This window comes from Garra rufa, chromosome 14 (genome assembly GCF_049309525.1).
Source record: "Garra rufa chromosome 14, GarRuf1.0, whole genome shotgun sequence".
Lineage (NCBI taxonomy): Eukaryota > Metazoa > Chordata > Actinopteri > Cypriniformes > Cyprinidae > Garra > Garra rufa.
The window spans coordinates 22921640-22993449 of NC_133374.1; the positions used below are offsets into that span (position 1 = coordinate 22921640).

The 71810-nt window shown below is 35.9% G+C and overlaps 4 protein-coding genes across 7 annotated transcripts in view; 1 reads left to right on the plus strand and 3 right to left on the minus strand.

Moving 5' to 3' along the window:
• Positions 1-10263: 10263 nt before the first annotated feature.
• Positions 10264-30365, minus strand: ubash3bb (ubiquitin associated and SH3 domain containing Bb). Its single transcript, XM_073817241.1, has 14 exons — positions 29973-30365; positions 17681-17734; positions 17310-17496; positions 17028-17226; positions 15952-16121; positions 15604-15812; positions 14277-14421; positions 13736-13856; positions 13536-13658; positions 13354-13446; positions 11282-11426; positions 11093-11199; positions 10907-11016; positions 10264-10833 (listed from the first exon to the last, which is right to left on the minus strand). Exons 1-14 carry the CDS (start codon positions 30098-30100, stop codon positions 10696-10698), a joined length of 1929 nt encoding a protein of 642 aa, XP_073673342.1. The 5' UTR covers positions 30101-30365; the 3' UTR covers positions 10264-10695.
• A 229-nt stretch (positions 30366-30594) lies between these two features.
• On the minus strand, positions 30595-45945 carry gkup (glucuronokinase with putative uridyl pyrophosphorylase). Its single transcript, XM_073817242.1, has 23 exons — positions 44529-45945; positions 44242-44348; positions 44100-44144; positions 43403-43556; positions 42490-42561; positions 42130-42218; positions 39936-40092; positions 39752-39829; positions 37941-38032; positions 37754-37859; positions 37595-37674; positions 36415-36483; positions 36255-36315; positions 36118-36134; positions 35830-35887; positions 35640-35732; positions 35494-35554; positions 33519-33632; positions 33382-33439; positions 33186-33254; positions 33008-33071; positions 32795-32866; positions 30595-31347 (listed from the first exon to the last, which is right to left on the minus strand). Exons 1-23 carry the CDS (start codon positions 44583-44585, stop codon positions 31261-31263), a joined length of 1860 nt encoding a protein of 619 aa, XP_073673343.1. The 5' UTR covers positions 44586-45945; the 3' UTR covers positions 30595-31260.
• A 253-nt stretch (positions 45946-46198) lies between these two features.
• On the minus strand, positions 46199-51477 carry usf1 (upstream transcription factor 1). Of its 4 annotated transcripts, none has more exons than XM_073817246.1 (11): positions 51420-51477; positions 50927-50991; positions 50791-50840; positions 50523-50638; positions 49818-49931; positions 49576-49726; positions 49406-49460; positions 47422-47480; positions 47240-47334; positions 47017-47145; positions 46199-46767 (listed from the first exon to the last, which is right to left on the minus strand). In XM_073817246.1, the coding sequence occupies exons 2-11, from the start codon at positions 50932-50934 to the stop codon at positions 46678-46680; spliced, it is 867 nt and encodes a 288-aa protein (XP_073673347.1). In that variant the 5' UTR covers positions 50935-50991; positions 51420-51477; the 3' UTR covers positions 46199-46677. The 4 variants fall into 4 exon arrangements, with proteins under 4 accessions (XP_073673347.1, XP_073673345.1, XP_073673346.1 ...); XM_073817244.1 differs by having other exon boundaries at positions 49373-49460; XM_073817245.1 differs by having other exon boundaries at positions 50493-50638.
• A 13438-nt stretch (positions 51478-64915) lies between these two features.
• LOC141284271 (alpha-2-macroglobulin-like) overlaps positions 64916-71810 on the plus strand; it is a 9831-nt gene continuing 2936 nt past the window's right edge. The window contains exons 1-21 of the mRNA XM_073817275.1: positions 64916-65031; positions 65285-65465; positions 65543-65699; positions 67450-67502; positions 67604-67624; positions 67815-67980; positions 68064-68148; positions 68241-68355; positions 68462-68582; positions 68675-68784; positions 68875-69045; positions 69129-69362; positions 69466-69678; positions 69791-69940; positions 70055-70180; positions 70352-70445; positions 70745-70850; positions 71043-71268; positions 71339-71465; positions 71537-71658; positions 71757-71808. Coding sequence (XP_073673376.1) covers positions 64946-65031; positions 65285-65465; positions 65543-65699; positions 67450-67502; positions 67604-67624; positions 67815-67980; positions 68064-68148; positions 68241-68355; positions 68462-68582; positions 68675-68784; positions 68875-69045; positions 69129-69362; positions 69466-69678; positions 69791-69940; positions 70055-70180; positions 70352-70445; positions 70745-70850; positions 71043-71268; positions 71339-71465; positions 71537-71658; positions 71757-71808 — 2716 coding nt within the window. The 5' untranslated portion in view covers positions 64916-64945. The remainder of the gene's footprint in view (positions 65032-65284; positions 65466-65542; positions 65700-67449; positions 67503-67603; positions 67625-67814; positions 67981-68063; positions 68149-68240; positions 68356-68461; positions 68583-68674; positions 68785-68874; positions 69046-69128; positions 69363-69465; positions 69679-69790; positions 69941-70054; positions 70181-70351; positions 70446-70744; positions 70851-71042; positions 71269-71338; positions 71466-71536; positions 71659-71756; positions 71809-71810) is intronic.

Sequence of the window (71810 nt, forward strand, 5' to 3'; positions counted from 1 at the left end):
GTTCAGGATTTATTTACAGCATTTATTTGAAATAGAAATCGTCTGCAATATTATGCATGGATTTACTCACTTTTGATCAATGTGTCCTTTATAAATAAAGTGTTTTTAATCTCAAAGTAAAAAGAGGTGCAAAAGTCAGTTAAAATAATTATAATCTTCATTCAAGTGATGAAGAATTTTGAAAGTCTGACAGTAATCAGCATTGAGTACTGCTGTAAGGTTACCACGGCCTGCTTTAAATGTTCGAAATGATTAACAGTTTAGAAAATTTTTGAACAAAATTATACATTTTAATTTAGAAAAGTAATCAAATGTAATCAGTAAATAAATTGAAATAGCTACATTACTTACTACATTTTCAATACGAAAACTTGTAAGCTGTAACCCATACCATATAATTTTACCATATTTAAAATGTAACACTAGTATAACACAGATTTACAGTATGAAGTTTCATATGCATATCCACCCAAGGGAAGAATGAGACACACCTCTCCCATGGTGTTTTTCAGTGTGTGCTTGTCTGTTTTCACTCTTCTATCTGTGTGCGGCTGTCTGGATAACTCTGATAAGCGCCTTGTCTCAGTGTACATGCTGCTGTATTTGCCATTTCGCTGATCAACCGGATGAGACTTTTTTGCTTGCCGAGTGTAGCAAAACAAACCACAGCTCTAGTCACACATACATGCATACTTATCACAGACCGCTCTATCTATCACAGACAAAAACACGCACGACCCATGGAATCACTGCTCATATTCTCCAGCCCGCTCTCACAAACACACGCTGAGCTGATAAGCCTGAAGAGCAAACAGACTCATTCTAGAAAACGAGATTTAGCTGGAACAAGCTTCTATTCAGAGAAAATGGCTAAATAAAACAAGGGTTTTGTTTTTAAGTAATTAATCAAAACAAAAACGCAGGTGGATCATTTATCTTTGGATCATAATCTAAATTTTGCCTAATAAAGACTACAAAATGAATTATACGATTTTGACATTAGGTATTACATTTTATGTTAGCCATATCAGAAAAGGCAGTTTATCATTGCAGGGCGTTTCTGCAATGCTCTGGCGATTCTCTCTTCTGCCCTAATTTCTCAGAGAATCTGTCTGCATTCAAACCAGGTTGTACAATGAGGACATTAGTCCTTTGAGACATTCTCTCAGCCTCCCTCTAGCTCTCTTCTCTTTCACACACTCTCACTTTCTCTTCCCCCACACACTTTTTTTCCTGTCTTTCCCTGATTGCCACCCTACAATGAGAACCCCACCTCGTTCTCTTCATTCCGCTTCCCTCTTAATACCTGTCCATCATCCATGTCCCTGTAGGCACCAAACAAATACCAAGTTAATGTCTTACCTCAAATAGTTCCTATTCATTTTTTTAAACGGTGGAGCATCGTTATGTAGAACAGGGGTTTTGAGAATGGTGGCAACAAACTGATCTGTGGGGGGAGAAAAATGTAAGTGTAAGTCTTGCAATGTACATATTTTCAAGTAGAGTTTACGCTGCTATTGTGTCTTTTTAAGGAGTTTTTCCTCACAACTTTAACCCTTTATCTTGCTACAAAAAAAATAAGGTTCCAAAAAAATAAAGGTTCCAAAATGGTGTTTTTGCAGTGATGCCATAAAATAACCATTTTTTGTTCCCCAAAGAACCTTTCAATGAACAGTTCCTAAAAGAACCACTTTGAAGAACATTTTAAAAATCTAAACAACTTTTTTCAACTATAAAGAACATTTTCTGCATTTGAAAGGTTCCATGGGTGTTCAAGATTCTACAAAGAACCATTGATGCCAATAAAGAACCTTTATATGTAATTGGAATTTAGTATTTTAATATTCTATTTAAAGCTATACAAATCTGAATTAAATTAAAAATCAGTACAGTTTACATTACAGTTTACCTTCAGTACAATGACAACAAAAATGATAATTATTAAAATTTTTAAACAACATTGTTTAAAAAAAATAATATATCTGCTGTTGTGCTCATAAGGGCTGGATAAAAAATATACATTTCTCGATTTTAATTAATTCTCATTTTAAATTTTTTAATCCAAAGAACTGATTAGTTTTGCCTGTTTTCAGTTAATGTACGAAACCCATCCAATAAATCGCAGTAAGCTTTGTGCTTTGTTACTTTTGATATGAAACAAGTCTTAGATTTAAAATTCTGTCCATTTTATTAAAGTATTCAACAATAAATGCTGTTTTGGTGCTGTTTAATGTGGAGTGACAGATCGTTATAGCACCTCAGTTCTAGAAAAGCAGTTTAAAATCAGTTTCAGCATGAAATAAACATTAATAAACATCCAAAGGTATGTTAAAAGAAAGAGTACAACTTACCGAAATCCGTATCCTGCTCATGAAATCACTCAATCAGTGTTTCAACCACGCACATTTGCCTTAGAAAAAAACATATTAAGTGACAAAAAAAAAAAAAAAAATTAACTCACTTAACTTACATCATTAGAGAAAATTTGGCATGTACTGTACCTGATATATATCCAAAATAATTGATACTGAATAGAATCGAAGCTTGTTAATCAGAATCTGTGCCAAAACCCAGCCCTATTGCTTACACTGTATGAGTAAGTCTTAAAATTTACAGCAACGTTTATAATTTAGGAAGAATCTAGACGATTTCAGAAAGGGCATCTTATTTGGCTTAAGACCGAATAAGTTCACTACAAAATTTAATTAATTAGTTAATATTATTGAAACAATTTCTAAGGTGTTTACACAAAATCTTAATGTTTTCCGTAAACAAATTGCCTGATTAGTTTGGCGGGTGTCAGAGTGACTACAAAGGAGAGAATTAAATAGGGGAGGACTGCTCCAGATGATTGCAGATCGGTCCATAAGGTCAAAGGTTATGGGAAAAAGAGAGGTAAAAAGAGCACTCGCACTGAGGTGAAGGTGGTTGTCTGACTGGGTAAGAACAAAACGCTGCAGGGAGGTGCAGAAGTGGGGGAGGAAGATTGTCATTACGGTGACCACAATAAAAGGTTTAAGCCTGTGACCCTTCAAAGCCAAAATAATGCCAATTAAGCTTTAAGAGACCCTAGCATGGATTCAGCCAGTGGCTCTTAGCCCTAGCCCTATTTGTCAGCTTTAATCACCACTTCAGCCAGACAAACAGCTCACATTGTCCGGACATAAAAACTACATCAAGAACAAAGGTGGTACATTTACTGCCTTTCTCGGGTGACGCCTTACCATAACACAGCAGCATTGACCAGCAAGCCTCTACATTGACCCTATGACTTTACGAAGTGAAAACAAATAAGACTGTGGCTTAACTCTGCGATGCAAAAGCAGCTGCTGCCTGCCCCATTGATGCTGAATAGCATGTGGTTATCTGTTTCATCTGCAAATACAAAAGAAAGGACACATTTAAAACAGCTAAATCTTAACAAATAAAGCATGTTTGCATGCATTAATAAAGCGATTAACCTCATTAACCTGGAACAAAGATCTGTGCAAACAGCAGCAGCTACGGTGCAGGTCAAAGCAAATAAATTATATTTATCACGTTTAAATATTTGCATATTCTTTCTGCCACAAAAATATGAAACTAATAATGATCATTTAAAAGAATTAGAGACAGCAGATGGCAGTATTTGAACCCTTTGCTTTGAAAATGTAAGATATTTTATATTATTAGCAATTTGCATATTACTAACATTTTTTTTTAAATATGCATGATCATATTTGCACAATTACTTTTAAAAAACATGCATTATAGTGAATTATCTGTGTAAACCATAGACTGCAAATTAATTGCACATTTTTAGTTTTTTTTTTTTTTTTTTTATAGAATAGAAACACCTGCACAACCCCACAATAGACCTTTTGTGTGCATTTTAGAGTCCAAAAACTGGCCTTGAACTAAATGAGTTTAACAATCACAGGTCTTACACTGTTGCTGAATAAAGCAATGGCGCAGCTAAAGTACTTGCATTGCTCTGTATGTAGCTCTATTGCCTCCTACTGGAAATAAATGGAAGTTCCTGAGGACTTGATTTTAGTCAGCTTGATAAGCACTGAAGTATGCTGCAATTTGCAGCTTTTTTCATTCCTTATGACATTTGGACATGTTGAAAAACTTTTTTGATATCTGAAATAAAAACAAAGAACAATTCAAGTTTTTAATATAATAGCTATGTGAATAAATCGGAAATACATTGTTAATAAATAATGTTAAATAAAGTCCATTGAAAATTCATTAATTATATACATAGCAGTCAACATTTGAAGTGGATCAAAAAAGTTAATCAAAGTTGTCCTAAGATAGGTATTGTTTCGGTTTTAGGACAACTTTGATGAAAGGTTTTGAGCCACTTCAAACATTGACTACTGTGTGTACACACACTCACACACACATACATATATATATATGCTTAAAAATTTTTTACAAAAAAAGAAAGAAAACTGGCAGACTTACCTGAAATGCCCTGATTAGGATGGTTAGAAGAAAGGATGGTGCAGAAACAGAACCTCCCTTTGAAAGACCAGCAAAATCTCTCTATTTCTACATTCAGTAAAAACAAACAAACAAAGCTCACTTATTCTGAACAAGTAGACAGCAATATGAAATATCAACACTGAAAAGAAAACGTTATTCCGGTGAGATGTCTGTTGACTCATAAAGGGAGAGCCAGGGGCTCAGTGTCTTCACACACTCTGTATGTGTGTGTGCGTGTGTGTGCGTGCTCCTTTCACTCCACATATACGTGGCTTTGCCATCGGCATTACACTAATATATGTCTTGTCTTTAAGAGGGCACTTCCCTTTTTTCTCTCTTTCTGACTGGAACTGAAATCAATGGTCACGCAATTACAGAATGTGGATTTGTCAACTGACGTCTGGCTGCTAAAGTGCGTGTGGGGAGCACTATACAAATACCCAATAAGAAGTTCAATAAGAGCAGTAACACTGCTGATTGCCGACTACGGTCCCATCAAAACCAGACAGCCAGTTCCAGGTGTTTTATTCTGTCGAGAAGCAATATTGCATATTGGCAAAGAACATCAATGTTCACTCAAACGTCTCACGGCGGCCTATTGACTCTCCACCAGGGAGCAGAGTCAACCATTTGGAAGTTATAGCTCCTTTCAAACTGTTTTAAGATAGGAACAAACGTTCGGAGCTGGAAAGTGCTGTCTCGAGAGGCTCCGTCACCGATAATTAGTGATCAATCACGAATTAGTTTAAAAGCTTGAAAAGAACACTGAGAGCATTATTAGATTGCAGAGATTCACTGCTCTCCAATAATGACTTGGATTTTTAGAGGAATGAAATCCTCCAATCGTTTGTCAGTCTCCTCTATTGCCAATCAGGCCCATTAATCAGGGGAAGGTCCAACCGGTGCATGTCTGAAAGATTGCAGGTGCCAAACAGAAAGGAAGGGGAAAACAGGCTGCTTACAGCTTGTGTAATTAGAGGACATTAATGCAGAAGGAGTCAACCGCTTCAGGTTCATCACTATGTGATAAGCACACTTTAAGTGTTTAATATTGCTACGACTAAGTCTTAAAAACGCCACTAGGCCTTGAAAGATTCATCAGAGAGCCATTTATGTTAATTCTGCCAATTAGATCCAAACTGAAAGGTATTTGCCAATATTGTCTTCATTTATCACATATAAGCACACTTAGCAAATGTACTTACAGTACATGGAGGTTTCAAATATTTCCATGTTTGCTGTTTGCTATTGAAACCACTCTTTCCCTTACGGATTTCTAATGGTAGCTGACCTGAACTGAACTGGCTCTCTGTAATTGAACAAATGCATCAATGCTGCATTTGTTCAATCTAATTTCAGGACGCTACTAGAGGGCATGTTTATCGAAGAGAGCAAATATGTCTAATAGATCAAATTAGCCCACAAATCACAGGTTGAAAGAAGAAGCCATACGACAAGATACCTGAGGTTAAGCCAGAACATTAATTTAAAGATTTAATATTGTTGTCCTTAAGAAACCTGAGCATCCTTGTGTTTTACCCTGTGGGTTAAAGGGATAGTTCACCCAAAAATGAAAATTTGATGTTTATCTACTTACCCCCAGTGCATCCAAGATGTAGGTGACTTTATTTCTTCAGTACAGCACAAACGAAGATTTTAACTCAAACCGTTGCAGTCTGTCAGTCATATAATGGCAGTCACTGGAATCCACAGCTTTGAGAGTCAAAAAACATACACAGACAAAACCAAATTAAACCCTGTGGCTTGTGACGATACATTGACGATACGTTGTGAACAAGCTCAGGACAGTTGAACATTGCGATGGATCAGAGGTAAAAAATGATATAAATACTGTTCAGTTTCTTGCACAGACCAATCGTTTTGTGTCTTAACACCTTAATGTGTCGTCACGAGCTGCAGGGTTTAATTTGGTTTTGTCTGTGTGTGTTTTTTTGACTCTTAAAGCTGTGGATCCCATTGACTGCCATTATATGACTGACAGACTGCTACAGTTTGACTTAAAAATCTTTGTTTGTGTTCTACTGAAGAAACGAAGTCACCTACATCTTGAATGCACTGGGGGTAAGCAGATAAACATTAAAAAAACTTAGGAAAATGAACCATTGCTTCATTATTGTAATGTATAACCACCGTTTTAATACCATGGTTAAACTATGGTTACTGTGGCAAAAACATGGTTAATTTATGGTTACCATGGTTTAACTATAGTAACCATGGTTTATTTGTAGTAAAACCATGGTTAATTTTCGTAAGGGAAAGCAAACAGTTGTAGTTTATACCCCGGTTCATTTGGCTTAAACAAAATTAACACAAGGAAAAAAAAAAACTTCTATAATTGTATGTATGATAATTTACTGTTAATATACTCACATTTTTCCCCTCTGCTGACTGACTTCGACGAACTGACTGAAATGCTGGCGTACTTGTTAAATGCGCGAAACAACTAACTTTTTAGACTGAAATGATTTTCAATCGGCTGGTTTCGCGCCTTCACAGATAGCTGACAGCAGGATGAGATAAAGGCGCAAGACTCACCCTCACACAAACCCACCGTTACCTTTTCTCCCCAAAAGACCGATCCTGGCCTAAATTGTCTCGGGGCGTGATATAATCAAATGTGCAATTACTAGAATAACTTAAAGTTAATAAATTATGCGGTATTTCTAAGCTATTTTTATCATGATTGTTTTATTTTTGGCCTCTGTCCAGCAAAGAATATCACTCACCTGTCATAAGAGGCGCCGTCGGTCAGCTGTCTCTCGTTCGAATAATTTCCGCGAATCGGTTTTTCGTTTACATTTTGTTTCAAAAGAAACATTTCATTAAAAGAAGTCTAGGCCATGACTCAATTGCGTCATCGCGTGGCATGCTCTAAAGTCTAAACTTTCTAATAAATCAACTTCTTTACATTTATTGCGTTTTATTTAGTTAGTTATTGATCGTTTTTTGACCATTCATCATTTATGAAAACAATTAAAATAGCACATTAATACAGTTTGTAATTTCATTAGGTGTTGAATTCAATACAAATTATGCGTTCAAATGATTCAACTCAAAGAACCATCCATTCACGAATTGGATGTCTATAGGATATCATTCCTAAACGTTTTAAGAAAAAATTAAGTCAGTTATAATACCAAACAGCTGTTTAAAAGCAGACTGCTGAGTGCACGCTCAAAAACATAGCCTACCTACTTTTCCAATAGTATTTTTAGTCAAAGAATTTGACAAATATAAACAGTTGTTATTTTCTGATAAAATCAGTTTGGAATGCTCATTTTTAACAGTAGGACAAATATCTCTCATTGTAGATATAGTACTAAATGGAGCCATTTTTGTAATTCATCTTGTCAAACTACAGTACGTTAAGGATTTATTAAATAATGCTGTGTATTTACATATGAATCTCAATCGATAGGTTTAAAAATTTGGATATGCTACATAGTATTGCAGTATTTATTCAAGATCAACCAGGGTTCCCATGCAGGAAAAAAGAGGCCCACCATTGCTGTATTTAATTTTGTGATGCTATCCACCTTATTTTCCTGTAAAAGTGGATTTGGCCATTTGTAAATTTTAAGGTTCTGACATCCACGTCCAGCTATTTTTAGCAGCACAAAACAGCTCATTTTGCAGCTTGATATTGGTGTGTTTTAACATTTTTATATATTATCTTAATTATGAGCACGCTGCTTTGTAGTGCAAACAGTTTTACAGTTTTACCGTACAGTTGGCACTGAACGTCCCGAACGAAACTTGTTTATTTTATGATTATTGCTGCTGAAAATGGTCAGTTATTGTCATGTTTTGGGCTGTACTAATCGGAACGGGAAATGCATTTTGAGTACTATAGACTGCCAAAAGTTATAAGAAATCAGGGAGAAGAGTGCAAAAAACTGTCTGAGGAACAAAAGGCGTTGTGTTGGCCAAACTGAACCAGGATTTCCAGGGCAAGATTCTTAACATTCGTATTTGTTCTTATCATTTCCGGTCAGGTAGGTGAAATATTAGGCTAATGTTTTAAATAATTGTGCTCGTATGTATCTTTACCACCTATTAACTTAAGTTTGTCAAAATATTGCACCCTTTCCTACTTACTAAGTCCTTCTCTTTATGCTTTAGCAGCTTCCATACATTTTTTTTCTGTGGTTTAGACAGCATAAATTAGCAGAACAATGTATTAAGTAGAACATTAACCGTGCAATCCTGTTGTTTACATCCAAGCATCGCCAATATGGCCGTGCATCCGGGTAATTGACCAAAATGTGACGTAAGTGCAAACCCTCTGTAGTGGCTAATGAACCAGAAGTCTTGCCCATAAACGTACTTCCGTATGCCCAGATATTGGTGGCACTGCTTTAAGATGCCAATTGCTTAAGTCTGATATCTCTGTCTCCTCAGAAAGTTGTTGTCCAAACGAATAACAGTTTCAGCCTGGACCAAATCCTGCTTTATATAGAAGTATATTAAACATCAAATATACTGATTGTCTGTTGTGACACATCATGCTAGATTTTTACTGTCAAGTGTTGACAGACAAATTGCTTAAAGGGATAGTTCACCCAAAAATTAAAATTTGATGTTTATCTGCTTACCCCCAGGGCATCCAAGATGTAGGTGACTTTGTTTCTTCAGCATAACACAAACAAAGATTTTTAACGAAAACCGGTGCAGTCTGTCAGCCAAATAATGGAAGTGGATGGGCACCAAACCTTCCAAAAGTAAAAAAAAAAAAAAAAAAAAAAATGCACAGACAAGTTCAAATTACACCCTGCGGCTTGTGACGATACATTGATGTCCTAAGACACGAAACGATCGTTTTTTGCGAAAAAACTGAACAGTATTTATAGCATTTTTTTACCTTTGATACACAGCCACGTCCATCTGTCATGATCACGAGTTTAGCATCAGGCACGTCACATGTGTTCGCGCTCTGGCGTAGTAAACGCAAACACCGGAAGCGATCTGTCGCGTGTATACAACACTCATTGTTTACACAGTGCACAGAGATTGTGGGTATAGCGGCTATTAAAAATGGTAATTACTTGTGCTAATTCTGATTGTTCAAACCGATTTAAAGCTAAAAGATTACGTTTGCTTGCGCAAACTCATCCGGGACTTTTCACAGATTTACCCTTCCGGCGTTTGCGTATACTACGCCAGAGCGTGTACACGTGTAACGAGCCGGATGAAAAGGACAGATGGACGTGGCTGTGTATCAAAGGTAAAAAATTATATTAATACTGTTCAGTTTCTCGCAAAAAACGATCGTTTCGTGTCTTAGAACATCAATGTATCGTCACGAGACGCAGGGTGTAATTTGGATTTGTCTGTTTTTTTTTTTACTTTTAAAGGTCTGGTGCCCATCCACTCACATTATTTGGCTGGCAGACTGCACCGTTTTTTGTTAAAAATCTTTGTTTGTGGTCTGCTGAAGAAACAAAGTCACCTACATCTTGGATGCCCTGGGGGTAAGCAGATAAGCATCAAATTTTCATTTTTGGGTGAACTATCCCTTTAATATTGCTAGAAAATTACTGCGTTTTGCCTATTCGCGATACTGGAAATGCGATAGCGTCAAACAGGTTTCCCAAACTCTCCCCTTGTCTGCCAATGGTTTGGCAGTTTGTCTGTGCACATTAATTTGGGTTGTGCTGCAACTTTTTTTAACCTTTTTAAAGATTAATTACAATATTATTTTTATTTTAATAATTACACACTTAAGCTTTAATGTAAAGATAGTACAAATACATTTGATATCCATTCAGCTATGCTAAAACAAATATTACACTTTTAATGCATTCAAGTTACATTTGCAAGAGAAAGGATTAAGACATGGACTGCCTTTAAGCTCTTTAACATCTCCTCGCAAAATTGTACATAATTGCATGGCAGAAAGTGATCTTGAATCTTTACGATAAGTGCTGCATTATGCCACTGTGCATTTTGACCTGTTAAAAGTGATCGCCAATGCCCTGAGAAAGCCTTTTTAAAGACTCAGTAAACATTACCACAAATGTTCATTATTCAGTGCGTCTCCTCTGTCCACCCACAAACAAAAACTCTGCCACATCCCATTTCTTATTTGCATAACTCAAACCTGGATGTCACAGATTAGATCTGTTTCAAAAATATTCTCAGTTGTGTGCTTCCAGTGCAGGTAACATTTCAGTCTCTTGTTGACAGACCATGCAGATAAGGTCATTCTTGCTGTAGGGTCTCTCTCCAGCTGAAGCTGTGGTTGGGCCCGTGAGTTAAAGGAAGAATTGGTGGGTCCACTAGCTGCCAGACTCCTGAGTCCCCCTGCTCCTCACAGGCACACAGACCCAGGTATGGAATCTGGACGAAAAGATCGACTCACATATTTAAAGTACAAACATCAAATGTTTAAAGTAAAAAGGATGAAACTAACCTTTCGAACTACTTGCACAAAATCTTTAGGATTCTGAGGAGAAAGGCCCTGCATCTGCCGAGTACAGGCCTCCAGAGTGGAAGCATGTCCCACAAATAGAATATTTTTTCCTAATGTAAAAAAGGAGGGTATTAGTAAAGAGTTATATAGGTTTAAATAGTAAAAGTAAAACTTTTAATCACTCACCCTTATTTTTGCAGTACGCCAAAATGTCTTTGGTCACCTGGTGGCTGCGACTAATGTACGTGTCATACGCCTCCGAGATGGATAGTTTGCTAATGGGGATGTGAGGTCTGCAGAAAGGCAACTGTCAATCAGGATGGAATTTGATGTGTAAATAGCTTCCACACTGTATATGATCACTACATTTGTTACCTGTATGTTGTGTCTACATTAAGGTTGGACGCAGCTAGATCTGTGGGGGGTATCCAAGCAGGCAAAGATGTTCCTGACACCCATTTAGTCCACTCAAAAAGCCCAGGCTCCACTCGAATGCTTATTCTGCCATCTTGCTGCATTCCTAGAAAAGGGTCAGAAAGCATTTAAAGAGATCACTTTAAAAATGAAAATTCTGTCATTAATTACTCATCCTCATGTCGTTCCGAACTCGCAAGACCTTTGTTTGTCTTCGGAACACAAATTATATTTTTTATGAAATGCGAGAGCTTTCTCACCCTGCGTAGACAGCAACTGACACATTCAAGGTCTAGAAAGGTAGTAAGGATATCGATAAAACAGTCCATGCAATATCAGTGGTTCAACCTTAATTTTATAAAGCTACAAGAATGCACATTCTCAAGAGTACTATGTCAAAAAAAAGTCACTGAAAGCTCTCGGATTTCATTACAAATATCTTAATTTATTTTCTAAAGATGAACTGAAATCTTGCGGGTTTGAAACAACATTAGGGTGAGTAATTAATGATATAATACTTGTCTTTTTTGTGTGAACTGTCCCTTTAAATATAACAATTTTATTGAAAAGTCGACTAATATAGTGAACACATAAGCAACATGGAACTTTCTGGAAAATTTTAGTTTAATACAAGCTTTCAATTGTCAGAATTATAATGTTAATCTACTTGTGGATAGAAAAAAGAAAATAACTATATTTTCCAGATCATATTTTACAAACAAAGTACTGTTCAAATGTTTGGGGTTGGAATTATTATTATTATTTTTTAAATACTTATGTTCACCAAGGATGCATTTATTTATTTGATCAAAAATACAGATAAAAAACAACAATATTGTCAAATGATTTTACAATTTAGTAATTATTTACAATGTAGACTGTATTCTTCTACTTTAATATATTTTAAAATGTAATTTATTCCAGCGATGGCAAATTTTCTGAATTTTTAGCAGCTATTACTCCACATGATCACATGATCCTTCAGAAATTATTCTAATATGCTGATTTGAAGCTCAATTAAAATTTCTTACTATTACCAATGTTATTATGAAAACACATGTGCTGCTTAATACTTTTGTGGAAGCTATGATGCATATTCACTATTCTTTGACAGCATTTTTTAAAGAACTATAACATTATACACTTATTTAGTCTCTTTTGATCAATTTAAGGCATCCTTGCTGTATAAAAGTTTTTTTTTTTACTTAAAAATCTTGCTAACTGAACAATTGTGTATTTACATTTGAGGTCAAAAGTTTACAAACACCATGCAGAATCTGCAAAATGTTAATTATTTTACCAAAATAAGAGGGATCATACAAAACGCATGTTATTTTCTTTTTAGCACTTACCTGAATAAGATATTTCACATAAGAGACGTTTAAGGTAAAAAGAGAATCAGTGAGCATTTAAACCTTCTGTATAGTTGCATATGAGTCCCTCAGTTGTCCTCAGTGTGAAAAGATGGATCTCAAAATCATATAGTCATTGTTGGAAAGGGTTAAATACATAAAAATGCTGAAAAACCAAATACTTTGTGGGACCTGAAGGATTTTTCTGATGAACAGCGGGCAGCTGTTCAGGACAAACAAAGGACTTATGAACAGCTATCACTAAACCAAAAAACACCGCTGTGGATCATTCACATAACAACACAGTATTAAGAATAAAAAAACCTTTGAAAGGGGTCATTTTTATAAATTCAACTACTATTTCTGTTGTGGACTATATGTAAAAGTCTTTTATGTGAAATAAATTATCTTATTTAGGTCAGTACTAAATAAAACACTAACTCTTATTTTGGTAAAATAATTCAGATTTTTGAAAGTTGACCTCAACTGTATAACATTTTTTTAATTTTTCACAGTATAAATTGAGTCTTTATACATGAAAGTATATAGCTACCTTTTATATTTTAAGAAAGAAGTCTCTATGGCATCTAAAAGATTTAAAACCCCTGGTCTAAAAGACATTCTCCAATTGGAATTTTCCTGTAGACATGCTGCCAACAGATTCCTGACTACAGTACGTACCTCTGAGGATTTCATGAGCTGTCTGGACACATCGGAGACTGGGCGAGCAGTACACAAAATCAATAGTGGTATTACTTTCCAGCAGAGCCTCACCTGGAAATCAGATGGATCACATAAAAAGAGCATGATAAACAATTCACTTGGTGAACTCATGTGAACATCATAACACTGTGCAGACATACCCACTATCTTTGCCTGTGTAGCTCCAACCACTGTGATAGGAGCGTCCATTTCATAGTCCCTGTGTGCTCCACCCCAGGCAGGTAGTGCAGCGGGCATATTCAGGTTACCCCTCACATACCTGCCTACAGAAAGACAAACTGAGCTTGCAGACTAACTGTACCATGTGAGCGAGGCACCACGACCCGTCTGTTCAAATTACCTTTAGAGTCGGAACACTGTGAGAACCAGTGTTTCCCAAACACAACATCCATTCTCTCTCCATGCCGACATACAAACAGGGTTCTTTTAGGGGTCCGAGACTGGATGTTAGAGCGGAGCACCTATCACCGACAACACAAAAATGCTTTAATGAATCATTCAGATCATTAGTATCCAAGTTTATTTTGAACTAAACAGTGAAAAATGTTGGAAATGGACCTTTTTCACATTTCTGGGTTCCTCAGCAGCGGAATAGTCATAATTGGGTAAACTACACAAGCAGTGAATCGGAGAGTACCACAAATAATTTTTTATTTTAATTTCATTTGCTCAAACAGCAAAAGAAAAAAGGACTATGTATGTATGTATGTACATGCATTAAAAAAAAAAAAAAAAAAAAAAAAAAAATATATATATATATATATATATATATATTAAAACCTTGAAGATTTACAATGCTAATGACCATTGAAATGCATTATCACAGTCTTGTGAAAAGGGTCCATGTTACTTTTATTGCTGTAATGTATAGTAATAGGCACCTGCATAGGTTGACAAATAACACTCAAGATGGCAGACTCTCCCAACTTTGAGTTTTCAAAGCATCGAATGTTAAGCAGACCATCCAATGATTTGCTCTCCTTGCAACCCTTTTCCGAAGGGGAAGTACAAAAGAAGGAGTGTGACCTGTTTAAAAAGCATAGAGATAAATGCCCTGCAGAACTTTGTATTCTTAACATTTAAGACATTTAATTAAGACAGTGAAGTGAGATTACAGTGATAAAAAAGGATTTTGACATTTTCTGACAATGTATGTGGTGTTAGCCACAATGCTAGGATGTTGGAAGTTGTGAAATGTTTTGTTTTTTTAAATGCTTTATGTATTTACTTTGAATTTTGGGGTTTGTTTCAATGCTTAAAGGGATAGTTCTTGCTGCTTTATAGGCCTTGAGCGGTTAAATACACACACTTGTACGTGTCAAAATGCCTATTTTTGCAAGTATCCTCGTTAAACACAGTAATGTAGGTCTTAAGTGAAAGTAAACAGCTAAGAAAGAAAATGTGTAACAGTATATTGGATCCGGGCAGCTCTTAAAGTGACAGCAGTCTAATATTCCTGCTGTTTGTCATTCATGTTAATCAAACAACAAAAAAGAGAAAATCTCTCACTGCTCTTGACTAAAACACGCTTGTAACTTTAATAATAAGAAATTTATATTTAATTTACACAGTGAAGAATATGCAGTGTTTTTATACATATGATTACTTTATACAATGTATGTAGCATTTCTTGTTTATTTATTCTACTGTAGTTTTTTTTTTTGTCTGATTTCTTTTAATTAGTTTCTTATTTAATCGCTGACTGTTTACTTGTCTTCAGCGAGCATTATTTGTTTTCTTTGTTTGGTTGTTTTTTTATTTAGGCTAGTATTATTTTTTTGTGATATAATCCCCTTCACACAGCAATCCCGATAAACTGCCGTAAAATTACCAGTATGACTTTACAGGTAAAAACAAAAATATCCTGTTCACACAGGCAACGGCATTCTGGCTTTTTAACAGTAAGAGACCTTTCACACATCAGCATTAAAATGTGGGTAAATTCTGTAATGTCAGCAAAAGCACTTAAGTTTCACTATCTGTCTAATTTGACAACAAAGTATGAGTGACATGCATAAGGGGATGATCAAACAGAACGCGTTTTTGCTCTTATAAACTCGAGATGTGCATAATAGTATCCATCTGCAGAGCCGCAGCACTGATGAATGAGAAAGAAGGCTGGGTCTTTTTTTTTTCTGTGTAAACTATCCCATTAAGTCTCGCTGAGAACTGATCAAACTTGTACAGCACATAATTTGGAGAACCTACCCATGGAAGACCCACGTGTCACACTCATCAGCAGGGCTCACATAGTTTTCAGGCAGCAGTCCAGAGATGCCTGTACCCAGAGACGTGCCGTACACCCAGCCCTCACTAGTGCTCATTTGCTCCACTGTAGATGAGAAGATAAAGTCTCCTGGCACCAGTTCCAGCTCATCGTCGTTCTGAGGAGTGTAGGGGTACATCACTCGCAAAGTCTGACAATAAAAAAAGAAGTCAGCATTAAAGTCCATTTTTGTGAACTAGCAAAGAATTTTAACTGAAAAAACAAAACAAAACAAAATTAGTCTAACAGTAGGCTTTAAACCAAACACATAAGGCTTAATTGAGCCTTACCTCGTGATTCGCAAATCGTATGTCCCGTGAGAAGAGGGCAGCCAGCCAATCACAACCTAGCTTGACCTCAATCCCTCTTGACAACTTTTCCAAGGTAGAATAATGATTGGGTGGGAAGTGATAGGCTAAAGTCAAATGAAGCTGCTTTTTATGGGGTTCCAAGTGAACATCTATAAAATAAATGAAGAGTTATGAGCATTTTTATGAATTAATTCTCTATTCAAATAAACAACATTTTGTTTAAAGAATCAGTATCTTTTTTTTTTCATTTGAAAACAGTTTAAAAAGATAAAATATCTAAAATGTTTAATTTACAATTTATCTTTGAAAAATATAAATTTAAAGTGACAGTTCACTCAAAAATAAAAATTCATTCATCGTTAGCTCACCCTCATCTCTTTCTTTTTTCAGTAAAAAATGACATATTTGCAGATCTTATCCATACATTGAAAGCATATAGTATAACTATAAAAAAGGACAAATTAGCACCAGAAACACATAAAAACTTGTTTGGTATACTATAGTGCCTTTCGAAAGTATTCATACTCCTTCATTGTTTCCCCCGTTTTGTTAAACGCAAAGGCAGCATTTTCGTTTAGTTCACCCAAAAATGAAAATTACCCCATGATTTGCTCACCCTCAAGCCATCGTAGGTGTATATGACTTTCTTATTTCAGACAAATGCAATCAGAGTTACATTAAAAAATGTCCTGGCTCTTACAAGCTTTTTGTTGGCAGTGAATAGCTGTGACTATTCAATAGTCCAATAGACGTCCAATAAAGTGTGTCAATCCATCATAAACTGTGCACGGCTCCGGGGGGTTAATAAAGGCCTCCTAAAGTGAATCAATGTGTTTGTTGATAATTTAAGTTTTGCAAATACCCTGCTTTTATTATGTTAAAGCAGCTTGGACATTCTACTAAATTTCTTCATCTGTGTTCCAAATTAGAAAGAAATAAAGTCATACGGGTTTGGAATGACTTGAGGATGAGTAATGAGCTGATTAGAAACCAAAAAAAACGTGAGCACTATGCAGGCACCATCTGTGACAAATGCTCAGATCACGCCTCCCCACCAGCTTTAGCAGCAGCCTCCACCGCAAAGTCAGCCGCAAACTTCTTCAGCGACTCAGCCACCTGCTCCTCTACGAAGAGGCCTATGAAGTTAGTGGAGGTGTAGAGTTCCAGTGGCAGAGGGCTGGGGAAACGTCCTCTCCACTGATTGACTGCAGACTGCAGAGCTTCACACAGAGCCACTAGTTTATTGTCTGGACACTGCAAATACATAAAACGAAGAAATGTCAAATTCAGCAACATAGGAATAAGACATCAAGATAAAAACAGAAACTGTGACTCACCATAAAGAACTGGCAGAGTGTGATGTGTGGGAATATGTTGTGAGCTTTGTTTTTTCCACAAGTCAAGCGAGACTGCTGCCAGAAATGAGAAAGCTGGTTTTGTAAAGGCCCACTGGGCCGCAGATACAGCACATACTCTCTGGGTAAAGGGTCGTCCAGGAAAGGGTCGTCCAAATGAGAGAAAAGCCTATGGAGACATATACATGACCATGCACATGTAAAGTAGCAAATAATGTCTTCGTAATTGCATCTGTCATCAAGAAATTCTTATTATGTATAGAACAACTGGATTGACTCAAATAAACCACTAGAGGGTGGTACAATTCCTCAAGAAAAGCAAATTCAAGAGGAGTGTGTTTAGGAAAGCTCACCAATCACATGCAAGCTGAACACTTCTGCCTCCAGTTGATGCCAGAGCTTTCAATCTGTAAAGAGAGCATATTTTAGAATTACCACCAGCATTCATTTTGCATCCAAAAGATTGATATAAGAATATAGATAGAACATTTGTGGACTGTATTTTGCAATGGGTGCCTTGCTTTATTGGGAAAAAAAAAACCTTTAGTTTTATTTTGAATATAATTTTGTGGATAATTTTAGAGGGGTTTTGGCCACTTTTCCAGCCTGGCCAGGCTGGGAGACCAGCTAAAACCAGCTACTTCCAGCTAGTCCATTTTTTTTTTTCAGCAGGGCATATAGCCCACAAGAGAAAATAATAGTTGAATTTATAAAAATGACCCTGTTCAAAAATTTGCATTTGCTTGATTTTTAATACTGTATTGTTACCTAAATGATCCACAGCTGTTTTTTGTTTGTTTGTTTGTTTTTTAGTGATAGTTGTTCATGGGTCCCTTGTTTGTTTTGAACAGTTAAACTGCCTGCTTTTCTTCATAAAAATCCTTCAGGTCCCACAAATTCTTTGGTTTTACAGCATATTTGTGTATTTGAACCCTTTCCAACAATGACTGTATGAGTTGAGATCCATCTTTTTCACACTGAGGACAACTGAGAGACTCATATGCAAATATTACAGAAGGTTCAAACGCTCACTGATGCTCCAGAAGAAAAAACGACACATTAAGAGCTGGGGGTGTAAACTTTTGAACAGAATGAGGATGTGTACATTTTTCTTATTTTGCCTAAATATCATATTTTTCCATTTAGTACTGCCCTTCAAAATCAAAAAGTTTTCACCGTCCTCGTCTCTTAATGCATCGTGTTTCCTTGAAAGCTCACACACACACACACACACACACACACACACACACACACACACACACACACACACACACACACACAAAAAAAACCACAGCTGTGGATCATTCAGGTAACAACACAGTATTAAGAATCAAATGTATGTAAACTTTTGAACAGGGTTATTTTTTATAAATTCAAGTAGTATTTTTTCTTGTGGACTATATGTAAAAATCTTTTTTGTCAGATATCTTATTCAAGTCAGTACTAAAAAAAAATAACATGACTTTTGTATGATCCTTCTTATTTTGGTAAAATAATTACCATTTTACAGATTCTGCAAGGTGTATGTAAACTTTTTAAGCCTTCAACTGTAAATGCAAAATGGATGTAATGTTTTCGGACATTTGATTGCAAGTTATTTACAATTGTATTATGGTTTAAATTTTAAATTCAATGCAACATGAGAGTGATTTTTTTGCCTCACATAGCCATAGGTAGGATTTTATTCATATTTATATGTAATTTCACAATTAATCGATTGTAATTTCAAATGTCTTTGAAATATGGTTAAAGTGCACTGCCTGATGTACTGACACTCAATGTATATTTTTCAAAACATCAACAAGTGTGTACTTCTTTAAAGCACTTTAAAATGTTTAATTTGACATTTATTACAGCATGCACTTTTTTAAAAGTGTACACAAGTGCATTAAGAAAGGTCATGAAAGTATACTGTCTTTAAAGGGACAGTTCACCCAAAAATTTTAATATCTTAATTTGTGTTCTGAAGATAGACAAAGGTCTTAGAGGTTTGGAACGACACGAAGGTGAGTAATTAATGACAGAATTTTCATTTTTGGGTGAACTATGCCTTTAAGTACACTTTAGTTGCCTTTTGTTCCATTAATATTATATATACACTTTTAAGTACACTACAAGTGCACATTTAAAACAATTAAGCACACTTCTTTTTCACACAAAATATCTCTAGTGCGCTGTCTAGCTAGTAATTTACTGCAAAAGATTTCTTCTTTTCTAGGTATTCCATTCTAAGTTTATCACTAAATTTAATGTTAAAAAAAACTGTGTGGAACCTATGCACGCAAGTTCATTAAGCATGTTCTGCTGTGCAGGCCTCAGTGAGCATATGATATCTGTGTGTCATTTTTGAATCGAATAGACTATAAACTCACACTATGACTCCATGAGGTCTGTGACAGTGGAAACTGTGGGTAAAATGAGATGAGTTTACATTTTTATGATTTATGACATGCAAGTCAGTGAAAAAGCTCATAAGCTGTGTGAGAGAGCTGATTATCACACTTGTCTTGCACATCAGTGTCTCATACAAAGTGCGATTGCTTCTTGAAGTGAGAATACTGCTTTAAAAAGCAAGAAGATTTTTAGGATCAACTTTAAATAGAAAGTGTTCCAGTATTTAATGCAGATGGGCCATATTTTCTTTTATCTTCTTTGAGTTTTGAAAAGATAAAGACAGAATTTGCTGAATTGCTGTCTTCATTTTTAAAAGTTAATAAGAAGTTAATAAAACGATGCACTAGTTGCATAGTTTACTAGCTGCAAATAAAACAGTAATTATTGGAGTAAGTTTTATGAAAAAAATACTATTTCAGTCTTTCTACTTCAAAAGTTTATGTTTAATTCAATATTAATTATTAAGTATATATACTTACTTGACCTCTTTGTAATTAAGTGTGAAATTTATTAGCAATTTCAGTTTCTACACCAAATTGTTTTTTAGTATTACAGTAACAAATCTGTGACCTAGCAGTTTGGCTACACAGTCACACCAGAACAACTCTTTTTTTTTTTTTTTCATAAAAATATAATAATTAATAATATAATCAAAATAATTTAAATACTGCAATTGAAGGATTTTTTAAGTGACTGACATTTAAATTGATATTTTCACTTTTATACAATATTGCAATATGCATAAGACATGTCTTTAGAAGCCTTTTTATGTCAATCGCCTTAATAAAGCTTTAAAAATTTTTACTTTTAAACTATGTTGCAATATATTGCAACGTATATCCATATATGCATACAAAAAAATCTTTTGTGCTTTAATAAATCTTTTGTTCTTGTCTAAAATTGACCAGGCTCACGAATAATAAGATAATATGTGTAACCTATATGAGTAATAATGTTCAGTCATGAAAATTGATGTCTACATATGATAAAGAACACCCTAATTTGCCATTTCCAGAACACCTGGAACTTCATATAATTAGAAGACATAACAAATTGAACAACATCTGTGTGACCAAATAACCGTCCCAATGAACAAAAATACATTGTTAGATGGTTTCTGTTCTGAAAGCTCAACCGAATGACTAATGAGAAAATAACTTTGGTTACATGGGATCGTGGAGTGTATTAGTGTTTCAGCCTGTGAGAACAGGTCATCATAAGACTCATAAGGCCTCTTTTCAACTATTACCGCTGAAGCGAAACCTCAGGGTATACCAGGACTTCCCCTGAGCTACTTCAAACAGGAAATAGTTCACCAAAAGCCATGGCCAGTCTGTGTGTTTGTTTGCTGTGAACCTGATCTCTTAGAATAAAGAATTGCGTTAACAACATTGTAAAAAGCAGAAGCAAGGATAGGGTTAACCAGATGTGACAGACAACATAGCAAGAAAGGCAAATGAGAGTAAAAACAGACTTCTATGCGACGGCTTGAACTGTTTTTTCAAGACAAAGCACAGCCCAGCAAACAAATTTTTTCTTTGTTTCAGTATGAGGAAGGCACATTGCAAATAAAATGTATCTTTATCAATTACTGAGTATTAATTAACAGCATTCAATATGATACATCTAAACATAAATGACCAAATATAAAAAAACAATACTCTAACAAACGGATTATGAAAATTCAATCAAACATTGAAATTTAAAATAGTGCTATGATCACTCAACAACATTCAAATAATTAACATTATAAATAAGATTTTCAGGCGAATTTGTGCCAAAATATCTGTTCATTAATTTTTTATGTTAATTTTTCTATTTTTAATATATATTATAATATAGTATAATAAGACAATATTATATGATATGGTTAGATGCATGCTATTATTGCATTTAACATTTTTTTCCCCATTTTATCAGAACAGAACTGCACTTTTTCATAGTAAAAGCATCCCAGATCAAGTCATCTGTTTCTATACTAATTCTTTTTTTATCCCATTTATTGGAAAAGCTCCTTAATTATTAACATGCATACCAAGCGTGATAGAGAAAACATCTACGCATTAAAGTTTAAAGAAGGTCGTAAGTAATATTTTCCTTACAAAAAAACAAATATGCATTTTGAATCAAGATAAAAAAAAAAAAAAACTGAATAACCGCCCACACACGCCACACTCACAACTGTCATGTCTTTATATGCCTTTTTATGTCTTACAAGCTATTTCCTATTTATCCTGTATTACTCATGTACAATCTGAAGATGAAGGTGCCGTGGGGTGATTCTTTACAAATTCCAGTGACACATACGATAACGAATCAATTATGACTGAACACGGAAAGCTGTGATCAGCAAGTCTTCCACCTATATTTGGCTTAATGAAGTATGATATATGATATATAAATGATCTAAAGGAGATAATATTTTTTTTTATATTTATACCAAGACGTGCAACAGCAACCAGCAGCTTGCAAACAAGAATTACTTTACAGTCTTAACACAATTAAGAATAGTTTATTTTATTGTTCTTTTTTATTTAGTTCTATTTTTTGTCCTTATGTAATGATGCATATAACTGTTTTCTACAAATCACTCCAGATAATCTCCACAAAGTGTCTTTTCATAATCGTCCAGCTGACCAAACAGCTTGAACACACCTTTAACTTGGCTCTTTGGGGAAATCCCACAGCTCAGACCTCTGCATCCTTAAGTTTCCTGTTTACAGACCTTCCGTTTAGCCTGATTCTTTGCCAAGACACTCAAGAGAGTCACTGCAATCCAAAACAATGCTTTCAACCACTAGTTTTACAGACAGATGATCCAGTGTCTACAGTGTATTTTAAGAGATTCACTATTGCCGTATTGAACTGTTGCATTCAACTCATGGAAATTTATTAAAATTGTTGAAGGATAAGTTCCCTGCCAGAAAAAAAATTCCTGATAATTTACACACCCCCATGTCATCCAAGATGTTCTTTCTTTTTTCAGTTGAAAAGAAATTAAGGTTTTTGAGCAGAACAGGATTTTTCTCCATATAGCAGACTTCAATTGGACCCAACGGGTTGAAGGTCCAAATTGCAGTTTCAATGCAGCTTCAAAGGGCTCTACAAGATCTCAGCTGAAAAATAAAGGTCTTATCTATCAAAACTATTGGTCATTTAAAAAAAAAAAAAAAAAAAAAAAAAAAAAAATTATAAAAAACTATACACAGTGCCTTGCGAAAGTATTCATACCCCTTTATTTTTTTTTTTCCCCCACATTTTGTTACGTTGCTGTCTTATGTTAAACTGCTTTAAATTACTTTTTCCTTTATCTTTATTAAAGTTAAGTATATTTATTAAAAATAAGTATTCATACCCTTATCTGGAACAGTTTAAATTTAGCTCAGGAGCATTCTTATTGCTTGTAGATGTTACTACACTTGAATGAAGTTAACCTGTAGTAAATTAAATTGAATGGGTATGATTTGGAAAGGCACACAGCTGAAAAAGCATATCAGAGGAAAAACCAAGCCCTGAGGTAAAAAAAAAAAAAAAAGGTCTATAGAGCTCAGAGACAGGATTGCATCAAGCCACACATCTGGGGAAGAGTTCAGAAAAACTTCTGCTGCATTGAAGGTTCACAAAAGCATTTAGTCCCTGTTACCCTTTAATGGAAGAAGTTTGAAACAACCACGACTCATCCTAGAGCTGGCCTTCTTGCCAAACTGAACAATTGATGGAGAAGGCCCTTGTTTAGACTGGTGACCAAGAAGCTGATGGTCACTCTAGTTGAGCTCCATGATCATACAGTATATGCAGATTGGAGAATCTTACAGAAGGACAAACATTGCTTCAACACTTCACTGATCTGGACTTTATGGTGGTGTGGCAAGATTCAATCCTCTCCTCAGTGAAGACACATGAAAACACATTTGGCATTTGCAAAAAAGCACATAAAAGACCCTCTGTGAGAAACAAGATTCTGTGGTCTGATGAACCAGATTCCAAGCATCATGTTTGATGGAAAGCAGCTCTGCTTTCCACCTGCACAGTAGCATCCCAAAAGTAATTTGTGCTGGTAGCAACCTCACGCTGTGGGGCTGGGGCTGTTTTTCAGCGACAGGGACTGAGGGACTCATCAAGAGTAGAAGAAAAGCTCAATGCACCAAAATATTGAGATAGACTTAAAAACAATGTCCAGAGTATTCAGAACCTCAGAGTGGGCAGAAGGTTCACCTTCCAACAGGACAATGACACTAAACACACAGCAAGAGCAGCTTATAGACAACTCTGTGAATGTCCTTGAGTGGCCCAGCCAGAGCCTGGGCTTGAACCAAATCATTTCTGTAGAAACCTGAAAATGTCTGCCAGACCCTATCCAACCCAACAGAGCTTGAGAGGTGAAGAATGGCAGATAATTGCCAAATGTTGATGTGCAAATCTTGTTGCATCATACCCTAAAAGGCTTGCTGCTGTGGCCATCCAGGAATAGACGTTTGACACCCCTGGCACCCCATAAGGCAGCAACATAACAAAACATGAAAAATAATGAAGGGATATGAATACTTTCACAACGAAAAAATGACAATTGCTTGTATTGCACTAGCTCGACTTACGGATTACGTAGTCACATTGGAAAGATCACGCATGACGTAGGCTGGAGTACAGACCCAGTGTTTACAAAGCGAACATGCAAAGAAAATCAAACACTCTTTATAAAAAAAGTATAGCAACAATGTTGGATGCTTTTGAAGTTGGGAGAGAAAATGAGCTGGAGTTTTTGAACCAAAGTACACAGTCGAAGAACTAACCACGCATAATTACATATAACTAGTGACAGACGTGAATTTGTGGTTAAAAAGTAAATTGTTTATTTATTTATTTTTTAAATGGCCGATCGTTTCGCTAGATAAGACTCTTATTTCTTGGCTGGGATCGTGTAGAGCCCTCTGAAGCTGCATTGAAACTGCAATTTCAATGAAAAAAAGTCAAACAAATCTGTTAACTCCCATTGAAGCCCACTATATAGAGAAAAACCCTGGAATGTTTTCCTCAAAAACCTTAATTTCTTTTTAACTCAGGAGAGAAAGACATCTTGGACTACATGGGGGTGAGTTATTATCAGGAAATTTTTTATTCTGGATGTGAACTAATCCTTTAAACAAGGAAGGATTAAATAAGTTAAACATTTAAAAAAAAACTTGGGATCAACCATCAAGCATAATTAAAAGTGAGAATAAAGACATTTATAATGTAAAAATTTTACCAACCCCGAACTTTTGAAATTGCATTTTCTGTTTTTCCAAAACGATAGCCAACAATGGCAAAAGGTGGAGCTGTATCCTTGTGTGTCTTCCAGAGCTTAAGAGAGTGAGCAGGAGGGTGGAAGGACAGCCACATTTGGACACACGGCTCTCATTCTGGCAACCGCACAACCGCCACAGATGGCGGACTCACAAATGAGAGAACACACACTGATACAGGCCCCTTATAAACAGTGGAGGAGTGGAAGAGTAGGCTGACTTTATAACAACTGCCTTTGTGGATCCCACTCTTGTGCCTGTGCCTGTTTTTTCAGCGGTGAAGGAGAGGTTCGCTCTCTACTGATGCTTGCGTGCTGGCCTACATCTGTTTCCTTTATCCCAGCAGCCACCGAGGGAGCTGAGCCAAAGAGGAAGAAGAAAAAGATACGATTGATCTCACTGACGCCCGGCAAGAGTAACAAACAGACGCTATCCCACAAGCCCCGAGGCCTGCAAGTACCAGCTGCCAACCCTGCCACACGGGGAACCAACGAAGGGAAGAGCGCACAGCTGTCCGTCCCAAAATATGGCCAGCCAACACCTGCAGGCCTGTCGGCAAATGTGGCCAACTGTGTGGCCAAACTGACAGCCCACTTGTTTGTTTCCACAAGAACATCACATCAGAACCATGAAATGCATCCTCACAGGCTGCGAGAGACATAATATGGTCTTTTAATATGGAAGATGATCAAGATCTGTGTGTTTATGCACTGGGAGGTCAGGGTCGCTATCTCATCTCTCGGTTGCGTGTCATATTTCAGGAAGGAAGTTGATGACATTTACACAGCGTGACCGACCCTGAGACAAAACCACAGTGATGCAGCATTATAATATGCACAGACTGGCTAGTGGTACATGCTACCTTTTGACAAGACAGTAAGGGTGATATATGGATGAGCAACAGAATAACGAGAATGACTGGGTAGTGTAGTCAGACTTAACGGTTCACCCAAGAATTAAAATTCTGCTATTTTGTCATCACTCACCCTCATGTTGTTCCAAACCTGTATGACTTTTTCTACTGTGAACACAGAGGACATTTTCAAGAATATCAAATTTTAATGTAGTGAAAGTAAGAGAGGGCTAGCTGTCAATCTTCAAAATGACAAAATTCACCCTAAAACTATCACTAAAGTAGACCAAATGACTCAAACACTACAAATTATTCACTTTAATTATCTTAACTTGAACTCTGTAAGAAAAGCTGGGAGAAAAGTTGTTCAATTGAATGAATCATACTTGTGAATCAAATCTCTTTAAATAATCTGTTTTAACAGTATACAAAACTAGTTTGAATGATTCTACTGATCAGTATGATTCTATAGACTGATAGACCAATCTATGGACCAATTTTACTAATTGGAATGAATGTACTGATCAAAATCATACTGATTTGAATGATTCTAATCACAGGAATGATTATAATTATAACAATTCTACTGATTGGAATAATTCTACAGAATTGAATGATTGGAAATTATAATGATTCTAATGATGAAATTACTGAATAGAATAATTCTACTGATCGGAAAAAATCTAATGAATACAATAATGCTCATTAAAATGATTCTACAGATCAGTTAATAATGAATTAAATTTCTAAATGTGACCATGGGCCACAAAACCAGTCATAATTAAATTGAGACTAATATATTGTCTGAAATCTGAATAAATAAGTTTTCCATTGATGTATTGTTTGTTAGGATAGGACAATATTTGGCCTAGATACAACTATTTGAAAATCTGGAATCTTAGGGTGCAAAAAAATCTAAATATTGAGAAAATCGCCTTTAAAGTTGTCCGAATGAAGTTCTTAGCAATGCATATTACTAATCAGAAATTAAGTTTTTATATATTTACGGTGGAAAATTAACAAAATATCTTCATCTTTACTTAATATCCTAAAGATTTTTGGCATAAAAGGAAAATCTATAATTTTGACCCATACAATGTATTTTTGGCTTTTGCTACTAATATACCCATGCTACTTAAGACTGGTTTTGTGTTTCTGGGTCACATATATTTCTCACACAAAGTCTTATTTAGTTTCATTATAAGGACAAGACAAAATTCCAGTTTTGTTTTTCCGGTCCCACTTTATGTTAGTATGTTTTTACATTGTACTTATATATTTTTTAAAATACCTGCATTTAATAACATCTGTAATACATTTCTGTAATTACATTTATAGTTACACTGTTGATCCATCACTTACACCATAACCCACCCTTAAACCTACACATACCACCAAAACTGTCCATAACCTTATCTGTATCCCACCTCAATAGCAGCAAAAGCGTTTTGCAATTCAGTATGAACATAAGTACATTGTACTTATTTTTTTTATGCAAGTACATTACCAGTCAAACGTTTTTGAACAGTAAGATTTTTAATGTTTTTTAAAGAAGTCTCTTTTGCACACCAAGCCTGCATTTATTTGATCCAAAGTACAGCAAACACAGTAATTAAAAAATTACTATTTAAAATAAGTTTTGTATTTGAATATATTTTAAAATGTAACTTATTCCTGTGATTTCAAAGCTTAATTTTTAGCTTCATTACTCCAGTCACATGATCCTTCAAAAATCACACTGCAAAAAATGCTTTTCTTACTTAGATTTTTTTTTACTTTTTTCCAGCCAAAATATCTAAAAATTCTTGAATCAGGAAGGATTTTCTAGACAAGTAAAAAAAAAATGTCTTGTTTTTAGTAAAAACAAGTCAAAATTAAGTGAGTTTTTGCTTAAAACAAGCAAAATAATCTGCCAATGGGGTAAGAAAAATAATCTAGCTGTCTGCTTGAAATAAGATTTTTTTTTTAGACAAGTAAAAATAATTTTCTTGTTTTAAGCGAAAACTCACTTCATTTTGACTTGTTTTTACTAAAAACAAGAAAATTATTTTTACTTGTCTAGAAAATCCTTCCTTATTCAAGAATTTGTATTGTATTGTAAAATTTCGATATTTTGGCTGGAAACAAGACAAAAAATCGAAGTAAGAAAAGCATTTTTTGCAGTGCATTCTAATATTCGGATTTGCTGCTCAATTTTTTTTTAATTATTATTATGTTGAAAACAGCCAGGTACAATTTTTCAGGTTTCTTTGATGAACAGAAAGTTTAGAAGAACAGCATTTATCTGAAAAGGAAATCTTTTGTAACATTATACATGTCTTTATCATCAATTTTAATCAATTTAAAGCATCATTGCTAAATAAAAGTGTTTTATTTTGGATCAAATAAATGCAAGCTGGTTAGCATAAGAAACTTCTTAAAAAAAACACACACACAAAAACTCTTACTGTTCTATGTATTGTACATAAAAGTTAAGGCCACCTACTATAAAGTGGGACCATTTTCCACAGAAGAAGGTCAGACCTATAAGTTTGGAACAGCATGAAGGTGAACAAAAGATGACATCATTTTCAGTTTTCATCAATCTTACCAAAAAATAATTTCCAAATGCAACAGGACCAAACGAGTAAACACCAAGACCACAAAAAAAAAGAAAAAAGAAAATAGAATCTTCCCACACAATACTGAGTGCTGCTTTAATTTTGAACAGCTGCATAGTCTTGGGTTTTCTCATTTATGTGCCAAAATAAGAATGGAAAAAAACACCTTGTGACTTACAAATCATTCATGCTGTAATGAGCACAGATGTTCCTCTTCACATGTTACAGGACACATTTACCATCTCGTTGCACTGATAAGTTGTATCTCAGTCGGTTCAGTCAGGTAGGGGCACCAACATGAGTATGCCAGACATATCTGACACATCTGTATCTGTATGCTAGGGGGGCCCCCAAACTTTGGAACTATTATTATTTTTTACATGTTTTAACCATTAATAGTGTACTAAAATAAAATTGCTGTTATAAAATTAAATAAAATCTGTAAATTATAGAAACGCTTAGTGAGAGCGAACATGCTGTACTGTCACTTAAAAATACAACACATGACATTAATGACGCAAAGAAGCACTTGCACGGTGGCCCAAAGCAATAACATAAAAAGGTTAAAAAATTATCTTACAAATTGGGTATAGTATCAAAATTAGAATTATTAATTTTTAATATTTATTTTGCTATGGTTAGTGCCTTATGTAATTATTTAAAAAAAGAGAGAAAGAGAGAATGAAGAGGGCCTTTAAACTGTTCATGGTGACCCTGACATCAGGGCAACTGAAAGCTCTTAACTCTGAAAGAGTCTTTCACAGGAAATCAAGGGCAGTTCATTGTGGTTATGTGGGTCAATACATCCATAAAGGAGACAGAGAAAAATTATTATTAATAACTCTTATGACTACATATGACACATGCTAGTTAATACAAAAGCATAAGTGCCTTTACATACAACATTTATCTTTTAATTTATTTATTTTAATTGCCCGAGGGCAGACTAAAGACAGACATATTACATCATTTAACAGGTCACATTGTCTGGATAAATTAGATATAAATTTGACTAAATATCTGACAAATACAATAAAAGATTTTGTTACTTTTATTTTATTTGCTCTTTTTTTCTAATTTTGTAAATATAATATTAGATTATATATACACTACCTGTAAACTATAATTCACAATAGTCAATGACATCTTCAAATAACATAATTGCATCTATACACTGCTTTAAACATAATTCCCTAGTTTAAATCGTACTCTCGGTGTTTTTTTTTTTTTGACACAATTACCAAAAATAGCTGGCAGACTTTCTCTTGTGTGATGCCTAATGTGGCTGCAAAAGCACATCAGTGACCTGAATGGCAAACAATTGAAAGTATTTCTTGTGCAAACCACATATTAGAAAGCATTTGCAGTGCAGGATAACCATTGTTTTCAGTTTCGTGACTTTATACCGACTTGCACTGAGCTCCCCTCAGTGACAATTTAATTTGGTTCGATAACGAATTTTCACAATGAATATTTGAAGAAGAACGCCATCATATATGATTAATATGGCACTTACGCTCTCTGCTGAGGAAATCCCATCGAGAGCAGCACGTCCAGATTGGATCCATGTTTGACAGAGACGCAACTGTTCTGTCTCAGTCTGCGTGGAATTATCTTTGAGTAAAGATCCTCCTTTGCTGCCATCCTTCAGTCCCATCAAATGATACTGACGATAGTCGAAGACGACACATCCACATCTGCTTATTTAGCGATTTACACTATGACTACAAGCATAATCGTCCCTCCTCCTGACAGCGGCAGCCTATGTTTGTATACAGTAGTAATACAGTAGATTAACAAGCTACAGTACAGATAATGGCCGTGTGTCAAAACCTATTGGACTGCCTTCCTACTAAACAACATTTTGGATACCACATGCGCCTTTCGAGTCAGAACACGGCAGCACATTTGAGCAACGCGCCTGTATGTCCAAAAATGCTGTCTAAGTAGGCAGGTCACGAGGTTTTGAGACACAGCCCAAGTAATATGAGTGTCAAACAGCGATAAGTAACCTTTGCAGAATCGTCTTAATGTTAAGGCTGATTACATTTTACCGTTTATTGTGTCACACATGATCTACAATAACAAACAAATTAACATTGCGTACTTAAGTATGGTACTAATGTTTAATACTAATGTAAAGTAAGTCAAATGATTTATTCACATATGATAAAACTGGAGAAATACTTGGTAGTGTGAACTATAATATATATATTTTTTTTATTAAACAACACCTTCAAAATCATGTCTACTAGCTGGAATAAACACTTTTAGCTCTGCACAAACATGTCTTTACGACACAAGAACAGGATGGGTGTGAAAGGCTACCACTGCAAAGTCAATTGTTTCTCATTTCTATCCAAAACGTACAACAATTGGAGCCCCACCTTCTGCTAACCAATGACCTGTGGCTTATGAGTCTGAAATTGGAAAACAGTACTGAATTCATTTAAACTCAAGCTCAAAACTTAAGACAAACTTTAAAAAAATAGTTCTCACAAAAATAAAAATTCTGTCATCATTTACTTACCCTCAAGTCATTCCAACCCTCTGTATGAATGTATTTTCTTTTGTGGAACACGACAGAAAACAGTTTGAAGAATATTAGGAACCAAATAAGTTGGTTACCATTGATTTATCATTTTACTGACAAAAATGGCTAAAACATCTTATTTTATGTTTCACAGAATGTTTGGAATGATATGAGGATGAGTAAATGATGACAGAATTTTTATTTTTGGGTGGACTATCACACAGGAATGTTTTTCTTTCTGGCAAACACAATTAAACCTTTTATGGAGTGATCAGTTTTGACCCTGCTCTGATGGGTCGTAAGGCACAATAAGGCAAAACACACATCCTGCTTCTTGGAAAGCCCTCTTCATCTCCACCTAGTGGCACAACACAAGATGTTTACACTGAGACGGAACAATATTATGTAATATTAAATAAGACTATATAAAAAACATTTCTTGAGCACTAATTTGTGCATTTTAAAATACATTAAACTAGTAAACAGTTATTTTAAATTGTAATAATATTCAACACTATATTCAATTCCATTGTGAGCATGAGACTTCTTTCAAAAACAATTTAAATCCTACCAAACTCAAACGCTAGCATATATTTATGTTTGATATGATTTTGTATTCATAATGTCTAAATATAGAATTACTTAAATTATAAACCAAATACATTAAAATTAGTTCTGTTGAGGTCAAAAGTTTACACACACACACACACACACACACACACACACACACACACACACACACACACACACACACACACACACACACACACACACACACACACACACACACACACACACACACACACACACACACACAGAATCTGCAAAATGGTAATTCTTTTAGCAATAAGAAGGATCATGCAAAATGCATGTTATTTTTTATTTAGTACTGACCTGAATAAGATATTTCACATAAAAGACATTTAAATATAGTCCACAAGAGAAAATAATAATTGAATTTAAATGACCATTTTCAAAAGTTTATATACACTTGATTCTTAACACTGTGTTGTTACCTGAATGATCCACAGCTGTGTTTATTTTTTTGTTTAGTGATAGTTGTTCATGAGTCCCTTGTTTGTCCTGAACATTTAAACTGCCCGCTGTTCTTCAGAAAAATCCTTCAGGTCCCACAAATTCTTTGGTTTGTCAGCATTGTTATGTATTTGAACCATTTCCAACAATGATTGTACAATTTTGAGATCCATCTTTTCACACTGAGGACAACCGAGCAACTATTACAGAAGTTTCAAACGCTCACTGATGCTCCAGAAGGAAAAACAACTCATTAAGAGCCAGGGGTGTAAACTTTTGAACGAATGGAAGATGTGTACATTTTTCTTATTTTGCCTAAATATCATATTTTATTTTCATTTAGTACTGCCCTTCAGAAGCTACAGAAGATATTTACGTTTCCCAGAAGACAAAATAAGTTAAATTTACCCTGATCATCAAATTCAAAATGGCATCTGTATATATTCAATTATTATTTTCTCTTGTGGACTATATGTAAATGTCTTTTATGTGAAATATCTTATTCAGGTCAGTACTAAATCAAAAATAAAATGCATCTTGTAAGATCCCTCTTATTTTGGTCAAATAATTAACATTTTGCACAATCTGCAAGGTGTATGTAAACTTTTGACCTCAAGTGTATCTAAAGCAAAAACATTGATTATTTATACAATTTCCAACAGTACATGAACAGCTCTGAGCAGAATCGCGACAGAACGTTTTTTCCCCAATTACAGTAATTGACAAATCATTTTTAAATTTAATTAAATTAAAAACAAGATCCACTATACCAGCCGCTCAGGATCCATACACAATCCAACCACAGCACCGCCGCTGCCAGGCAATTTGACTGCAGATCCAAACTACACAGACAACAAAGAATCTTTTAGATGTGCTGCTTGTTTTCTGGAGGTCACATTACTTCTAGTAGCATTAGTAGTGCATTTTCGAAATAACTCAAGGTACAAGTTACAAGATCTTTAGAAAATTATGCATTTACTTACCTGTCTCGCAATCTGTGCCATTTTCAGACTTCCAGGGCCCAAACAACCATCAGTATACACCGATCTGATGGACAAATTGCAACTTCAACAATGGCATATATAAAATTGTATTAAATACAAGCAGTCAAACTTCTATTAAGCTCAGTCTGAGTTTGACGGATGGACAAAAGCATCATACCGACGTAGCTCAAAGTTTTCATCCATGAGCTGTGCAAGTCTGAGCCAGTCTTTACATTGAAAGGCACCCCTGCATAGATAAGAAAAGCATCTTTTTCATTGACCACTTGTTATCATGAATGCACAGTAAAGCTACTACAGCATGAAAAGTGTAACACTACAATTACTGAAAGACAAATATTCTAAGATATACCAACCGGGCTTGATCTGTGAGTTCAGCAAATGATTTCATAGCTTCAACAACAGCAGATTCACCTGTTTAGAAAGGAAATGACTTACAAAAGGCTTTATTTATTTACAGTTAACACAAACTAGTACATAAAGCAGGACTTACCGTTCAACCAGCGCTGTCTAACATTACTGTGAATCCGTCCAGAATCACTTGGATCGCTCAAATAGGCTAGCCAGAACAAGGGAAGATCGCTCATGTCCAAGGGAATGTACTCTCCTATAGAAATTCATATTTTGACAAAGTAAAGCATCATAAAATTTAAGTTTTCAACATTTATAACAATAAGAAATGTTTCTTGAGCGCCAAATTAGCATATTAGAATGATTTCTGAAGGATCATGTAACACTGAAGACTGGACTGATGATGCTGAAAATTCAGCTTTGCCTTCACAGGAATAAATTGAAAGTATATGAAAATAGACTTATTTAAATGATAACAGAATTCTGCAATATTGCTTTTTTGTTCTGTCAAATAAATGCTGGTGAGCACAAAATACTTGGTGACACTTTATAATAACGTTCAGTTGTAAGTCATTTATAAGTGGTTAGTTAATGATAAAATAATGATTTGCAAAACATTCATAAATGTTTAATAAGTGATATGCTAACAATTTGTGTATATTTCGCTAATTCATTTACAAGTTATTTACAAGCAATTAGTTCAAACATTTACAAGTGATTAGATAATGATGAACTAATAATTTACAAAACATGATTATACGTTCACAAATGATTATTAAGTAATAGGCTAACAATTTACAAATCTGTCGTTATTTATCTTAAAAAAAAATAGCATATCATGAAATAATCAAACAGATCTTTAGTAAGTGGTTAATATGTTACTAGTTAATATATTATTTGTCACTTAAAAATAATTAAAATATCAATCATTTAAATGTTTATCCTTCGCCGAAGATCGCATCATGAATAAATCATTTACAAATCTTTCTGCATCCCCTAATCTAAAGTGTAAACAATTCATCAGTTGTAAATGTTTTACTCATTTTTCAAAGGTCTTTCACCCAGTGTGTATACCCACCTGATGCCCACACAACCTGGAACCGGCAGGTTTGTAAAACATTTACAACTGATGAGTAGTTTACACTTTAGATTAGGGGATGCAGAAAGATTTGTAAATGATTTATTCATTATTTATTCAACAGCTTTTGAATACTTTGAAGTGTGTACTGCAATGTAAGGGCTGACTGGTGAGGGTAAAGATGTCTTCTCTGGCAAACATGAGCTGCGCCCCAAATGACGCACTATATACTCTGCACTTATTCACTATGTACTTATGCACTAATGCACTATGCACCATGTAGTGGATGAATTATATAAGGTTATTTAGTATTTTATAACACCCTAAACAAACTTTCACAGGAACCTCAATTTTTTCATATCAACTTCAAATTTGGAATAACTTATTTAGATGTAAGACTTCAAACTGATATCACATTTAGGATAAAACCTGTTATGTACAATATGTATTTTATATAAAATATAATAAAAATTGTACAGCGTATTACCTTTACAGTAAATTTAAACTTCTGTAATTTGTTAATACTTTTTTTTAATTCTGCTTCTGCAGTAATCTGCTGATTGCTTTGTTTAAAAAGAGACCTACCTTAGATCCAAAGTGTTGATGAATTACAATTTAAGTTTGGATAAACTTAAAAAATGGGGGTGACAGTTAAGGGGTTAACTAGTAATTTTTAACCATTTACTAAGGATCTGTTTGATTATTTCATGATATGCCATTTTTCAGATAATTTACGACAGATGGGTAAATCATTAGCATAGTACTTACGATAAAATTAACATATTACTTATTAATCATTTATTAACACATAGTCATGTTTTGTAAATAATTAGTTCATCATTAACTAATTACTTGTAAATTAATTTGTAAATGACTTGTAAATGAATTAACAAAACATACACAAATTGTTAGCATATCACTTAATAATCATTTGTGAATGTTTTGTAAAATTATTATTTCATCATTAACTAATCACTTATAAAAGACTTACAACTGAAGGTTATTATAAAGTGTTACCATTTAGGTTCAAAAACAGTACCATAACCCCGCTCATCCATCAGCTGTTTGTTGAAGTCCATGTAAACCAAGCCTTCATAGACCTACAGTATTGGAAAGTTAATAGAGAGACAATCATGTTCCACACATTGCAAGACAGATGAGTCAAATAATTATTAATATACACACCTGCACAACTCGATCCTGTAGACCAGCTGTGATGAACAGCTCATCAGTCTCTACGTTGAGAATGAAGTTGGCTCTGATTGGTTTAGGAAGATCCTGTTCCATGATAAAAACAATTTATAAGCTATAAAGTTCATTTAAACATAAAATTAAATTATAAATCAATCCACTGACTCATGAATGCTGAACATACATTGTCTGTGATGTTGTAGAACTTCATCAGGCACTTCAAGGTGGCAGATACAATCGCACTGTACAGAAAACACCCAAGTGGTAATCTTACAATACTTAAATTTGACTGATAACAATGTTTTAAATCAAGCATCCACTTTCAAGATCAAACATCAAGTGTATTTAAACTTAAATAGTATCATATATTATGATAGACTCTAAATCACATGATTTTTTAAAGGACACGAATAAGCTTTTTTGAAGCTGACTGTTAATCTTTATTTGGATTTGTAGTAAACACACAACTCACCTACTGCCAGCTAAACCCTAAAAGTCAAAAGAAATGTAGTACAAAGTTATTCCATCAAAACAGAGTTTTAACTCTAGATAATCAGCTGCATATATATATATATATATATATATATATATATATATATAAAGTCTTACCACTTGCCGAGGAATGTTTGTGTCGTACTTGAGAGTAAAGTTCTGCTTGGACAGAGCAATGCTGTCCGCAAAAAAAAGCAGCATAAAAGAAAGAAATGAGTGTCTCAATAGAAAATTGAAGTTGAATTCTTATGTTTATGAATGGATTGCAGCATCTCACCCTTGTTCAGAGCAGAACTGGTAGAACTTTTTACAGGTGGCTTGCAGAAGTCTCAGACCTCCCAGATACCTGGTAGATAATTATTAATAAAAATAATATGATTTGTTCACTTTCAGAATACAAATTTCTAGGGATGCACGATATGTATCGGTCGATAACTTGCGCGTTTTGTCAGTAAAGCCGGTTCTGTAATCAGCGGTAAATGCCATCAGGTGCGTGATTTCACGTTGAGCCGTATATACTACACACAGCCGTTGTTTACAGACGAGCTGCGCACATTCACACTGATAATGAACATTGCTATGCGCAGCTCGTCGGTAAACAACGGCTGTGTGTAGTATATACGGCTCAACGTGAAATCACGCACCTGATGGCATTTACTGCTGATTACAGAACCGGCTTTATTGACAAAACGCGCAAGCTTTATCGACCGATTGGTATCGGTGCATCCCTACAAATTTCCTTATAATTTACTCACCTATGTCATCCAAGATGTTCATCCAGTCAAAGGTTTTTGAGGCAGACATTCCAAGATTTTTCACCATAAAGTGGACTTCAATGGTGGTCAATGGGTTGATGGTCCAAATTGCAGTTCTAATGCAGCTTCAAAGGGCTCTACACTATCCCAGTTGAGGAATAGCGAAATGATCAATCATTTAAAAAAATAAAAAATAAAAAGTACATACTTTTTAACAACAAATGTTCATCGTGCACTACCTCAACGTGTGATACAGGTAAAAAAGTAACGACCTAGTCGGCAGTTGCGAATGCGTATCACATAGTGTGAGATGAGAATTGGCGGTTAAAAAGTATGTTAAGTTTTTTTTTTTTTTTAAATATATAAAAAAAGACCAATCATTTTGGTAGATAAGACTCTTATTCCTTGGCTGGGATCGTGTAGAGCCCTTTGAAGCTGCATTGAAACTAGTTTGGACCTTCAACCAGTTGATCCCCATTTAAGTCCACTGTATAGAGAAAAATCCTGGAATGTTTTCCTCAAAAACCTTAACCTTAAAAAAAGACATGAACATCTTGGATGACATGGTGATGAGTAAATCAGCAGGCCATTTTTATTCTAGAAGTGAACTGGATCTGCAAACCATATTTTTCTGTTCTACTGTTTTAGCAAAGCAAAGCAATAAAAATCATAAACAAACACTTGGTATATGACTGGACAAACCCTTCTTTCCGGCTGATTCGAAAAAGATCCTGCAAGCTTCCGAATTCTGTTGGGTCGTTCAGAGGATGAGGTAGAAGGACCTTGAAAAAATACAGTGAGATGAGTGAACAGTGCTTTGCTTGTGTCATTGACATCTCATTTCAATTTGTTTTTATTTACCAGAGCCTGGCTCTCCATGAGCGTGACCTCAGCCCAGAAGTTAGTGATGCTCATAGCAATAGTTTTCCCATTGAAACCATCAGATGGGTTCCCCATGAGTCCAACCCTGTGAATCAACACACAGAAACATATGGTTATGATGAAAAGTAGGCATTTGTGGATAAATAACTAATGTGTTCTGCCTGACCTGGCATATGAGCGACATGTAATGGGTTTAAATGGGGACAGCTGTGGCTTTGAAGAATAGTGTGCAAGCCACTTTGTGTAATCAGACAGACCCTGTAATAACAGATGTTAAAATACTCAAAATGCATTAATACAAAATTTATGTTTGAACATTTACTTACATACTAGCATTCAGCAAGGAAGCATTAAATTAATCAAAAGTGACAGTTATTTATTCATCATTTTCAGCAAAAAATAATAAGCAGGACAACTGCTTTCAACACAGATGATATGAATTGTTTCTTGAGCACCAAATCAGCATTTTAGAGTGATTCCTGAAGGATCATGTTAGACTTGTAGTCAAGACCGCCTAAACCGAGACCAAGACACTACCAAGAAGGTATCGAGACCAAGACAAGACCAAGACCAAGACCAAGACAGACCATGTCAAGACCAAGACCAAGTCGAGACCAAGACCAATACCAAGTCGAGACCGGAGAAAAAAAACAGACTAGTATTGAAGCCAAGGCTAATTTAGTTTAGCTTTTTTAAATGTGTTTTATTTTAGTATAGTTTTCAAATTTTCAATAAAATTTAGTTTAGTTTTTATTAGTTTCATTAACATTTTTTTTTAGTTTTAGTTTAGTTTCTATATTGTGAACACATTTCTATTTAGGTTTTATATAGTTTAGTTTCAGTTTTAGTTTGAGGTTTTTTTTTAGATTAAATAGAGATTCTAAACTAAGCAAAATAATGTGAGACAAAATATTAATTGCTTCAGTCTATTTAAAAGTGTTTAATTCATTTTAATGAATTATTAATAATGTAATAAATATTTATATTTAAAATAGAATGTTTAACACACCAATTTTTTATATTAAATTTATGAAAAAGTGGTTTGAATGAATAAATGACTTGCTCACAAAAACATCACTGGATGAATCTGCATTTTTGACTCAATCTCTATTCATTGACAAATACATTTTTTAACAGTTGTTTCCATCTAGTGGCGAAACAATGCAATCGACACAAACGTTATTTGAAGCACTTTCAAAAGATGAAGTGCTGTTTTAATTTCTAACGTAGACATCACATCAGTGTTTATATCCAAACTATGACCTTTAATCAGAATATTGCTGTGATAATATGAATGACTGGGTATTTGAAAAGACTGTTTGTGAAGCTGTTTTTTTTACATTAACATGATGACAGCTCTCTCTGTTAGCGGCAGTGCAAATACAGATTTGAATCTAAGACTTTTTCAAAGGTTTAATAGACACGGGAAAGCGTTGTCATTTACAAATGAGATCGCGTGCGTGTTTGAATGTCTATCCTTAAACGATTAAGCAGCTCCAGTATATTGGCTTGATCGCAAAATATTAATGTTTCATTATCAAATGTTGTGTTGTCCTGGATACCAAAGATTCTAGAGCGTGTAGGTTTTTTTTTTTTTTTTTTTTGAGCGTGTAGTACTGCTAAATCTCCGACCACTATGACGGTCTGACACAGCGAGACCTTGACAAGACCGAGTGGTCCGAGACCAAGACAAGACCAAGACCAAAGACCGTCAAGGCCGTGACAAGACCGAGACCACGTAAAAGTGGTCTCGAGACCAAGACCGGGCTCGAGACATACATCACTAGATCATGTAACACTGAAGACTGGAGTCAAATGAGGACTTTTGATCAAATACATGCAGCCTACTGTATACAATGAGCATAAGAAACGGCTTTCAAAAACTTTCTTTCCCAAGCTTACATTTCACAAATATATATATGTAAAGTCATATAAATACATAAGATTAATCCAAAATAATGCTACATTTGTACTCACCACTTGTCCAATTAGTTGAAATCCTGTTGGTAACTTCATCCCATAAACAGGAACTTTCTCCTCATTTATAAGCCATTCCTACAATCAGGAAAGTTCTAATAAAATTAACATTACATCTGAAGTCACACAAAACAAAGCCTTGATGCTTTACATTTTGAAATTCAAAGATAATTTAAACACTGACCCAAAACTTGCCAAAGGTTTTATCATTAACGTCTGGGTGTTGAATGAGGAATTCAGAGATGTGCGGTAAGGACTCTTTGCGCAGGCAGTAGAACACCACACTGGCCAGACGAGAAGCGGTGATACCCTCCTGAGGCTTTTCAAGGAATCGCATGACCCTGTTATGAGCACAAGTTTAGAGGCTTGTAATAAATGCTTAAACCAGGAACATCCAATTCTACCTGGAAGGCCACTGCCCTGCAGAAATGAGCTCCAAAAACAATTAAACACACCTGAAATAACCAAAGTCTTTAGAATTACTGCAATCTTCCAAGTAGGTAAGTTGGAGCTAAACTCTGCAGAATCCTCTAGGATAGGACACAGCTTGCTTAAACTTTAAAAAAAGACTTCCACTTAATGGTCGCTTTTTAAAATGACAATAATTTCATACATGTCTAATTGTATGCATATACAGTAAATAAACATAAACAGATATCTGTCAGATGTTTTTCCAGGTACTATTTTTAGGTATGTTTATATTCAATGGTTATGTATTCTGTGTAGTTTCGTATCCATCGGTCAACATGCACTTTAAAATTCCAAAAACATATTTCCGTTCTATGACATACTCAACAGACTAAACTATGGAAGCTCGTTTCCACCATCGAATAAAAAATAATAAAAAAGGTCATTGCGACTTTTTATCTCACAATTCTGACTTTTTTTTTTTTCAGAAATGTAGAATTTTTTTCAGAAACTCGCAATTCTGAGAAATAAAGTCATAATTCTAAAAAATTATGTCAAAAAAGCGAGACATAAACCCATGATTCTGGCTGAAAAAGATTTTCTTTTTCAATTGTGAGTTATTAAGTCAGAATTGTGAGAGATAAACTCGCATTTCTGACAACACATCAGTCTTTTTTTCCCTTTCCAAATTGCACTGTATGACTCACTTTTGCAAATTTGAGTTTATGTCTCACAATTCTGAGAAAAAAAATAAGAATTGCGAGATACAAACTATTGCAATTACCTTTTTTATTTTTTATTCAGCAGCAGAAATGGGCTTCCATACTAAACTCTATAATTTAGAGTGCAAAAACTGGCATGGAACTCTAAATGATAATTTTTTTTAAAAAAGAAAAGAAAGACAGAAAAATCTAGTTAGCTTGGTTATTGTGATTTTTGATGTCAAGATTTCATGATTATGGCCAAATAAAAAAAAAGTATAAATAACCTGCTGAGCTTAGCTAATTGTATACAGTGCCTTGCAAAAATATTCATACCCCTTCATTTTTTTCACATTTTGTTTTGTTGCAGCATTATGTTAAACTGCTTTAAATTACTTTTTTTTCCACATCAATCTACATCTCATACACCATAATGACAAAGCACAAAACAGGTTTGTAACAACTTTGCAAATTTATTAGAAATAAAAAACTGAAAAGATCCTGTTGCATAAGTATTCATAGCCTTTTCTGGGACACTCGAAATTTAGCTCAGGAGCATTCATATTGCTTCTAGTTACTTCACTTCGAGTGGAGTTAAACTTTGGCAAATTCATTTGAATGAGTCTGATTTAGAAAGGCACACACGTCTGTGAAATGCATATCAGAGCAAAACCAAGTCCTGAGGTCAAGATAACTGCCTGTAGAGCTCAGTGACAGACTTGCGTTAAGGCAGTGATCTAGGGAAGAGTTCAGAAAAAAATCTGCTGCATTGAAGGTTCACAGAAGCATGTAGCCTCCATTATACATAATGGAGGATGATTGGAACAACTAGAACTCTAGAAAATGTCTGCCAGCCCCCATCCAAGCTGACAGAGCTTGAGAGGTGAAAAGGTGAGGCAAATAATGGCAGATAATTGCCAAATGCAGATGTGCAAAGCTTGTCACATCATACCCAAAAAGACTTGAGGCTGTAAAGGTGCTTCAACTATGTACTGAGTTAAGGCTATGAATACTTTTATGCAATGTGCTTATTTCAGTGTTTTATTTTTAATACATTTGTAAAATTTGCAAATCTGTTTTTTGCTTTGTCATTATTATGGTGTATGGATTGTAAATTGATGTGGGGAAAAACTAATTTAAAGCAGTTTAACATAATGCTGCAACAAAACGTGAAAAAAAAATGAAGGGGTATGAATACTTTTGCAAGGCACTGTATCATATCAGAGGGTGCTTTTTCCCTGAAAATCACAACAATGTGACATGTCTCACCGATGGGTGTTTGGACAAACTTCAACAATTCCTCTGGTGTAACTCTTTTCTCCTGACTCCAGCTCATAATATATAGCAAGTTCTCCAGGCTGAAGAATCAAATAGGTAATGAGAATTACAATTGAGTATGAATTATACAAATTATTTCAACAAGGTACATGAGTGGAAACAGATGAAATAGTGATGAATGAGAATAAACACAGCTGCATGTGTGCAGTTTTAGCATACAGTAAATACGGTAATAACTGGATATGGCGCAAACAGGAAAGTACAAATCAGTATGAACCTAGTTGGGTCACTGTGTATGACATCTCACCCACTAGAATAAACCTGTAACAACACAATCAATTTGACTCTTACCTTAGATCTGAAAAAGCGAATGACTTGTGCAATATCAAAGTTCTGATCGGCGCAAAGCATGTCTCCTGCTATCTGCAAATGCAAAATGTGAATTCTGAAAACAGCCACTCAAATTTAAGATTTAAAAGAATAATAACTCAAAAATGAAAATCTGCTCAAACTTCACTCACCCTCAGGCCATCCAAAATGAAATTATAGAGGAGTTTGTTTCTTCATCAGAACAGATCTGAAGAAATTTTGCATTGCATCACTTGCTCACCAATGTATCTTTTTTATTGAATCGATGCCGTCAGAATGAGAGTCCAAACATCACAGTTATCCACAAGTATCCACACGGCTCCAGCTGTTTTTTGTAATAAACAAATCCATCATCACAATGTTCAAACAATGTTCATATGTTTTTAATAGAGGCTCTATTCTACAATATTGATTTCTCCAGTGAAAAAGTGGTCTCGCCTGAATCAGAAAACAAATACTGTATGAACAGATCAGAAGCCGCTTAAAAGCAAAAACAGTTTGAAAAAGCGCTAAAAAACATGTTGGATTTTGATGGGAGAGAACAAGAGCAGATGGAAGCATTATTATAGATTATGCACTCATTTTTTGGTAACTTAAATGCATTTTTGATAGATTTGTATCTTTTCACTTTATAAGGCATTAATCAATAGACTGGATTTGTGTGGATTACTTGTGGATTATTGTGATGCTTTTATCAGCATTCTGAACTCTCATTCTCATGGCACCCATTCACTGCAGAGGATCCATTGATGAGCAAGTGATTAAATGTTTCCCCAAATCCATTCCGATGAAAAAACAAACTCATCTGCATCTGGGATGATCTGAGGGTGAGTACATTTTCAGTAGAATTTAATTTTTTTGGTCAAACGGAATAGGGTCTGGAAAAAGCCCATACCACTATGATGTCATCTTGTAGCTGTCGGCTTCGGATGGCCAACTCAAGATCTGCGACAGCCCCGAGTCTGTCGTCCAAAGTAGTGCTGCCATCATTCACAACATTCTCCACTGGAAAGTCATTTGCTGTTGCCCACCGTTCATAGTGTTTGTATCTGAAATTAACACAATTTTGAAAAAATACACAATCTGAAATAATCTTAAAGGGATAGTTCACCCAAAAATGAAAATTCTGTCCTTAATTATTATGCTGATGTTGTTCCAAACCTGTTAGACTGTTGTTCGCCTTCAGAACACAAATTAAGATATATAAATTATGATTTATTTTGTTTGTGTTCTTGGTACCTTTCCGGAACTTGAACACTGTAGGACCCTTGCTGTCTATGCAGGATCAAAAAGCTCTCGGATGTCTTCAAAAATATCTTAATTTGTGTATGTCTCACAGGTTTGGAGCGACATGAGGATAAGTAATTAATGACAGAATTTTCATTTTGCTTGAACTATCCCTTTAATGGCTGCTATTGTGTATCCTAAACATCAAAAGGAAACCACACCTACTGCCCTTATTTACACAAAAGAAAACAAACACTGCACACACATACAAACACACACACACACACACACACACACACACACACACACACACACACACACACACAAAGGTCATGAATGACAAATGACAGCAAAATAGGACTTACTTATCAGCATTCGTAACCAAATAGACTTCACTGAAGAGCTGGCGCCTAAGTGAGAGGGTAAACACTGTATTGCATTAGATTGCCCGGAAAACACCTTTCACAATTATGCTAACAGTACAGTACAACAAATATAATGACTCACGTGTTGACGGTTTCCCACCAGAAATCCAATATTTTCTTTCCTCCGACTCCAGGTAACAGAGCTTTTGGCACACCGGTCAGATGAGCATACAGACCTGTAACATCACTCTTGCGATACAGAGACAAGTTTAGTGAAGCTTAGCATTTAATTGCAAACCTATTCTTATGCGTAGCACACTTTCTCCTTCTCTTTTCTGTCTTGTTTTGAATGTAAACTTATAACGTAGCATTAAAGTCTGCATAAGTGCTGGTTGCAAAACCATACAAAGTTCAGAAATTATTATTTACCTTGATCTGTGTCTCTAAAATGGTGCCGTGCCCTGCAACTAACAATATGCAAATCATTGTTCTGGCTTATTATATATTTGAAATAGCAACACATAATCTTTCCATCACAGGCTCTGCGAAAAGTCCATAGTGCAACTAATAACACAGTTATAAGCGTGAAGTAACTCACGTCACCGGAAACCCTGCAAATTCTTAAAGAAACAGGCTCATAATTTCATTTGTAATGTGGCAAGCCGTTTTAACATTTAATTTTGTTTGTTCACCTTATTCTTAACGCAAAGTAAGCCTATAGATGAGACTTCCAGTTCATTAGCCGCTATAACAGGAATAATAAGTAAACAGTAAAACAGTTTGCACTACAATACTAAAATAATATGATAAGACACACCAATTTACAATATCAAGCAGAAAAACGAGCAGATTTGAGAAGCCAGACCCATCAAATTTACAAATGGCTGCGCCCACTCATATGACAAAAATAAGCTGGATACTATTATTTATTTTTAATTACTAGCAAGTAATCTAATAGTGACTAGTATATAAATACTTGTGCTTATTTAATAGACATAAAATATGTTACTAGTAATAGTTTTTCACTGGTTATGAGCTTTTAATAAGTAATGACTATGCAACCTAGTAATGGCAACCTTTTGTTAATCAACTGAGATAAACACTAGTATCTAATACATTATCTATGCTGAATAAGTGCTAGGAACCCAGAATAGATACTAGTAATAACTAGTAAAATATGTAGCTTAAGCAACTGAAAAAGTTCAAGTAAAAAGCACACTAATTAGGCTAAGTTTACACTACTGCGTTTTCATTTTAAAACACATCACTTTTGCTACGCTTATGTTTACACAACTCAGATGTTTCAAAGCTCAAAAAAATTGGAGACTTTTGAAAATGCTGCAGACCCTGTTTTAGTTTGAAAACTTCGGGGTTGCGTTTTAGTGTAAATAGACCAAAACAGACACTTTTGAAAATTATGGATACCCTTGACGACTATATACACAGTAACATCATGCTCATTATGAATGGTCATGTGACATGCATTTTCGGTTGAGTGGTGTGGACGGATATTGTTTCTGAAACGTTCCTGTGTAGACGAGGATCGTTTTCATTTTAAAACACCATTTTAAAACAAAAATGCACTAGTGCAAAACAGGGCCTTGGAAGTAAATATTGGAAATCTGAACCACAGATGGTAAAATCTGTTAGCAATAAAAATGAAAGTCACTTTTGTGAGGGTAACTAGTTGCAAAGAAATAAGTACTAGTACATGATGAATAAGTGTAAATACAGTAGCCACCATTGGGATAAATACTAATGTCAGAATAAATGCATACTAGTATCTGATAAACAGTTACTAGTAAAATTGGCAAAAACACTACTCACTACTGAAGTAATGTTAAAATGGCCTGCCATTGGTTCATGCTGATAGAGGAAGGTCTACATTGCTGCATGAGCCTTGAGTTTTGCAGTCTTAAGGATTTCCAAATATTTGGTATAAAACAAAAACAGACAAGAATGTCTTCAGAAATGGGAGATAGTTTGTCTATTTCTGTCAATTTCTAAATATTTGGCAAATTAAAAAGCTTAAGAAGACATAACAACATATACTTGTGGAACCTGAGGCATTCAACATAAAACACTCTTAGACCAGAATCTAGAGAATAGTGTTCTGAAGAAATGTGTTATTTAAGTATTCTGCATAGTGAAATCTACTATGACCATTTTGTAAATTGTCAATTAACAGGCAGCTATTTGACATGCTCATTATTTAGACAAAACCTAAACCTGAAAAAAAGTATGAAATATGTGAAAATGTATTCATAACACAAAGATTTAACATTAATAATGTCCACAAAGTTAAGAAGTAACAGTACAAAATAAACAAGTTTTTCTGACCTGTCTTGGTACATAAAAAATAATGCTAAATAACATGAAAGTATGAGGGACACACACAAAAAAATAAAATATGTACATAAGGCAAGATCCCAATGGAGAATCATCACCAGTATGTTGAATACTGCATTATGTAAGTCCTGCATTGTTCAGGGTTGTTTAAAAACATCAGAAAGTTGAATCTCCTGCACTGAATGTTTTTTGATCTAAATTTCCAATACTCCAATGTCCTTTGAACTCTTCACTGGGGATCTGCACTCGCTGCTGCAACTATGCCATGTTGCCGAAGCTGGCTCCTCAAAATTTGATTCTTAGATTTCCAATCTTCCACCTTAAAAAAAAAAAAAAACAATAAGATTAACACAAAAAAGAGAAATAAAACACTAAAGAAAGTTATAGATATCCACATATAGCCTAAACCTTTCTAGCTGATATTGGTTTTGCCATATTCATTTTGAGATTTAATTATGAGTTAATTATTTCTGGTTTACTGTAAAATAAAAACCAGGATCAAAATGATAATTCAAGTGCATATGAAGCCTATTGTAAGCCTATTTTACTGCTGGACCCAGTAATATACCTCTTGCCGTAACAGCTGGTTATCCATCTTCAACCTGTCAAGGCTGTTCAGTTCATCTCCTAACCGGCTGTTACTTTGTCGCAGCTCCTGAATGTAATCGCAGGCCTTTGATAGGATCCCACCCTTACTCTGGTTTACACACAACAGCAAAATTAGATATAATCCACTTTCCTTCACAATTATACTTCCTGCACAATTATATTGTCACAACACTGACACATACCTGTCCAGTTTTAGTGGAATCAATGGTGCAGTCTGGAATTGTTTTGGAGAGCTGAACAATCCAGTTGTTAATTTTGTCTCTACGTCTTCGCTCAACTGTAGTGGTTTGGAAATAATTAACTGCAAATAACTTACACAACTAACCGTATGTAAATTTGAATCATTTTATTTCAGTTACAGTACCTTCATTGTGCTGAGCTCGCCTTTTCTCATCTCTTGAAGTCCTTGGCCCGTCTGTCTTACTGCAAATATTTAAAAAGTATGTTACAACAAATGTTTAAGTTTCTTGGGTTCATTTTGTTTCTACGCTAATACATTAATTCACATGTTCAGCCAACAGATCATTTAAACACACAGTACACTACAGGTCAAAAATGGAATAATTAAGATTTTCTTTATTCTGTATTGAAATGAGCCTCTTATGCTCAAAAAGTTGCATTTACAGTTGTAGTCAAAAGTTTACATACACCTTGTAGAATCAAAATGTTAATTATTTTAGCGAAATAAGAGGGATCATATGAAATGCATGTTATTTTTTATTTAGTACTGACCTGTATAGGATATCTCACACAGAAGACATTTACATACAGTATAGTCCAAAAGAGAAAATCATTTTATAAAATTTTATAAATTTATAAAATAGACCCCTTGTTGGTCCCTTGTTTGTCCTGAACAGTTAAACTGCCCACTGTTCTTCAGAACAAATTCTTCCTGGTTTTTCTGCATTTTTGTGTATTTGAACCCTTTCCGGCAGTGACTGTATTGATTTTGACATCTTTTCACAATAAGAACAACTTAGGGACTCATATGCAACTATTACAGAAGGTTCAAACACTCACTGATGCTCTAGAAGGAAACACAATGCAATAAGAGCTGGGGGAGGGGGGTGAAAACTTTTTTTATTTAAATAATCAGGGTATATGTAACTTACTTTGTGTTCTGGGGAACATTAAAGTATCTTCTGTAGCTTCTGAAAGGCAGTGCTTAATGAAAAAATATATATATTTAGACAAAATATCAAAAATGTAAACAACTCAATTCAAAAGTTTTCAGCCCCAGGCTCTTAATGCATTGTTTTTCATTCTTGAGCATGAGTGAACGTTTGAACCTTCTGTAATAATTGCATACAAGTCCATCAGTTGTCCTCAGTGTGAAAAGATGGATCTCAAAATCATATAGTTGTTGTTGGTAAGGGTTCAAATACACAAAAATGCTAAAAAAACAAACAAACAAACAAATAATTTGTGAAACCTGAAGGATTTTTCTGAAGAACACTGGCCAGTTTAACTGTTCAGGACAAACAAGGGATTCATGAACAACTACCACTAAAAAAACAAAACCCCAGCTGTGGATCATTCAGGTAACAAAGCAGGAATTAAGAATCAAGTGTATGTAAGCTTTAGAACAGGATCATTTTTATAAATCAACTATTATTCTCTCTTGTGGATAATATATAAATGTCTTTTATGTAATGTATCTTATTCAATTTGCAGATTCTGCCAGGTGTATGTAAACATTTGACTTCAACTGTATCTGATTAATATTATCTGATATTACTTACAATACAATTTAAATTGCTACAGACTTCACTTCAGTTTCACATTATCCTTCAGAAATCATTATAATATGCTGATTTGGTGCTCACTTATCAATTATTATAGTCCTAATATCACGGTTTCCACAAAAATATTAAGCGGCACGGCTGTTTTAATCACTGATAATAAGAAGAAATATTTCTTGAGCAGCAAATCAGCAGATTATGATTTCTGAAGTATCATGTGACTGAAGACTGGAGTAATGATGCTGAAGATTCAGCTTTGCATCACAGGAATAATATTTATAATATACTAAAAAACAGTTCAAGCAAACAAATGCAACCTTGATTTAAGAATTTGTTCCAAAAATACAAAAATATTATTTATTCCAAACTTTTAACTGGCAGCTTTTATAGTTTAATATAAAATAGCCTTATGGCATACTTATACTGACATCAAAATAATAAATTGAGTTCACTAATTTGAATTCATTTCTTATTACTGTTTGTGGTCACTAAAAAAGAATGCAAATAAAGATAGCACAACAGCAATAACTAAAAAGAGAAATGATTTAAACAAGGCTTAAAAAGCAACATTACGCATTGTAAGGTTGTGTACGAGGTGCAATAGACCTCTGGTTGGCTCCGGTAAGGACCTCCTGCGGGGACATCATAACATACAACTGACCTAAAGATGGAGCAAAAAACAAATTAACATCAAAAACCCATGCTGTCTTGCAAAAGAAGTGTTGCAACTGAAACTGAAATTTATCATTTATACTAAAAAAGGTTTAATCATGTACCTGCAGGAGCACTTTGACTAAGCAGAGCATCTGAGGCCTGAACACCAGTCACCATGGTCCCAGCTGTTGCATCTGAGATAGTAGCAGGATAATATGTGTAATGGGTTTCTGTGCCATCACCCTCCAAGCCTTCTGACTGAGAGAAAACAGCCTGAAAAACATATGCAAATAATTTGAAATTAAGCGTAATCAGGTTCAATTTTATTCACAGACGTCAGGTAAAACACGAAGCCAATTTGTACCTGCGTAACAGGCTGTGTTGTAGCAGGAAACCCAGTCACTACACTAACAGCTGTTGCACCGTCGGTTTGAGCTTCCAGCTGTCCATCCGCGACTTGGATTACTCGATATGTAACCTGAGGAAAATGTAAAAAATAAGTGTTTTTATGCAACATAATCTTACACTTGTTTGTAGAAGCTACCTAAAGTGAAAAAAGAGAGATCGCTGCTAAATATTTCTGAATAGTCATCAGGAGGAACACTCTATGGGAACAATTTTGGTGGATTTAAACCTGGTATTAAAGGGATAGTTCACCCAAAAAAGACAATTCTGTAATTAATTAATCTCCCTCATGTTGTTCCAAACCCGCAATACCTTCGTTCATCTTTGGTTGAACCACTGATATCACATGGACTAACTGAACAATGTCCCTGCTACATTTGTTGTCTGGGAACATTTCGGTTACACTGCTGTCTATGAAGGATCAGTAAGCTTTTGGATTTCATCAAAAATAATCTTAATTTGTATTCTGAAGACGAACGAAGGTCTTACAGTTTTGGAACGACATGAGGGTGAGTCATTAATAACAGAATTGTCATTTTTGGGTAAACAACACTAAATATCATTGTAAAATTGTTCTCCATTGTCATCACTGGGTTCTCAGGTTTGAATATAACACTTCCTCCCCATCTCCTACCTGCCCTGAGGGAGGGTACAGCTCCCCTACCTGCCCCCCAGCTCCCTCGGTCTTGAAGAGATATTTAATTGGCTGCTCCGAGGAGAAAGTAGAAGCAGACTGAATAGTTGTGATTGCCGATGGGTCCTCTGCAGTAGCAACTGCCCCTGAGAGAGAGAGGGAAAAACACACACACACACACACACACACACACACACACACACACACACACACACACACACACACACACACACATTAATTCTCACTGTTTATTTAAAAATAAACTTGCATTTCTGCATCGTGCTTAATGTTATAATACCTTCTTCAAGGACTGAAACATTGACATCAGGTTCAGAACTTTTCTGTTGTCTGAAAACACAACATTTGCATTATTAAATATGTAGTTCAAAAAGACAGAACTGTATAATTGAACTATTTAGTTACTTGCTACCAACCCTTTCATGTCCACAGTCAGTATGTAACAGGCAAAATGCCTTCACTCCCTGTTGCCTGATCAAACCTGTATTGGATGCAACAATAGTAAAAAACATTAGTATGAAAATATTTGTGAAAATATGTATGTGTGTGCTTTATAAAATACGCATTTTAACAGTTATTAACAGAACTGGCCAACAGGAGTCACTCCTTACATCAGTACCATGGTTGTGTAATGCACGATAAATATTTTACAATAAATAAATATTATATTAGCTGCACAAGGCTAACTAAATTGTGCATACAAAAGGATTTTCTAATCCATACAAATGGAGATTATATTTGACTCTGTTAGCTAGCTAGCTATCAGTGCTATCCGGCAGGCTTAGACAAAAAACATACGTGTTTTAAATAAACCGCGTACACTAATAAATCTCTTGCACCTGCATATATACATCATTAAATTGGTGTTGAAATATACAAAAGAAACATGTGTTTTTATTTATATCTCACCGTTTGCTGTTCCTGTACCGTCTTGCTTACAACGGGAGCAACCGGAGCGGTTCGCTTCTGCGCATGCGCACAGAGTCGACTCCAGTAGCAGTAGTATCCCAATGGTTTTAAGGAACTTGTATAAGGACTGTAAAAACAGTGTACAGGTGTAATTGTTATGTAGGGAAGTAAACCATGAGCTACGGCCGTGCAGCGAATCGACCTAAAATTTAATAACAGATGTACATTTCACGTACAAATGTTTGAGTCCAAATTTGAGTGTCAAAATGGAACTTATATCTGAAGACAAACGCTAGATGGCGCTGAGGGTTCGATCCCTTGTCGGACAACTCAGATAGATACGTTCAGTATATATATCTATGGGACAACTGACTTCGTGTTGTTATATAAAAATCACAAGATCATTTTATATTCTTTTTACTGTTTATTAAATACTGATTGTTTATTTATATTATTTTACTTTCTGTAGTATAGTATGAAAATCCATCGCACAAATATGAATTATTACATGCTTAAAATTAATTAAAGAGTGAAATAAGGAGTCAGTTTCGATATTGTGTGAAAATTATACATTTAAACAAAATTAATTCCATCGCAGCAAACAGTATTTTCCTTTTAGGAGACAAAAGTAACAATGATTGATGTGAAATAAGACGTGAAGAAAACAAAGAAAAATCAATGTAAGCTTAATATCGTGTGTGTGCTCAAATTGTTTTATTGTGTGCCATTTCCATTCAAGCTGTAACTTTTAAAGTGTCAAAATATGGTAACACTTTACAAAAAGGTTCCATTTGTTATTTTTAATTAAGCAAGAGGGGAGGAAAATCCCCCCTTAAAGACTGTGTAATTTTTATTTCTGTGAAACAACAGTTAAATATGTGTAAAATTCTGAAAATGTAATTATATTTTTCTTCCGAACTACAGGTGTTCTCATATTATATATACCGTAACTGTGGCACTTTTTTCTTACTGCTGAAAATTAGACCACTTAAAGGAAAAGTTCACTTCCAGAATGAAAATTTACTGATAATTTACTTACCCCCATGTCATCCAATGTGTTCATGTCTTTCTTTCTTCATTCAAAAAGAAAAAAGGTTTGTGAGTAAAACATCCCAGGATTTTTCTCCATATAGTGGACTTTAGTGGGGATCAGCAGGTTGAATGTTCAAATTGCAGTTTCAGTGCAGCTTCAAATGGCTTTACACGATCCCAGCTGAGAAATAAGAGTCTTATTTAACAAAACAATCTGTCATTTTCTAAAAAAAATTAGTAAATGAATAAAAAATTAGGTTTTTTTTAACCACAAATTTTGCACAAATGCAAATGCTAACCACAAATCTCAACCTCACACATTACGTAATCACGCACATGTGATGTAGAGAGAAGTACTGACCCAATGTTTACAAAGCGAACATGCAAAGAAAGTCAAACGCCCTTTGCAAAAAAAAAAAAAAAAAAAAAAGGCAAAACAACGATTTTGGGCAATTTTGATGGAGGAGGAGAAAATGAGATGGAGGAGTTTTTCACCCTACTCTACCTTTTTGAACCAGAGTACACAGACGAAGAACTAACCGTGCATGACTTTTCCAACGTGACGCAAATGTGCATCGGAGAGCTAATGCAAGATGAGCATTTAAAAAGTATATACATTTTTATTTTATTTTTAGAAAATATAATTTGGCTAGACAAGACCCTTATTCTTCAGCTGGGGTCGTGTAGATACCTTCAAAGCTGCATTGAAACTGCAATTTGGACTTTCAACCCATTGGCCACTATTGAAGTCCACTAAATGAAGTAAAAATCCTGGAATGTTTTCCTCAAAAACCTTAATTTCTTTGCGACTGAAGAAAGAAAGACATGGATTTCTTGGATGACATGGGGGTGGTTAAATTATTAGGACATTTTCATACTGGAAGTGAACTTCTGCTTTAACGTGAAATCTGTTTTCTCTCAGGTACATCATGTGTGAGCTTCACAGTGAATACTTCTACATCACTCTTGTCAACTTACTCCAGAGCAACAACAAAAATGTTTCTTTACTTCATATAGCGTTTATTTTGGGAAAAACAGCTAACTTGAACTAACAATTGTTGTATTTGTCTAAATATCAGTATATTTAGTGGACAATAACACAATGGAGACCGAGTGCACTTAACCACTGTTTCTTCTTTACTTAAGAACTATTCAGGAGTATATACAGGGTCACACAGCGCCACCAAAAGCACAACCTAGTAATTGCAGGATTTACCCAATGCTGAACACTGAATACATAACATTTCCTCCCAACTTAAATCAAAGGTGACCATACAAAACAAGGTGCTATTACTTTTCTTGAATTTAACTTTAACCACAGTGAAACAAGCACCTTTTTACTTAAGTTTACTCAGCATGAATCTCTCTTTAACAATATATACATTAGGATGCTTGATAACGATCAGGAGGTCTAATGAGACGGGTAGGATAGCGCTTTAAAGTCTCTCTTGTTTGTACTGTCTCAGTAGGCGCAGTGTCAATGTTACCAGACCCTGGGTTATCAGTTATCACATCTACAAGATCATTAGTCTTTTCACTGATATTCTCCAGAAGGGAATGTGCTTGGGAATTATCAGAACAAACAGGAACATCTGGCTCAATCGAGGTGTCAGACAATGGGGCCTCTTGTCTCAACATTTGATCAACATGACGTTTCCAAGTTCCAGCAATGCCCACATTGACGTTGTAGGAGACAGGTCCCGTTCTTGACATTACCACTCCCGGTATCCATTTTTCTCCTTTTCGGTAGTCACGGACAAGGACAGAGTCTCCAACAGAAAATTCTCTCGACTTGGAGTGTCCCTGGCGTCGTAACTGCTGAGCTTCCTGAGATTGACTCACGGTTCTGGCAAGATTAGGTTTAAGAAGATCCAGTCGGGTTCTTAATTTGCGATTGAGGAATAACATTGCAGGTGACTCCTTAGTAGTAGCATGAGGAGTGTTCCTGTATGTTAACAGGAATCCATCAAGTTGCTGTTTGATTGGGGTTGACCCCCTGGAAGCTTTTAGAGCGTGTTTCAGTGTTTGGACAAAACGTTCAGCTTGCCCATTACTGGAAGGATGGTAGGGTGCAGAGCGGATGTGTTGCACTCCATTCGCTTTCAGAAAGAATGAGAACTCCTCAGCACAAAACTGTGGGCCGTTGTCACTGACAATGACATTAGGGACACCATAACGACTGAAAAGTCCTCGTAATACTTGAATAGTTTTGCTTGTGGTAGTACTGTCCATGATGGAGACTTCAGGCCATTTGGAGTGTGCATCAACTACAATGAAGTACATATGGCCTTCAAAGGGACCAGCAAAATCCACATGAATCCTTTCCCAAGGATGAGTTGGCCAAATCCATGGGTGAAGCGGTGCAGGACAGGGAGCATTTTGGATACGTTGACATGACTGGCATGATTTGGATTGCAATTCGATCTGTCTATCGATACCCGGCCACCAGGCGTAGCTACGGGCAAGATGTTTCATCCTTACCACCCCAGGATGGCCTATGTGTAAATCAGCTAACACCCGGTGGCGGAGTTTGGGGGGTACAATAACACGACTTCCCCACATTAAACATCCTTGTACCACTGTAAGCTCATGACGACGAGTCACAAAAGGTAGCAAGTCTGTGGGTACATCATTGGGTCTTGGGAACCGTCCAGATGAAACCATGTCCAGCACAGATGACAAAGTGGGATCCGTTAAGGTGTCACGTTTAATTTCAGCATTACTGACAGGCAGGGTGGCTACCTGATTGGCATAGAACACGTCCACTGTGTCCATTTTCTCTGTGTGTGTCACTGGCAATGGTAGTCGTGAAAGTCCATCCGCATTGGCATGGTGGGCTGCTTTCTTATACTCAAGGACATAATCATGGGCTGCTAAAAGTAAAGCCCATCGTTGCATTCTGGCTGCTGCCATGGATGGAATGCTCTTGTTAGGACTAAAAATAGCAGTTAGGGGTTGATGATCAGTGAGGAGGGTAAACCTTCTTCCGTATAAATACTGATGGAATTTGCGAATTCCAAAAATTATGCCCAGAGCCTCCCGCTCAATCTGAGCGTAATTTCGTTCCGCTTTACTGAGTGTTCGGGACGCGTAAGCAATTGGCTTTTCCTCACCATTGGGGCACAGATGTGATATCACAGCTCCCACCCCATACGGGGAAGCATCACAGGCAAGACGAATGGGTAGCTCTGGATCATAATGGGTGAGTACTGCTGGTGAGGTAAGGAGATCCTTTGCAGTTTGAAATGATTGTTCACAAGCCACACTCCAGTACCATTTCTTTTCTTTACCGAGAAGAGTATTAAGTGGATTCAAAACAGACGCCAAATTTGGAATGAAACGACCATAATAGTTAATCATTCCCAGGAAAGAGCGTAACTGACTTACATTGACTGGTGTGGGCGCTTCCATAATCGCTTTGATCTTTTCTGGTGATTTGTGGAGTCCAGCTGCGTCAATGTAATGACCCAAATACTCCAGTGACTGTTTGAAAAATTCACATTTCTCACGTCGCAATTTCAGACCATATTTTTCCAGTCTAGTGAGAACTTGGTCTAGTGTCTTGAGGTGCTCTGCATTATCTCGTCCTGTTATCAGTATATCATCTAGATAGCAGTGAGTGTTTGGAATCCCCAAGAGAACTTGATCCATCGCTTTCTGAAAGAATGCAGGAGCTGGGGCAATCCCAAAGGGGAGACGGTTATAGCAAAATAGCCCTTTTTGAGTGGATATGGTGAGTAATTTCCTTGACTCCTGTGCGACCGGCATCTGCAAGTAAGCGTTTGACAAATCCAGCTTACTGAATAACTGACCACCAGCTAGAGATGCAAATAGATCTTCTATGCGTGGAAGTGGATAGTGATCCACACATATGGCTGGGTTGAGCGTCACCTTAAAATCACCACACAGTCTCACTGAACCATCTTTCTTTATCACTGGTACCACCGGTGTGGCCCACTCACTGTACTGTATTGGTGAAATCACTCCCATCTCTGTTAAGCGTGTCAATTCAGCCTCTACTTTTGGTCGAATGGCATACGGTACTACCCTTGGTTGACAGAATTTTGGAGTATGATCAGGCTTTAACGTAATTTTTGCTTCAATTCCTTCCATAGTGCCCAATTCTTTCCCAAAAACTTTGGAGTGCCGCTTTAACACAGTGTCTACGGTGTCTGCAACTCCATGTTTGACTGTTTTTATGTCTTGCCAGTTGAGTTTTATAGATCTCAGCCATTCTCTTCCAAATAATGGTGGGGCATCACTGTTGACCACGTACAGAGGCAATTGTGCAGACTGATCGTTTAATTTTACTGCTACGCTGATGACCCCTACTGGTGATAGCGCTTCTCCAGTGTATGTTTTTAAGATTATGTCGGTCGGCTGCAGCGGAATATGCTGCAAGACATTAGCATATTTTTCTTTTGAAATTATGGACACCGCAGCACCCGTATCTAATTCCATCTCCATCAGTTTTCCTTCAATTTCTGGAGTTATACAAATGTGTGCGAGTTGCTCTCTTTTGGTTATCATATACAGTGACATTTCCTTCTCTGTATCTGTACTCGACTCACCACTTTGTTTTCCTCCAGCATCCAGATGATGTACTCGTCTTTTATCATTTTTACTCAGTCTTTTAAATGACTTGAACTTTTTCTCATGCTTTCTTTCTTTCTCAAAGTTTCTTTTATTTCTGCACATGCGTCCAATGTGGCCTCTCTTTCCACATGAATGGCAGGCTTGATCCTTATACCAGCAGTCCTCCTCTGTGTGGTTCGTTTTTCCACATCTATTACAATTGCGTCGCTGTTTGGGCGCGGAAACATGCATTGCATTCACTTTCAGGGACGTGCTGAGTTGTTGCGCTTCGCGAGCGACGGTCTCCGCGGCCACTGCGATCTCCACAGCTTTGTGAAACGAAAGTGCCGCCTCCGTTAAAAGTCGCTTTTGTGTCGCTTCATTGCGTAATCCACAAACAAATCTATCCCTTAGCTTAGTGCATCCTCCAAATGTGTACCGAAGTCACAATGTTCAGAGAGTTGTTTTAAAATTGCTACATATTGTGCAACAGTCTCTCCTTCCTCTTGATTGCGTTTGTGAAAACGGAAACGTTCTGCTATTATAAGGGGCTTTGGCGAGAAATGTTCCGTTAACGCTGTAACAATCTCCTGATACGTCTTTTGTCCCGGTTTAGCCGGTGCAATCAAGTTACGTAGAAGACAGTACGTTTTAGTGCCCATAACGCTTAACAACACTGGTACTCTTTTTTCCTCTTCAATATCATTGGCCGTTGTAAAGTGTTCAAACCGTTCAATATATGTTGTCCACTGCTCGATGGCCTCATCGAAAGCATCAATATGCCCAATAGTCGCCATTCCGTTTATGGATTATCTTGATTTGATGTCCAGTTGATTGCCGTCAGCGTTTTCAAGAATGTGCACTCATCGTCTTCAAAAAAAAAAAAAAAGTATGCTGGTCTATATCAGTTTGTATCAGTACAAAGTTTAACTCAATATTTCCACTCCTCGTCGCCAATTTTTTGTTGTATTTGTCTAAATATCAGTATATTTAGTGGACAATAACACAATGGAGACCGAGTGCACTTAACCACTGTTTCTTCTTTACTTAAGAACTATTCAGGAGTATATACAGGGTCACACAGCGCCACCAAAAGCACAACCTAGTAATTGCAGGATTTACCCAATGCTGAACACTGAATACATAACAACAATGACCAGTTCTAAAAATCCAAAAATGTCATTTTAATGACAAAATGCATAACTTGATATATAGTGACAATGTGACATAAACAAACACACACACACACACACACACACACACACACACACACACACACACACACACACACACACACACACACACACACACACACACACACACACACACACACATGTTGGGTTTACATGTTTTATAGGGACATTCCATAGGCGTAATGGTTTTTATACCGTACAAACCGTATTTTCTATGGCCCTACACCTACCCTACACCTAAACCTAGCCCTCACAGGAGATTGTGCACACTTTTACTTCCTCAAAAAAACTAATTGTGCATGATTTATAAGCCTGTTTCCTCATGGGGACCTGAGAAATGTCCCCACAAGGTCAAAATCTACTGGTATTCCTATCCTTGTGGGGACATTTGGTCCCCACAACGTGATGAATACCAGGTACACACACACACACACACACACACATGACACATGCATACATCATTGAACAATGTTGGTATATGGAACTATAAAAGTGTTAAAAATGCGCTTTTAGCCATAGTTGAAGAAACACCACAAAGGCTTGTTGTAATTTGTTATCCACCGTATTTTTCCCTTAAGACTGGATGCAGCCATTTGTTAATTTGTAAATTCTCATCCACATCCAGCTATTTTTTTTAGCTTTACAAAACAGCTTGTTTTGCTACTTGATATTGCAAATTATTGTGAATGTTATACAATGTTACAATGTTATTACAATGCTATTTTAATGCATTATCGTAATTATGAACAAAGTGGTTTGTAGTGTAAACAGTTTTACAGCTAACTGCACGTTGTTATTCTTCTTGTTATTTCCCTATAGCGGCTATATGAAGTCTCAGTAATAGGCGTACTCTGTGTTAAAGAATAAGGTGGATAGCTACTGAACAGATTTAACCCTTAATGGTTGTTTTCTTAAGTCTAATTTGCTTCACACAATTTAATCTGTTTTGTTAGTTTATGTAATTTACACATATATACATTAGTCATAATTTATACTATACTCCACTGTATGAGTAGGTTTTGAGTAGAGAAAGATGTTTGATTTTACAAATATGTTTCTCGAAAGAAAATAAATATTATTAACCACATCAATTTTGAGACATGCAGTAATGGTCCACCTCCGCGGCAGGTCATTGGTCGATCTGAAAAAAAAAAAAGATGTTAAAGGGCGAAGGATAATGAACTGATGATGTAAAAAGACAGAAAGGATGAGAGAATGCAAAATTCTGAACAGGTTAGCCAGAAAATACAATTGAGGTCAAAAGTTTACATACACCTTGCAGAATCTGCAAAATGTTAATTGTTTAAACAAAATAAGAGGAATCATACAAAATGCATGTTATTTTTTTTTAGTACTGACCTTAAGAAGATATTTCACAAGACGTTTACATATAGTCCCACCAGAGAAAATAATAGTTCAAAAGTTTACGAACACTTCATTTCTAATACTGTTGTGTTACCTGAATGATTCACATCAGTGTTTTTTTATTTAGTGATAGTTGTTCATGAGTCCCTTGTTTGTCTTGAACAGTTAAACTGCCCGCTGTTCTTCAGAAAAATCCTTCAGGTCCCAAAAATGATTTGGTTTTTCAGCATTTTTGTGTATTTGAACACATTCCAACAATGACTGTATGATTTTGAGATCCATCTTTTCTTATATGCAGCTATTACACAAGGTTCAAACGCTCACTGATCAATGCATTAAGAGCCAGGGGTGTAAAATTTTTGAACAGATCGAAGATGTGTATATTTTTTTCTTATTTTGCCTAAATAACTTTAATTTAATACTGCATCTTAGAAGCTATAGAAGATACTTACATGTTTCCCAGAAACAAGAAAAGTTACATTTACCCTGATCTTTAAATTCAAAAGTTTTCTTCCCCTGGCTCTAAAAGGGATGTTTTTTTTGTTTTTTTTTCATTATAGTTCAAATTTTCATTTTTGGGTGAACTATCCCTTTAATGCTTTGAGTTTCATTCTGAAGCATCAGTGAGCTTTTGAACCGTCTGTAATAGTTGTATATGAGTCCCTCAGTTGTCGTCAGTGTGAAAAGATGGCTCTTAAAATCATACAGTCACTGCCAGAAAGAGTTCAAATACACAAAAATGCTGAAAAAACTAAGGATTTGTGGGACCTGAAGGATTTTTCAGAAGAACAGCGAGCAGTTTAACTGTTCAGGACAAACAAGGAACTAATGAACAACTATCAAAAAAAAACAAAACAAAAAAAAACAGCTGTGGATCATTCAGATAACAACACAGCATTAAGAATCAAGTGTATGCAAACTTTTGCCCTCAACTGTAGCTACAACATATTGGCACAGGAATTGACACTAACCTTTTCCAGTGTATTTCACAGTGAGTGTCTTCTCTTCTTGACTTGTTTTCCGTGACAAAGCACATACATAAGTCTTGGTCTGACTTTGGTAAATCTTGGCATGATCTTTGATAATGAGTCGACATACTTTAGGTGTAGCATAAAATGAAACATTGTTGTTTACCACTGCCTCAAATGAGCTGGCCATTAGGGTTCTTCTGTCTTCCTCATAAAGTTTGCAGTTAAAGGGCGTATTGTCGTCTTCACAATATGGGTAGTAACAATCGACTGTCAAGCTTTGGTTTTTATTGACACAGCCTGTGATTACTCCAAAATCTGGTTTCCTTTGAGAATAGACAGCTGGGGAAGAAAATAAACAGTCTCATGTAGTGTATTTTGATTCAAATGTGCATTAAAGTAAATTCCAGTGCTCTCGTGATGCCAGGAGAATAGTGTTATAGATCCTTGTAAGTGTGTAAATTGATTTTAAATGCTAAATATTATTTGTATCCACCTTATTCTTTAATACGGAAGTAAGCCTATTTGTGCAAGATTTTAGACTCTAGCTGCTATAGGGAAATAATGACAAAAATAACAATGTTTGCACTACAAACCTGTGTGTTCAAAATAGATAATAGTATGGCAATACACACCAATTTGCCATATCAAAAAAGCAAAACAAGCTGTTTTGTACAGTTAAAAATGGCTGGACGCAGATGAGACTGAAAGCCACTCCCATTAAATTTACGATGGCCAGGAAGATAATGGTAGATAAAGACAATGGGTGACCCATGGGTGACCCCCCCCCCCCCCACCACCACCACACCAAAGCAGATCTCTGGGTGTAGGCTGTTAGCGGCGCCCCTGCCTAAATGAGATTTGTGTGATTCTTACCCAAGAACAAGAGGACAACAATGGTAATTTCTATATTTAAGTGGCAGTCTGTGTGAAACAATAAAAACAGACCAGGTAAAACAAAAACTGTATTTCATTTCATAAACATGGAACAGTTTTTGCAACAGAGGTTTACATTTATAAAGGATTTTCTCTCACACCAGGAGTCAAGTCTAAGAATTAAAATATAAATTTTAATATCCATTATTTGGTCTTTAAAGTCACAAATGATACACAACTCAAACATAAAAATATACAGCGTAGCATTAAAGACTCTCTCTCTTTTGACACACAAGAAAGTGGCATCTACAAATTTGAGCTATTATACAGATAGTTTGAGAGGGTAAACAGTTGAAGACTATAAAAGATTCATAAGAGCTCTTACCTTTAATCATTGTTACTTGAACGTATTTGTGTTTATAGTGAATAATCCTTCTATCAGCTATTTGGAATTGATAGAAACATCTAATGTTGTGGGCAGGGTTCAAATGAGAAAAATTAATGGGAATGTGCTTTTGCAGAGCTTTTATAGCTTCCATTTGTGTGTGTGCGGTGTGCGGGGGGGGATGCATTTCCAGATGAAGACGATTACATAATACAACAAGGAAACTATACTCAGAAAAACAAAATATTATCATTATCCGGCTGCATCAGCCATCTGCTACTGAGCTTCATTTTACGGACAACCACCCTGAGATTATCCTGATAAACTTGAGAATAAACTTAATTTTCCCACTCAAGGCTACTTTTTCCAGAGGCACTTCCAGAACAAAAATTGACAGATAACCCTGGTGAAAAAAAACAGCATATGCTGGTTAGGCATGTTTTAATGCTTGTCCTTAGCTGGTTTATGCTGGTCCTTTGCTGATTTATGATCATCTTTAGCTGGTCATGTGCTGGTCAAGGACCAGCTTAAACCAGCATCAAAACCTACCTAACCAGCATATGTTTTTTTCAACAGGGAATGTACTCACCGCCTTGCCATCCAAGATGTTCATGTCTTTCTTTCTTCAGTCATAAAGAAATTATGTTTTTGGAGGAAAACATTTCAGGATTTCTCTCCATATAATGGACTACTATGGTGCCCCTAAGTTTGCCAAAATGCAACTTCCAAGTTTAAATGCAGCTTCAAAGAGCTCTAAACGAATCCAGCCAAGGAAGAATGGTCTTATCTAGTGAAAATGTAAGTTATTTTCTAAAAATAGATTACAGTACTTTTTAACCTCAAATGATCGTCTTATCTAACTCTGCGTCAACTCTGTGACAGTTAGGGTATGTTAAAAAAACTCCCTCTCATTTACTCCTGTAACTTCAAAATCATCCTACATGGGTGTATTACCTTTTTTTGTAAAGGACATTTGACCTTCTTTGCAAGTTCACTTTGTAAACACTTAGACGGGTATACTTTTGCAGCGATGAAGGAAACTCGACGACAGCGTTGATAGATCCAAATGCGAGATTTATTACAGATCGTTGTCAAAACAGGGAGGGTCAAATACCAGCAAACAGTAATATCCAGGTCAAGACAAAAGTGTAATCCAGAAATACAGGCGTGGGTCAAAATCCAAGAGGGCAGTCCAAAGTAACAAAATAACAAAACAGTGAAACAAGGTAAAACTATGGCTATGAAACAAAACTATGGCAATGAAACAAAACAGAGAAATGGCAATGGCATGAAAACAAGGATAAATGCTTGGTAGAGTCTGCTACAGCAAAACAATACTTTGCAAAGCCTGTTTGGTTTAGGCCCTGCTTAAATGGCCACCAAACAGGAAGTTACCAACGAGGCAGCAGAGGGAGCAGCAACAGTCAGTTCATGGGTAAGGGCTCCTTCAGCTGGCTTGGCATTACAGAACCCCCCTGGTTGACATGACGCTAGCAGGTGCTGGCTGGGCTGACGTGAGTTTAGGGAGACCAGCTGCTCGCGCCGACAGCAGTGGTGGGTCCTCTATGCTGGAGGCCAACCATCTTGAAACGACACGATGAAGCATGGATGTAGCGGCCATTTTGGGTACAGGCTCTGGGCTGGCAACCATCTGGTAAACAGGCTTTGGGACGGAAACCATCTTTTGAACAGGCTCTGGAAGGGCGGCCATCTTGTGAACAGGCTTAGGCATGGCATGAGCAGGCCCTGGAGCGGCAGCATGGCGTGAGCAGGCCCTGGAGTGGCAGGCATGGCGTGAGCAGGCCCTGGAGTGGTAGGCATGGCGTGAGCAGGCCCTGGAGTGGCAGGCATGGCGTGAGCAGGCCCTGGAGTGGCAGGCATGGCGTGAGCAGGCCCTGGAGTGGCAGGCATGGCGTGAGCAGGCCCTGGAGTGGCAGGCATGGCGTGAGCAGGCCCTGGAGTGGCAGGCATGGCGTGAGCAGGCCCTGGAGTGGCAGGCATGGCGTGAGCAGGCCCTGGAGCGGCAGGCATGGCATGAGCAGGCCCTGGAGCGGCAGGCTTTGAAGTAGCAGACATGACATGAGCAGGGTGATGAGTGAGGGGTACTGTGGGATTGTGGGGCTCCTCATCCACAAGCCCCACAGTAAAATGTGAACCAGCCAGGAACAGAGCAAAGTCTATATAATCCTCAGGCACCATGTTGTCTCCTTTTGTAGACAATTGTGGACTGATAAATATCTTAAGTCTTACTCTGTAACCCTTTCCAGCTACATTCATATCAACAACTTTTGATCATAGGTTTTCTGAGCTCTCTTTTTGGCAAGGCAAAAGAAAAAAAAAAACAGCTAATGCTTGTGAATAGCATACTAACACTGTCAGCTCTATACCACACCTTTATTCTTGTTTCGTTGATTGGACTCCTGGTTTGGACTTTTTTCACTTACTTCTTTCACCACCACTTTGTATATTGAATGAGTGTGCTCAATAAAGACATGAAAGATGTTTTATCAGCTTGGAAATATAGTGTGTGTTGATATTTGTGACTTGGTGAAAAGAAAATCAAATTTCATGACCAATTTATGCAGAAAACCTGACAACTGAAAATAGTTTACTTAATTTTTCTTGCAACTGTATGTGGGAGTAGGCTGTGTAAACAGGGCTAGCAGGTCAGAGACCATGGATTTTCACTGATTGCAACAGGCATGATGATGAAACAATATTGTTACAAACAAAATATGAATGCTATTTTATGTTTTGTTATATACATTTTATATTCTTTATATTTTACAGTATAAACAAATCTATGTGTATCAGCATTGGATGATATCTGGTACTAGTTTAGTTTTTTATCTTACATAATTTAAATGATTCAAACTGTGCATCATATTAGATAGAGTAGTTAAGAAATGTCTTGAGAGCTTTGCACAGTGGCCTAATGCCCGAATTGAGAAGACATGTGATCTGATATTAAAGTACTAGGATTAACAAATGGAGGGAACTCCAGAAATTAATCATTAATTTGATGATAAACACAAATAATTTCTCAACAGCTTGTTTGGGATGAGTGGCCTTTGAAATAAAGTCACAGTCAAAAATGTGTTCAGAGTGTGTTCTGCATGATCAGCCTTCATCATGGTTTTCAATGCGCTGTGTATTTGGAAAGGGCTCCTTTTAGTTTCTTTCCTCTTCCTTTCTGTCTATGGAAAAGCCTCAGGGCCGTAAGTACCTTTTGAATAGTAATCGTTTAGTAATATCTTGTAATATCAATCTTTTTTGTGAAATTTGCACTTGAACTGCATGCAAAAATGTAATTTAAAAATGAAAATACTATATCAGCACAGATAACATCTGCTTAAACTGAAGTGCAGATAGTTCTAGAACATGTATTGCAATACAAAAGGGGTAAAACTGTTTTAGACATTTTCGTCTTTGATTATGTCTGACTCTTTATGCTATGATATCTCTCAACAGGTCTTTCATGGTGACATTTCCTGCAGTGATCGAGTCGGGATCTGAGGCTAAACTGTGTGCAAGTCTTCTCAAGCCCAACGAAAGCCTTATCATGAACATTTATCTGGTTCATGGTGACCAGAGCACTTTACTGCTACAGGAGAAAGCTGAGGAGGAGTTTCACCGCTGCTTTAACTTTCAGGTTTGCCAGCTAGAAAAGTGCATTCACACATAATTTAACATTTTAGTTAAGATTTGAAATAACATTTTGTCCAACAGACACCTCAGGTAGAAGCAGAATCAGTGCAGACAATAAAGGTGGAACTTCAGGGGAAGAACTTCAAGATGACTGAAGAGAGAAAAGTCATGTTCAGACGTTACAACCCTTTGACCTTTATCCAGACAGATAAACCCATCTATATTCCAGGACAGACAGGTGAGCTGTTAATTTTGGATATTTAAAGCTAAGTAAATAGTAAGACTGTTTAATGTGTTTCACACTGTTGATGACATGTGTTTTTCATGGGAAGCCATTAGTGAAAGTGCATTAGTACTCTGTGGCTCAAAAGATATAGCCCACAACAGCCACACCCCAAACCACTGGGCTGTTTCATGCTGCTTGGTTTGACTTGCACCCAACAGTGATAGAAGAAAAGGATATAAATCTTATAAACCAAAACAATCTTAAAATAATTTGTTTAAATTGTCAAATGTATCATATTAAGTGTTACTCTCACATTCATCTAAATCACACATGTAACTATAATACTATAACATATAATTATAAACATGACATTCACAAAAGTTTACATACACCTTGCAGAATCTGCAAAATGTTAATTATTTTGCCAAAATAAGAGGAATCATACAAAATGCATGTTATTTTTTTATTTAGTACTGACCTGAATAAACTATTTTACATCAAATACATTTACATATAGTCCACAAGAAACAACAATAGTTATTTATAAAAATGACCCCATTTAAATGGTTACATACACTTGATTCTTAATACTGTGTTGTTGCCTGAAGAGTCCACAGCTGTGTGTTTTTTTAGTCCTTTGCTTGTCCTGAACAGTTAAACTGCCCACTGTACATCAGAATAATCCTTCAGGTCCCACAAATTCTTTGGTTTTTCAGCATTTTTTTATATGAACCCTTTCCAACAATGTATTATTCATTGAGAGATGAGATCCATCTTTTCACTCTGAGGACAACTGAGGGACTCATATGCAACTATTACAGAAGGTTCAAACGCTCACTGATGCTTCAGAAGGAAAAACAATGCATTAAGAGCCAGGTGTGTAAACTTTTGAACAGAATGAAGATGTGTACATTTTTCTTATTTTGCCTAAATATCATATTTTTTTCAATTGGTGTTGGCCTTTAGAAGCTACAGAAGATAAATACATGTTTCCCAGAAGACAAAAAAGTTGTATTTACCCTGATCTTCAAATTCAAAAAGTTTTTACTCTCGACTCTTAATGCATTGTGTTTCCTTCTGAAGCATCAGTGAGGGTTTGAACCCTAATAGTTACATATAAGTTTGTCAGTTGTCCTCAGTGTGCAAAAGATGGATTTCAAAATCAAATAGTCATTGTTGGAAAGGGTTCAAATACACAAAAATGCTGAAATAACAAAGAATCTGTGGAACCTGAATTTTCCTGAAGAACAGCAGGCAGTTTAACTGTTCAGGACAAACAAGGGACTCATGCGCAACCATCACAAAACAAAAAACAAAGCTGTGAATCATTCTGCTAACAACACAGTATTAAGAATTAAATGTGTGTATTTCTCTTGTGGACCATATGCAAAAGTCTTGTATGTGAAATATCTTATTAGCAAGTTAGCACTAAATAAAAAAAAAGCATTTTGTATGATCCCTCTTATTTTAAATAATTAACATTTGGCAGATGCTGCAAGGTGTATGTAAACTTTTGACCTCGATTGTATTTACGTGTACATACAAGTTATTTTGAAAATGATGTTGCTTTTACTATCTGTGCTACCTTGTATTAAATTATGTATATTACATGAAGTCTGTGCTTCTGTAATTAACTTCAACTAATCATTTTCATATTAGATTTAAATCAAATTCCGTATTTCTTAGAGCCTCTAATGTTGCACTGCATCTCATAAATGACAAGTTTGTAATCTCATGTTGTCATATATTACTCATTTCACAGTGAATTTCAGAGTGGTCACCATGGATAGAAATTTTGTACCCTTTGATCAGCAGGTTTGTTACTATTTAAGCAAAATCAAAAAATATGTAAATAAGTCTAAGTAAGTTTTTTTTAAAAAGTGAATAACTTTTTTTGTTTGTTCGTGTCTTTTCAGTACAGCACAGTCGTGCTGGAGGTAAGCACATGGTACCAGTCTTTTGCAGCCATTCATGACATGCACAACAAAATGTTGATCTAATTTACATTTCAAATGTCTGTTGTTGCAGTTTTTAAATATTCAGTGATTACAGATTGCTAAAAATTGGTCTACATAAATGACTAAAGCTAAACTACATCTGCACTGTGTGTTCTTTGGGATCAAACAGGACAATCAGAATAACAGGATTGCTCAGTGGACAAATATTTCCTCAACAAGGTGGATATTGCAGCTTTCTCATGAGCTGAACCCAGAGGCCCGTCAAGGCAGATACAAACTGATGGCTTATATTGGTGAACGGGTGATCACACATTATTTTGAGGTGAAGAAGTATGGTACGTGACATCACAGAACGTTTTTGAGAGTGAGTATTAAATCTCATTCATATTTTTTTAACTGATTCTCTGTTGATTTCCAGTTTTACCTAAGTTTGAAATGACCATGAAAGCTCCAAAAGAAATAAGTTTTGGTGATAGCGACATGAATATGGAGGTTTGCGGAAAGTAAGCGAATGTTTCATCTCTTTTATTGCATTAAAGTCTAAAATACAATTAAAGAAAATTACGTTTTATTATTAAAAGCATGCATTTCATAGATACACATTTGGTAAACCAGTGGCTGGTAAAGCAAGGGTGGAAGTGTGCCGGGAACATTTGAGATATATTTCTCAAACAGACTTGATTTCACCATGTTTGGTTGAAACTACTGAGGTGTGAGACTTTATTATTGTATATTGTAATAAATTTATGAAAACATTTTTAAATATAGTCATTGTAATGGGTGTTTTCAATCCATGTGTCTGTGCTCTACCTGCAGATAAGTGCGACAGGCTGTGCCTCCTTTACTTTGGACACATCAATCTTTTTTAACTCTAAAAATGAGAGATTTCTAAATGAACATCTTACTGTAAAAGTAAATGTAACAGAAGAAGGAACAGGTGACAGATCCAAGAAGAACTCACATCCAAGTATTTGGATTGATTATTTACAATAATATTAAACAATTATATTAAATCGTTTGTTTTCCCAGAAAACACCATGGGGAAATCTGAAACTATAAGTCTGACCTATGAAAGCGGTAAAGCTACATTTACTGAGCTACCCAAAATTTATGAGCATGGGTCAGTTATACAGGGAAAAGTATGTCTTATTTCTGTTTATATTAATAGTTAGCTGTATTGAACTATTATTCAATTAGCCTGATTTTTTAAATGTTTTTCTGTTGAACAGATCAAACTTGCAAATTTAAATGGAGCACCTCTTCAAAACAAAGAAGTTTATGTTTTGGAGGGTAAAAGGTGGACCTCAAAACTGCGCTTGAATCTCACTACAGACAGCGATGGACTGGCCAGTTTCTCTCTTGATACATCTAACCTTTCTAAAAGTGATATTAATCTGATGGTATGATAATGTTTATGCACCCAGTCTATGATCAACTGACATCCTTGGTAACTGATAATAACTGGACATTCTTTGTTATTCAGGCAAGTGCATATCCAGAGTATCAGATTCAAGGCTTTAAAAAACTTACCTTCTCTACAGAAGAAAAAACAATTAAGCTCCTCCGGCCTGCCACTTCATACACACCAACTCTAAGTGAACTGATTATAGAGAATATTGAGCAACCATTAAAGTGTGATGCTGAGTTTACAGTGACCATCAAGTATTATTTTGTTGGAGAGACTTTTGAAGACTTCAAAACTGACATTGTCTATATGGTGAGTACAATTGCTGCATGGTCATTGGCTATGAGCAGTGTTACAGTGATGCTTTCCTCTGAGATTTTCAGTTTGTTATTGTGGTGCCATCTGTCCGTTTCAGGTCTTGTCCAGAGGAGTGATCGTTCATCATGGATATGAGAAGGTTGAAGTGAAGTCTTCTAATGGCGCAGCAAATGGCACAGTGTCGTTCAAACTGTCTATTCATGCAGATCTGGCTCCTGCAGTGCAGATTCTGGCCTACTGTGTTCTGCCCAGTGACAATGTTGTTGCTGGTAGCACAAATTTTGACACTGAAAAGTGTTTAAAAAACAATGTATGTAAAAAAAAAAAAAAAAAACTAAACAAACAAACAAAAAATACATTTATACAATAACAGTCATTCTGGTTTAGTACTACAATAGCACATCCTTCTGTTGCCGTCACAGGTTTCTCTGCAGTTTTCTCCTGCTAAAGCAGTTCCTGGTGAGAAAAACACTCTACAGATCTCAGCTCAGCCTGGTTCACTGTGTGGCCTCAGTGCTGTAGATCAGAGCGTCCTGATCATGGAGCCAGGAAAGCGTCTGGATTCTGACAAGGTTTAATTGTGTAACTTATCAAATGAATAAAAAAGCCTTCTGCATTACAAAATATTGACAAGTCTTTAGAACGATGTATTTAATCATTGGTAAATGTTTTTAATCTCATCACAGGTCTTTAAGCTGCTGCCAGTACGGTCGGTATCAGGTTATCCTTATAATGCTTTGGATAGACAAGAGTGCCTAGAAATTAGATCTCGTCGGGCTGTGTCACTAGACCGGGTTTATGACAGCTTGAAGGTAACAAACTGCTTGTAAAATACTTATGAAGAGGAGAAAGTAGGACATAATAAAAATAAGGATAAAAAATATTGTAGTATTACACCATACCCAAGGAATTTGAATTTATTTAGTTTTTAACATTCAAGCCTCTTTTTACATTTCACATAGATTTTAATTGCTTTTTGACAGAATGTGGGATTGAAGATAGCAACAAATTTGGCTGTGAGACAACCGCCTTGTCTGACATACTATGGTGTAACTTATCACAGAGGTTTTCACTTAGGTATGTTTACTTGACTTGCATATTTACATATTTATACATATTATGATAATTGTTTTGTTTTTATATATAGGCCTAATTGCTCAAAATGTTTAAGGGAACCTGAAATTATGTGACTGGAATATCACTTTGTCCTGTTGTTTTTTTAAATAACAGTTTCTTAGTGTTAACAGCTAATGTCTAAAATTTATTCAGATGTATTAAAAAATAGAGTTTTAGATGAGTAAATACATAAATAGACTGAGAATCAATTTATACCTGCTGAGAGCACTGAGAAATTGGTCATTAATTTAAATTTTCAGAGAGGATGAGCTATGATTATGAAACAACAGGATCTTCTCAACCACCTGTGGAGACAGTTCGTAACTTTTTCCCAGAAACGTGGATCTGGCAGTTCACTGAAGTGGGGTATGTAAATGCCAAAAAGACCACTTATTCAAGGATACCCAATAAAGTTTGTAAGTGACAGATTACGAGACAAGATAGGATGAGTTAAGACTTTATTTTATCGCCAAAGGGAAAGTTACAGCACCATCCCAATCTCAATGTTTAGCTCCTGGAAGTTTATTCTGCATTTTACTATAATGTGCTGCACAACAGGGACTCTGGATCAACTCAGGTTCCTGTCACGGTTCCTGACACCATCACCTCTTGGGAGACGGAGGCCTTCTGTCTGTCCTCCATAGGTCTGGGTCTGGCTCCTCCTGCTCAGCTGACAGTTTTCCAGCCCTTCTTTCTGGAGCTCTCTCTGCCTTACTCCATCATCCGTGGGGAGATCTTTGAGCTGAAGGCCACTGTCTTCAACTATCTGTCCAAGTGCATCATGGTGAGTCTTCAGATTCAGTCTTATCCAATCATATCAAATATGCCACTAATCATGTGTGTTTGACTGACAGGTTAAAGTGACTCCAGCTCCTTCCTCAGACTACACTCTCAAAGCCTCCTCTGATGATCAGTATTCATCCTGTCTGTGTGCTAATGGAAGAAAGACTTTTAAATGGATCCTCACTCCTTCTGTTCTTGGTGAGTTTTCCCGTCTGAATCATTGTTTCTCAGTCTCTGTTGTATCTTCACGTACATGTCTTGTGTTGTAGGAGTCTTGAATATTACAGTCAGTGCAGAGGCAGAGGCGTCTCAGACTGTGTGTGACAATGAGATTGTGAGCGTGCCAGAGAGAGGACGCATTGACACAGTCACACGAAGTCTGCTGGTACAGGTCAGTGAACGTCAAATGACTCTTATACATAATTTATCCATGATCCTAATGCTGCTTATGTCAGTATGATGTGTTGATGTTATTGTTTTATGCTGCAGGCTGAAGGAACGGAAAAGACAGAGACCTACAGCTGGTTACTGTGTCCAAAGGGT

Excerpts from the sequence above, each read along its gene's own strand:
- ubash3bb (XM_073817241.1), bottom strand. The coding sequence starts at position 30,100 with ATGGCAGCAAAGGAGGATCTTTACTCAAAGATAATTCCACGCAGACTG. Across the intron at positions 16,122-17,027 it reads GGAGGCTGCTGCTAAAGCTG|ATGTTCACTTGGAACCCCAT; the intron begins GTGGGGAGGCGT and ends TTTATTTTATAG. Across the intron at positions 11,427-13,353 it reads AGCTCATGAAATCCTCAGAG|GAATGCAGCAAGATGGCAGA; the intron begins GTACGTACTGTA and ends ACCCTTTTCTAG.
- gkup (XM_073817242.1), bottom strand. The coding sequence starts at position 44,585 with ATGATTTGCATATTGTTAGTTGCAGGGCACGGCACCATTTTAGAGACA. Across the intron at positions 42,562-43,402 it reads TACAAGATGACATCATAGTG|ATAGCAGGAGACATGCTTTG; the intron begins GTATGGGCTTTT and ends TTGCATTTGCAG. Across the intron at positions 33,255-33,381 it reads GAACTCACAGATCAAGCCCG|GGGTGCCTTTCAATGTAAAG; the intron begins GTTGGTATATCT and ends TTATCTATGCAG.
- usf1 (XM_073817243.1), bottom strand. Across the intron at positions 49,461-49,575 it reads TAGTCAAAGTGCTCCTGCAG|GTCAGTTGTATGTTATGATG; the intron begins GTACATGATTAA and ends CTCCATCTTTAG. Across the intron at positions 47,146-47,239 it reads ATTCCACTAAAACTGGACAG|AGTAAGGGTGGGATCCTATC; the intron begins GTATGTGTCAGT and ends TGTGTAAACCAG.